At 45.0% G+C, this 72,089-nt stretch overlaps 1 protein-coding gene and 1 non-coding gene across 2 annotated transcripts; both read right to left on the bottom strand.

Annotated features, from left to right (window-relative positions):
• Positions 1–6,918: 6,918 nt before the first annotated feature.
• LOC113266006 (U6 spliceosomal RNA) lies at positions 6,919–7,025 on the bottom strand. Its single transcript, XR_003320208.1, has one exon. It is a non-coding gene; the product is annotated as a U6 spliceosomal RNA (small nuclear RNA).
• A 14,928-nt stretch (positions 7,026–21,953) lies between these two features.
• Positions 21,954–47,461, bottom strand: NDP (norrin cystine knot growth factor NDP). The gene is made up of 3 exons (XM_026513337.4): positions 47,303–47,461; positions 32,612–32,991; positions 21,954–23,211 (listed from the first exon to the last, which is right to left on the bottom strand). The coding sequence occupies exons 2-3, from the start codon at positions 32,783–32,785 to the stop codon at positions 22,984–22,986; spliced, it is 402 nt and encodes a 133-aa protein (XP_026369122.1). The 5' UTR covers positions 32,786–32,991; positions 47,303–47,461; the 3' UTR covers positions 21,954–22,983.
• Between the last annotated feature and the right edge of the window lie 24,628 nt (positions 47,462–72,089).

Genomic DNA, 72,089 nt, shown 5'->3' on the forward strand with positions numbered 1-72,089 from the left:
CGTGAGTTGGGGGAGTGGCAGAGGGAGAGAGAATCTTAAGCAGGCTCCGTGCCCAGCGCAGTGCCCAGCGCAGTGCCCAACGTGGGGTTCCATCTCACGACCCTGGGATCATGACCCAAGCTGAGATCAAGTCGGACGCTTGACTGACTGTCACCCAGATGTCCCTACAAGAGCACGCTCTTCTGGGCTGACTTGTGTCCCTCCCCAAATTCATATGCAGATGTTTTAACTTTGGATGTGGGATCCAGGAGTCATGAGTACCAATCTTAGAATTAATGACGACTCATTGGATGGTTGTATGTAACTTTTGGCTTTGTTCCTTCATGGAATGGAGGGAATTCCAATTCCTTATATTCTCACAAAAGTCTTGATAAATGTTGGTTTAGAAATCAATCAACCGAGGAAAAACATTTGGTTATTTTAGGTCTTCTAGGCACATGTGGTCTCTATGTTTATTTGAATTTTTTCAAAGCAGACACAAAGAGTGATTAAGAATAAGCAATTTGCGTACAGACATGATGAAGTGATCTTCTCTCCCAAAGGCATTCTGCTTGTGAGAATTTGGGGGGCCTGGAACATGGCACCGGGGAAGTACAGTCCTACTTGCTGAAATAGAAATAATGCGTCTGCTTTTTGGGAGTTAAAAAGATCATCTTCATTTTTCTTACCACACAGACAGATCTTTCCTTGGCAGACTGAAAACCCACCCAACAGCTTTTATTTAGTTTTGGGGTAAGTGTATTCTAATGACAATATCTCAGTATTCATAGTTATCAAGAAAAAGCAGAGTCTCACTGGTTTTAACAAAAGTTTTGTCAAAATTTAATATCCGACGGTCTTTATTTGCAAATTCTCTGCTATCTCTTATGGCTGTGCCATCCAATTATTTAATCTGTCTGCATCTCTACCAGAGCACAGCAAAGATGGATGGAAAGATGTTAGTAGATTGCTAGGTGTGGGACTGTAGGTATAATCTTGTGACAAATTGCTCTGTTTTCAGTTCATACATGTGTGCGGGGATATTATGAAAGTAAATCAATTTCCTCCCCCAAAACATTGTCAAAGGCTAAAGGCAAAAATAAGGTGCTGCCTTCTGAGCCTTCCCTTGGCTACATGTAGTTCTCAAACTTCTCGAAGAAAGCCTTGTATGACTCTACCACGTAGTGTTTGCTACACAAGCTACTTCCAAATTAAGTCAATTAAAACAATCATTGTTTAGCTTATAATTCTATGGATTGGCAATTTGGTCCAGGACGGGCCGGGGAGGTTCTTCTGCTGGTCTTGGCTGGGCTTTCTCACATATCTAGGGCAAGGGTTGCAAACTTCTTCTGAAAAGGGCCAAATAGTAAATATTGTAGGTTTTGTGGGTCATAGAGTCTCTGTCGCAACTACTCAACCCTGTCAATATAGGACTAAAGAAGCCATAGGGCGTGCATGAATGGACGAGCGCGGCCACTTTCTAATAAAACTTAATTTGCAAAACCAGGCAGCTGTCTAGCAAACTGTGGTTGCCAACCCCTGGTCTAGAGTCAGATGCCGGTTGGCTGTGGGCTGGCTGGTCCGGAATGGGGTTAGCTGAAATCACAAGCCCTTTTCAAGCTTCTCTTTGCATCCTGTTTGCTACCCCCTATTAGCCAAAGCAAATCACAAGGAAAACCCAAATTCAAGGGGTGCAAAACTAGTCTACCCCTCTTGGTGGGAGGGGAAGAGTTTGTGATCTTTTAGCTCCCCACCAACCATAAGTCACTTATTTTTTTTTTAATATTTATTTATTTATTTATTTATTTATTTATTCGACAGAGATAGAGACAGCCAGCGAGAGAGGGAACACAAGCACGGGGAGTGGGAGAGGAAGAAGCAGGCTCCTAGCGGAGGAGCCCGATGTGGGGCTTGATCCCGGATCGCTGGGATCACGCCCTGAGCCGAAGGCAGACGCTTAACCGCTATGCCACCCAGGGGCCCCAATAAGTCACTTATTTAAATGACCTTCCGCAATATATACAGAAGAACCAAGACACAGCTAGAGCTGTAGTAGCCAGACGTCGGCTTTGGGTCCCTGGGTGCCCCCTCTGCCGGCAGAGCTGGAATTCACGAAATCTCTTAGAACGGTTCTTCCCAGGATGAAACGGTTAGATGGCCCTGGAGAGGTCGCCACCGTATGCATCTTATGTGCAGTAAGGGACCAACTGAGTAATCTGAGAATAAGAAAGTACCCAACTAGCCCAAAGCATCAATCACTACCAACAACATTAGAGCCACTTCTTTGGAGGTAACAATAGGGCGGCACCTGTCCCCAGAAACACCCACCCAATCAAAGTGCAGCCAGGCCAACAGAAAGCCTGACTTAGAGCTCAGATTTACCACCTGCCACCTTGCCAAGCACGTTATGACCCTGAGGGTAGCATGAGGTCTGCCAGCTGCTCTCCACACCTCTCGTGCTGCTTTCATGTCGTTTTAGAATGGTCTCTTCATTTCCGTTTTCTTCTCGTCATTGAGAGTCGGAGCATGTCTTATCCACCCAACATCAGTTAAAGGATCCCTCAAATGTAAATTTCGGGTGCAGATATGAACACGGTGGGGGAGAGCAAATGTAAGTATAGAGGGCCATTCTTAAGAAGGTGGGTCCTACGGTTCCTGGGTGGTTCAACGGGTTAAGTGTCTGCCTTCAGCTCAGGTCATGATTCTGGAGTCCCAGGATCGAGTCCCGCATCGGGCTCCCTGTTTAGTGGGGATTCTGCTTCTCCCTCTGACCCTCCCCCATCTCATGCTCTCTCTCTCTCTCTCAAATAAATAAATAAAATCTTAAAAAAAAAAGGTAGATCCTAGGGAGGCATTACTGAGGTCCGTTAACGGCAGCATGAAAACATCTCAGATCAAACGCAGCCCGTTTTCATAGTGCGCTTGGAGGACAGAGAGCTCATTAACTGAGCATCTGTCATGTGTAGGCCCACCTGGCATTCCTTTACTTAGTCTTCCTAAAAGCCCTTTGGCAGAGGTATTGTTATGCCCATTCTACAGATGGGAAAGCTGAGGCTCAGGGCATTTTGGTAAATTGCCTAAGGTCACTCTGCTAGTACATAACAGAATCAGAATAGAAACCCAAAACATGGTCTGACAACTCCAGCTGCTTCCTTCAAGATGGGAAAAATAACATGGGCGTTTCTTCCCTTATGTTGTCTCCTCCCTTCAGAGGAAGAAGCATTCATTTTCCAAAAGTGCGATACCCAAGCTTGCCTTCGTGCTTGGCCTGGTGAACTTTCCCCATTTCCCAGTGACTGTCAGAAACAACAGCAGTTTGGGGTTTGCATCATGACACATGGCGCACTCTCTACCCTGTGCTCCGAATCTTGTCATCTCTTGTTAGATTTAAGAGCGGCCCTGGGAAATCAACCATCTTGCCTGGCGTTCACTTCAAGGCTGGGGAATTGCCTCGACTTCTCTCAAATTGTTATTCTGTTCCTTTCTCAAGGTTCCCTAAGCAGAGAGTCCCTATCTTTTCCACTGGAGGCCTCTTCCAGTGTTTTCTCTCTTAAGAGAAGAGACTTTCCTTCTAATGAAGATCTAAAATACCTGCGGTTTTAACTTAAATCTATTACTCTACTTCTGTCTTCCAAGAAAATAAAGAGAAATTACCCAGTTCATCCCCACGAAAATCCTATTATATATTTCAAGATAGTAATTATCCCTTTGGCTCCTCTTTTTTTTTTAAGATTTTATTTATTTATTCGACAGAGATAGAGACAGCCAGCGAGAGAGGGAACACAAGCAGGGGGAGTGGGAGAGGAAGAAGCAGGCTCATAGCAGAGGAGCCTGATGTGGGGCTCGATCCCATTACGCCGGGATCACGCCCTGAGCTGAAGGCAGACGCTTAACCGCTGTGCCACCCCGGTGCCCCATCCCTTTGGCTCCTCTTGACCTCCTCCACCTTCCTTAATTAGTTTTTTGGCATTCTTTGGGAATGACAATCCTGATTGTAATCCTAGCTGTCCTCACCTTATCATGTGAAGCCATAACAAACAAGAGATTTGGAGTCAAATATTCTAGGTTTGCGCTTAGAAATTATTAGCTACAAATTACTAGCTTATTTACCTCTGAGCCCCACAATTTCCTCTTCAATCTTATATTTTATTTGCACTTTCCTTTTGAGGGGAGGTTATAGTTTGAAACTTAGGAAGTTTTATGTTTTTGTTAGAACCTAGTTACTGTGATAGACAGAATCATGCCCCCCAAAGGTGCTCCTGTCCTGATTCCTAGAACTTATGAATATGCTTTATTGTATAGCAAAGGAGAATTAAGGTTGCAGATGGAATTAGGATTGTTAATCAGCTGACCTTAAGACAAGGAGATCATGCTGGATTATCTGCATGGGCCCAACGTAATCACAAGGGTCCACAAAAGTGGAAGAGGGAGACAGAAGAATCAGAGTGAGAAGGATATTTCATAAAGGAAGCAAGGTCAGAGTGATGTGATATGAGAGGCACTCAACTCCCTTTGCTGGCTTTAAAAATGCAGGAAGGGGCCCATGAGCCAATGCGTGCTGTGTTCTCTAGAAGCTGAAAAGGCAGGAAAAATGAATTGTCCTCTGGCTTCTCCAAAAGTAATGTAGCCCTACCAACACCTAAATGTTAGCCTAGTGAGACCCATGTTATACTTTGGAACTCCAGGACTGTAAGATATTAAATGTGTATCATTTAAGCCATGACACTTGTGATAATTTGTCATAACGGCAATAGGAAACTCATGCAGTTACCTATATACTAATGCCTCTGTAAATACCCGTAGTCCCTTCTTTGTGCATACCGTCTACCGTGAGCAAGGTTGAAATCAGCTTGCAAACACTTTCTGCCCCTCTTCTCTCCCCTGGTGTATCATTTTTAAGTAATATCCTTTCGATCCCAATTTACAAAAGACAGTGAGCAAATGTATCCAACTCAATATGTACTCTACCCTTTTTCATTCAATTTTTTGAATACTACATTTACATCAGACATAACCATTACAAACTACTTTCTCCCTTCTTTTCTTTTTTTTTTTTTTTAAGATTTCTTTATTTACTTAAGAGGGAGAGAGAGCATGTGACAGCGGGGGGAGCACCAGAGGGAGAGGGAGAGAGACAATCTCAAGCAGACTCACCACTGAGTGCGGAGCCCCTCGTGGGGCTCAATCTCACGGCCCATGAGATCATGACCTGAGCTGGAATCAAGAGTCCGATTCTTTATTTATTTGACAGAGAGAGCGAGACAGCCAGCGAGAGAGGGAACACAAGCAGGGGGAGTGGGAGAGGAAGAAGCAGGCTCCCAGCGGAGGAGCCCGACGCGGGGCTCGATCCCAGAACGCCGGGATCACGCCCTGAGCTGAAGGCAGACGCTTAACGACTGTGCTACCCCGGCGCCCCCAGAGTCTGATTCTTAACCAACTGAGCCACCCAGGAGCCCCTACTTTCTCCCTTCTTACAATAACTTTAGTCTTAGATCATTTTTTACTTTGGTTTTTGGAAGCTTATTAGTCTAGTCGATTTTCAGAAAGGGCTCATGGGAATAATATTTCCTGAACCCTTGCAGACTCACGACAGTTTGCCTATAGCTTCTATATTGAAAGTTCACTAAAAAGACTCCCCCCATAACACCACCAAACCTCCCGATCCTCACGCAATCCTTGTTTTGGGGGGGATGCACTGCTCCCCGTCCCCTGGATCCTCTCTCATCTCTGCTTCCTTGGGTCCTTATTCCTTGGTCCTGCCCCAGCATCTCAGGCTGAAACCACTCACATGTCTCCTTCGGTTTCCTCTTCTCTACGTATTCCTTAAATATGGGTGTTCCCAGGATCTCCTTTTAAGTTTGCTCATTCTCACGGCTTCCACTCATCATTTCTGGGACGAAGACTGCTATACATGTGTCCATGTTTGGCCTTCATCTTGCCCAGCCCAGCCCAGCACTTCTAAGGGCCCAGCACCCCATGCCCTGCAGAACGTGCTGGGTAACTCGCAAACAGGCCTCCCCAGCCCGGCCCTCCACATCTAAACACGTCACCTCACCTGCGAGTCACATGTCCCTTCTCTCCCTACTCTTCTTCCTACAGTGGCCTCATCTAACCTGAACTGTAGCCTCAATCTTCAGATAGGATCACGTCACTCCGTCCGCAAGTGTGAAGCCTTTGCTCAAATGCTCCCTTCTCCGTGAGGCTCCCCTGTCCACCCTATTTCAAACTTCTCTCACACCCCTGCCAGCATTCCCAATGCCTTGACCTTGCCCTACTCTTTCTTTTTTCCATAATACTTACCACCTTCAGACATGCTATCCAATTAACTTATTTATCATGTGCCTGGTTTTTTTTTAACTTATTTATCATGTGCCTCCTTGTTTGAATGACAGCTCCGCAAGCCAGGCCTTTTTGTCTGGTTTGTTGGCTGGCTGGTGTGTCCCCAGCACTTAGAACAGTGTCAGGCACACGGCGAGCTTTCCACAATTAGCCATTGCGTGAAGGAGCCAATAAAGCGATAGTGGAAGAGCCACCGGTAAGCAGGTGGGAGTTAGAAAGAGAGAAGAGATGAACGACACAACGAGGCCAGAGTACAGGGTTCAAAACTGTACCCGCGTATGATGTCATGGGCCCTAATGTAGGGCAGTGCTGGTGGTTGCGCAAAAGGGATTTACAATCAGAGAACCCAAACAGGGCCCCACCTAATATGATCGCTGAATGATGCAGATCAGACATCCTACATGATATTATATTATTAGGACCTGAAATTGGTGTGCTTGGTTAACTCCCAGAGGGCAGGTGATGTGGTAGACAAGAGCGGACCACAAAATGGAGGACTTCCCAACAACTGCCAGCTTCACCTTGGGTGGGAGTTTCAAGGTCTATTAATCAATGTTTTTTCTTTTCTTTTTTTTTTTTGAATGATAAAAATGTTCATCTAAAAATATGGAACGTTTTGTGAACTTGTGTGTCATCCTTGTGCAAGGACCATACTAATCTTCTCTGTATCGTTCCAGTTTTAGTACCCGTGCTGCTGAAACAAGCACCGTGTTTTTGATTTTCTCTATTTTCTGATGCTTTGACACCTGGGGGCATTGAGGCCTCGGGGAGGGACTGCCTTTCCTAGAGTTAGCTAATTCCTAGAGATAGCAAACAACTTGCTGCAAACCAACCAATCCTGAGTCCGTACCCACCATCCCCTTCGTTTTAACAGGCTCCTGCCATCCAGGACACTATCCCTCTACCCCAAATCGCCCCAAATCACTCCAGAGTCAGGTACCAGACAACTAGGCTAGGGGTAGCCCTTATAGCCCAGAGCCCACCCAAACTATTCAAACGATTCAATCTTAAATCAGCTCTGTTTGCCTACCCTGCCCTCAACCATTCATTCCTGTGAAAACCACAATAAAAGTGCTGGCCCACATTTCCGCCTCACTTCTTCCTCCTCTTAACTGACCCTGGTGATGGTGCATGTGGCCTTGCGTGGCTTGCAGTGCCTCTTGATTCTAGACATCTGTGGGTAAGAACAGGGGTGGGCGGTGGGGAGGGCAGAGGGCTAGGGAGAAGCAGACTCCCTGCTGAGCAAGGAGCCAGATTTGGGGCTCTATCCCCGGACCCCAGGATCATGACCTGAGCTGAAGGCAGATGCTTAACCGACTGAGCCACTCAGGTGCCCCCCCCCCCCGTAACTTTTTAAACAAAATATAAATAAACACACACACAAACAAATAGAACCCTTAGGCCTGTGAAATTTCTTGTCAGACTTTCACAGCCCAGAATTTTTTTTTAAAGATTTATTTATTTATTTATTTGAGAGACAGAGAGGAAGATAGAGAGCGCGCGAGCAGGAGGGGGGGGGAGACAATCTCGAGAAGATTCTGCACTGAGTGTGGAGCCCAAGGTGGGACTTGATCCCACGACCCTGGGATCCCAACCTGAGCCAAAACCAAGAATCAGACGTTTAACTGACTGTGCCACGCAGGCGCCCCCGGCCCAGACTTCCTGGCAGAAATCTCAGCTAAACTGAACGGGTAAATGCCTTCCCCTTCCTCGACCAAGTAACACAGGGAGGGTATTAAAAACAAGAATAGTGCATAGGCTGTGTTTGGTCAAGTGTACTGACAAGTGTTGAACACTTGCCCTGGTCCAAGCAGGCTTCTCTCTCTCTCTCTCTTTGTTTTAAAAGATCCTTGAAAAGCTGAAAAGAATTTCATTACTAAGTTTAGGCAGGTTTCTCATGTAAGATTTGTGAGTCTGCGTTTGTGAATGTGAGAGAATCAAATACATTAAATTTGTAAATGTCGTTTGAAATAGCTAAGGTAATTCGATTGATTAAAGATGGACCTGGTGCTAAATATTTGGGAGAATCTGATCTGTCAGATTTATGAAATAAGTGCACATTAATCAAATAACCAATTAAATAAATAGTTCTTTTTCTCACGCAAAAATCGCCAGGGTTATAAATATAACTTAAAAGTTGAGCTTAAAAATCTTAAAAATATAGGTTTTTATTTCTATGACATGGATAAATTAAATAGTAAGACACGAGTGACTGTCCGAACGTTTTTGTGCATGAAAGCTCTTTGGGCAGAAAAGTCACTGACACCTAAAAATTTTCAGAGGCTTCGCAATGCACCTAAAATCCACTCTTAAGATTCCTGGCACGGCACAGTCCCTGGAGAGGCAAATCATTTCCTGCCCGCCTGTCCGTACCATTGCCGTGCTCCTCTACCCTCTGCCTCACTTCCCACTTCCGGTCTCCATGGCTGCCTACTGCTGGCGGCCAGCCCCTCCACCCCAGAATGCATTGCTGTCATCTTGACCCTCCTCCCCACCTGCTTTCTCCTGCCCAGCCTTCAAGTCTTAGCTTGAATGTTTGTTTGTTTTTAAGGTTTTTTGTTTATTTATCTGAGAGAAAGAGAGTGAGAGAGCACAAGCAGGGGGAGCAGCAGAGGGAGAGGGAGAAGCAGGCTCCCCGCTGAGCAGGAAGCCTGACGCGGAGCTCGATCCCAGGACCCTGGGATCATGACCTGAGCCGAAGGCAGATGTTTCACCGACTGAGCCCCCCAGGAGCTCCTGGGGGTGTATTTTTTGAAAAGGTTTTATTTTTAAGTAATCTCTCTCCAGGGCTTGAACTCAGAACCCTGAGATCAAAAGTCACATACTTTACTGACTGAGCCCGTGAGGCACCCTTGTTTGGGGTGTATTATAAACCTAAATGCAAAAATGAGAACTGTAAAGCTTTCAGAAGACATAAGAGGAGATTTTCATGCCTTTAGGGCAGGCGAATTTCACACACAGGACACCAAAAGCCTGAACCAGTTTTTGGTGATTTAGGTTATTTATTTAAATTGGCTATTTATCTTGCCGTATGCCCCGAGTTGGCAAACTGTATAGGACATCCTTGCCAAGCTGATATTTAGAATTTGATATTTGATGCAGCCCCTTTCATTTTTGAAAATCCTAAATCTTTTTTTTAAGTTTTTATTTAAATTCCAGTGAATTAACATCCAGTGTGATATTAGTTTCAGTTGTACAATAGAGGGATTCAGCACTTTCGTACGTCACCCGTGTCCGTCAGGACAAGTGCCCTCCTTAATCCCCATCATCTCTTTCATCCATCCCCCCACGTCCCCTCTGGTAACCAGCAGTTTGTTCTCTGTAGTTAAGAGTCTGTTTCTTGTTTTCTCTCTCTCTCTCTCTTTTTTCCCCTTTGCTCATTTATTTTGTTTCTTAAATTCCACATACCAGTGTGATCGTATGGCATTTGTCTTTCTCTAACTGCCTTATTTCTCCTGGCATAATACCATCCAGCTCCATCCACGTCATCGTAAATGGTAAGACTTCATTCTTTTTTATGACTGAGTGATATTCCATTGTGTATCTACGTACCCCATCTTCTTTACCATTCATCAATCCATGCTCACTTGACCTGGTTGCATCATTTGGCTGTTGTAGATGAGGCTGCTATAAACATCAGGGTGCACGAATCCCTTTGAATCAGTGTTCTTGTATCCTTTGGGTAAATACCTAGTAGCGCACTTGCTGGCTTGCAGGGTAGTGCTATTTTTAACTTTTTGAGGAACCTCCCTGTTTTCCAGGGCGGCTGCACCAGTTTGCATTCCCACCAACAGTGCACAAGGGTTCCTGTTCTCCACATCCTTGCTAACACCTGTGGTTTCTTGCCTTTTTTTTTTTTAAGATTTTATTTATTTATTTGACACACAGAGAGCTAGCAAGAGAGAGCGCACAAGCAGGAGGAGCAGCAGACAGAGGCAGAGGGAGAAGCAGCTTCCCCACTGAGCAAGGATCCCGACTCAGGGCTCGATCTGCGGATCCTGGGATCATGACCTGAGCTGAAGGCAGACGCTTAACCGACCGAGCCACCCAGGCACCCCAGAACACCTGTGGTTTCTAGTGTTGTTGATTTTAGCCATTTGGACGGGTGTGAGGTGGTACCTCATTGTAGTTTTCATGTGTATTTCCCTGATGCTGAGTGATGCTGAGCATCTTTTCATGTATCTATCTGTTGGCCATCTGGATGTCTTCTTTGGAAAAATGTCTGCTCATGTCTTCTACCCATTTTTTAACTGGATTATTCATTTTTGGGGTGTTGAGTTTTATAAGTTCTTTATAGATTTTGGATGCTAACCCTTTATCAGATATGTCCTTTGCAAATATCTTCTCCCATTCAGTGGGTTGCCTTTCAGTTTTGATAGATTGTTTCCTTTGCTGTGCAGAAGCTTTTTATTTTGATACAGTCCCAACAGTTTATTTTGCTTTTAGTTCCCTTGTCTCAGGGGATGTATCTGGAAAGAACTTGCTACAGCCAATGTCAAAGAAGTTACTGCCTGCACTTGTATTTGGAGGGATTTGTGTGGTTTCAACTCTCACATTGAGGTCTTTAATCCATTTTGAATTTATTTTTGTGTGTGCTGTAAGAAATTGGTCCTGTTTCATTCTTTTGCATGCTGCTGTCCAGTTTTCCCAACACCATTTATTGAAGAGACAGTCTTTTTCCCATTGGCTATTCTTTCCTGTTTTGCCGAAGATTAATTGACCATATAACTATAGGTTCGTTTCTGGGTTTTCTATTCTGTTCTACTGATCTGTGGCTTTATTTTTGTGCCAGCACCGTGGTGTTTTGATGACCACAGCTTTGTAATATCACTTAAAGTCTGTAATTGTGATGCCTCCAGCTTTATTTTTCTTTGAAAATCCTAAATCTTAAAAAGTTTATCCTTATTAACATCACCAGTAATGTATCTTAATGAATCCTGAATCAGAGGAAAAAAATACTGTTACAAAGGACATCATTGGGACGTTTGCTGAAATTTGAATATGGAGTGTGTAATTTTGCTCTGGTTATGCAAGACAATGTCCTTATTCTTCGGAATCCCAGGATGAAATATTTAGGAATATATGGATATTATAACGCCATTTACTCTCAAAAAGTTCAGGAAAATATCAAAACGTATATGTGCAAAAGAGAGATAAATGAATTGTGACAAAATATTAACAACGGAAGAGTCTAGGTGAAGAGCATCTGAGCATTTTTGTACCTTTCTTGCCGTGCTCTGTAAGGTAGAATCTTTTTTTTTTTTAATTTTAAAAATGAAAAAAAGTTCTTGCTGCAATCTAACTGAAATCTATCTTCCAACAATTTTCATCTCTTTGGTTCTAATTCTGCTCTTTACATGATCTCTCTGGATAAACTGATTTTTTTCCCACTGTGATAGGATTTCAGACATTAGAATAATGGTATTGTGACGCTTCCAAAGTTGTTTTCACCAGATGATCTGCATGGGAACTTCACCCCCTCCTGACTTTCACATCTCCCTGATCCTGTCTTCCTGTACTCACGATGGGCGCGTGTGTGCGCGCGCGCGCGTGCGCACACACACACACACACACACACACACTCATCGGCACCACGTATATAAATACTAAGTGTGACGTCCTATTTGGGAAACCCCTACCAGCTCCCACGGGTGTAGAGCCATCCATGTGAATGGGCAAGGAGTGCTTTTCTTCTCTGCATAGAAAACCTCAACCATGTCTAGGGCTTCTCAATGCAACCATGACACAGCCTGTCACTGCTTCATTGGCAAAGAAAAACTGCAGAGCAAAGCATTGTCCCTTTTGGTGGCACTCTGAGACAAATAGAGCCTTTGGAACGCACAGCGTGTGGAAAAGAGAAGAACCAAGACATAAAAGCCTGCCGTAGAAAGGTTGCTCTGGGGGGATGTGTTTTTCCCCACCCCTCTTTTCAGAGCCCGGAAAAAGAAAAAATGAATGATGGTAGGTTTCACCAGCCCTTTCTTAAGTGGATGAATGAGGCTTTCCTGAAGAAAACTGTCCCACGAAATGAATGGCTCCATGGCCCAATCTAGGGACACAATTGGACCTTAGGAACCGAGATCGCCACGGGCTCTCGCTGATGCACAAAGACTGAGGACGAATCTGAATTCAGAGGCTGTGCACTCACATTTAAAGTACTGACTGATGCTGCTCCCTGGGCGGCAGGAGATCTGCCTCGAATAGTCTGGCACATTCAGCCTTGCCAAGAACTTGCTATGGCAGTGAAAGCCCCAGAAATGTCTTTGTTTCAAGATACCTCCCAAAGTGTGTGGGGGGCTGTTTTCAGGGCCCCGGCGAGGGAAGGTTGAAATACAGCTAGCCCCCTGAGCTCCCTTCCACTTCTTTGATTTCTGAGCCTTGAGTTCCCGCAGACTGGGTTACAGAAGAACATTAGCACCATCTAAAGGCTACGTACCAAATGTCTTGCCAGTGCGAATGTTCCCCACGATGCTGTTTGCTATGAGGACATCATTCTTCGGGGGACTGACGCTGTGGAAAATTCTGCCTAACCTAGAATGAAGCACTAGGCCCCTGTCGCATGCTACGTGGGGGTGACTGTGACTTTCCTGGAGAGGTGCATGTTATCTGTAGTGCTGGCTTGTTGGAAAGAGGGGCCACGTTAATCAGAAGCCGTGTTGGCTTGCTTTCCTACGTAGGTATCTGTCATTCTTTAGCTCGGGGAAATTCACCCTGCCCCTGGGCCTTGGCTGAACTTGGTGTTGAAAAGCAGTGCTCGGTGGGTGGGGAGGATAGGCTTTGAGGGAGGTGGATGGAGTAGCCATCCAGTAGCCCTTAGCCTTGGTGGGAAACATGGGAGCTCCAGTCCCATGTTGCTGTTTGCTAGGTTTATGACCTAAACTTCTCTGAGCTTCTCATGTATAAAACAAGGCCCTTCGACTAGATCATCTCTAGGGGTCTCTTCCGTTCTACCATCAGTGTGGCCCTGGGTTCCGGGAAGGTGATATGAGATGGCCTGGTCCCATACCTGTAATTCACAGTTTTGCAGGGGGCCAAATAAAATGACCCAGGCAAGTTTCTGTTACGGAGTTCTTAAGCCCAGCTGAGTTTCACCCGAATCCTTCAGATTCAAGGCCAAGGAAATTCTTTTTTTTTTTAAACACTTTATTTATTTATTCGACAGAGATAGAGACAGCCAGCGAGAGAGGGAACACAAGCAGGGGGAGTGGGAGAGGAAGAAGCAGGCTCATAGCGGAGGAGCCTGATGTGGGGCTCGATCCCAGAACGCCGGGATCACGCCCTGAGCCGAAGGCAGACGCTTAACCACTGTGCCACTCAGGTGCCCCAAGGCCAAGGAAATTCTGACCTCAAGTTTCCTTGGCACGTTTACAGGGCCCCACGGGTGAGCGGGAGTCCCTAGATTCCCTAGAAGCTCCCAAGGACCTTTTAGGAATAGGAGCTGGTCTTAAAAAGACTTGAGCGGTAGGACGTTTTTAGGAGATTGATCTTTGATCCTGACCCTCTGATGAGTCATCCAGCGAAAACGTATCTGGTCTGAGAGTCAAACGTAGGTGGGCGTGGGGACCGAGGGTGGATGGAGCAAAAAGAAGAATCTCGAGCTTCATAGGCAGACATGTGTGGTCAGTTCGCCTCAGCCCCTTGCTGATGGCGAGACTCAGAGCAAATCATTCGACCTCTCCAAGCTTTGATTTTCCTGTGTGTAAAAAGCAGAGAACAACAAAGTTGTTGAGAGGATTCAATTAGATATTGTGCTCATCGATGCAGAGTCAATAGTCCATGAGTGACGTCATTGGCTTATTATCTTGAAATCACTCTCTGGTTTGAGACAACACAGCGCACAATGGCTTCAGCCTCTTGCCCTATTGGCACGGGTCCCACGCGTAGATGCGGCGGCTCCGGCCTCACAAATGCTTGCCAGGTTCCTCCGACATAACTCAGGCTCTTGGTTTTGTATTTTAAAATGTCCCTCTCGGCTCAGGGCTTTCTGAGTATCTGCCATCGGCTCCGCCTTTCCCCTGCACGATCCTGCTTCTGCTTCTGGCACAGGTGGCTTTGCCGTCCGGGTATTTGAAGTTCGCCTTTGATGGCCCTGCAACCAAGCAACTTAATTATGAATGAGCACTCTGCCTAAAAGCCCGCGTGGCTCTCTTGTTTCCTCAAATACCCTTGGCATTTATCCAGGGCCTCGACGCACAAAAGCGAAAGAGTGGCTGCCCCATCCACCCACCACCGGATGACCCCCTGATCTCTTCCAATCCATCTGCTGCTTGCTGCCTTTGTTAGAAAGGAAAAGAGGAAAAGCAAGCTAGGAGGAAAAGAAAAGGAGACGTGTAATACATTTTGCATGAAATATACCAGACTTAAAAAAAAATTCATTCTCAAAATGAGTGATGCATTAGCAGCAATTCACCATGTTCCGAGATATTACACAAAGCAAAACTTTAATGAGCTCACTCCCATTTTTAATCACTTATATAACACATCACCATGCACGACTCTTGAAGAAAAGGCAAAATGGAGAAACCTGATAAGCAAGAATATAAGGTGTCATGAAAATACAACAGAAACAGATTTTTAAAAAAGCTCCTTTAGACTGATGGTCACTACACTTGTGGCGAGCATAGCATAGCATACAGACTTATCAGATCACTGTATTGTATGCCTGAAACTAGTGTAACATTGTGTGTCGACTATTCTTCAGTTTTTTTTAAAAAACCCTCCTTTACCTTGAGAATAGGTAAGTGTTAGAGCAGGGGTGTGTGTGCGTGCGGGCGCGTGCACGTACAGCTAGAGTATTTGTGATATGGGAAGAGATTCTCACAATCTGATCTAAAAAACTTGAGTAGTGCAAAGCGTAAGGGATTCACTCTGATTCACACAGCTGGTTAGTGGTAGAGCCAGGAATGCATTCGGGTTTCTGGACTCCTCGGGTATATTGGGCAAAGCCACATTGACAATAACGTGTCTGAAATGTCCAAGCACCTTTTTCGTGCTAGCCTCTAGTCTGGTTCATTCATAATTTGCAGGCTCATCCTCTCCGTTTTTGTCCTTAGACTTGCCCACCATATCTACCATTTTTCTCAGGGATTTCAGGACATCCATGAAAGCTCAAAAATAATATATGGTTTGAATTGTTAGGTACTGCGAGTGTAAAAGAAACACCCGATTTCCAAGACTTGGTATGACAAAAAGGATGGAAAAAAAATCTCATTAATAGGTTTTCTTATTGATTACATGATGAAATGATAATATTCAGGATATACTGGAATAAGTAAAATATGTTGTCAAAATTGATTTTACATATATATATATATTTTTAGGCGGCTACTACCAAATTTAAAATGATTTATGTGGCTCACATTATATTGCTGTCAGGCAGCATGGACTTAGGTAATACAGAATTGTAATTTTCTAATTTTATTTTATTTTAAAGATTTTACTTATTTATTTAAGAGAGTGAGAGCACGTGCAGATGGGGGGAGGGGCAGAGGAAGAAGCAGACTCCCTGCTGAACAGGGAGCCCGATGCAGGGCTTTGATCCCAGGACTCGATCCCAGGACCCTGGGATCATGACCGGAGCCAAAGGCAGATGCTTAAGCGACTGAGCCACCCAGGTGCTCCTATAATTTTCCGATTTTAATTTGATATTCTACCCTTTGTTCAAATCCAAGATTTGCTACAAAGGTGTCTGGCTCGGGGTGAAAGACTGCTGTTTTGGAAAAATAGGAATTCACATAAGAGATAAATGATTTAGATGTACTAAGCTGTGCCAACCTATAGTTGTGCTGTTCTGGAAAAGTAGAAATGAGTATAAGGAATAGATTATTTATTTGTGTGAATTTGTACTATTTACTATAATCCTCCCTTCCTTGGAGTGGAACAGGTAGCCTGACTGTCTGGTGTTCCCAAATTTAAATTTAATTTAAAAAAAAGTGTCTTCAGGGGCGCCTGGGTGGCACAGTGGTTAAAGCGTCTGCCTTCGGCTCAGGGCATGATCCCAGCGTTGTGGGGTCGAGCCCCACATCGGGCTCCTCCGCTATGAGCCTGCTTCTTCCTCTCCCACTCCCCCTGCTTGTGTTCCCTCTCTCGCTGGCTGTCTTTATCTCTGTCTAATAAATAAATAAAAATCTTTAAAAAAAAAGTGTCTTCAGAAGGTTCTTTAACTCAAACCTGTAAGAGGAATTGTTGAGGGGGGTGGGGAGTGGAGGGAAGAATGGAGAGAGGACAGTGGTTCTAAGAATAATTGGATAATCGGAGGATAAGAAGGCTCTACACTTATTTCAGAATAAATGAATTTCCCAGAAAAAGTATTAAGAGACTTGCACTTTTCATTGCTTTGGTTGTTTCCAGGCACATAGGAGGGCAAATAAAATGATCTAATAGGTATCTTCTGTTGGTAGGATGAATGCGATCTTAAGGCAGGAAAGCCAAGCTAAAAATTAAGCAATTAAATAACAACTGGCTGACTTATTTCTATCAATGTAGTACCATAAGCTTAAAAAAATAAAACCTTTTTATCGTAGAGCCATATAACACGGAAGCTTAAGAATGAGTAATTTTTGCTGGGAAAAAATAGGGGTAAGAATAATATTCAGCCTAAGCAAAGCTGTAGTTGAGAAGTTACAACTTGCTGGTACTTCGAACGCATAGCGCGAATGGTAGCCGATCCTTGTGCGTGTGGCTTGGTGTCATGGATGGTTCTAGGTTTCTCCACATCACCCATTAACTCATTTACTCCTCATAATGGTATCAGGAAGTTTAGACATACTTACAGAGGCGGAATCCGAGGCACAAAAAAGCCACGCGACGTGCCTGAAAGTCACGTGGCTCATAAACACCAGCTCAGGGGTGTGAACTCAGGCAGTCTGGCCCCAGAGTTCACGCTCTTAACACACAACAGTACGTGTGCCGAGCACCAGGAACTAGTCCGTGAAAGTGGGCACCCGGTCAAACGAAATCTTGGGCTGTTCATTTCAACGACAACAGTGAAGGATGCTTTTGCATTGTTTCGTGAGAAACTGTCGTGCAAGAACAATGGGGAACATGTAGCATTGGCCAATGGCACGAGCACGGGGTGAGAAGTCAGAAGACACAGAATCCAAAACTTCTACAAAATGAGAGCTGAACAGCATGCCTCTCCGTTCCTTTTCAGACCGGTGTTGGTGTTAGCGCTGTGCTTTCTCATGGCCTCTTCCCACAACAGGTACCTAAAAAGTCATGAATAGCCAATGGAGCTGTGGAATCAAATAAGGGAAAGGGAACGAGATTGTCCCAATGCAAAAAAGGAAATAATTGGATGTTAGGATGATGGAAAAATACACTGCTGGTGTAGACCAAAATAGAAGAGAACGCATTGTGAAGAATTTAGTTATTTAAAACCATAAGCAGGGTTTTAGAATGTCAGCTCTCACAAGGAGAGAACTTACCTTTTTAAATTTATTTCCATAGCACAAATACATGTCCAGATACTTGATAGCACTCTGCGATGATGATGGCAATATTAGTTGTGGTGATGATTTGGAAGATAATGAAGAACTCTGGGATGCCCCCCCTAAAAAAGTCTGAGTGATCAAAAACCATACCACTTACTTCTACTATCTGTAAAGTAAGGGTAAGATTAACCTCAAGGTCAGTTGGGAGGATTAAACGAGATAAAGCAGAGAAAGTGCTAATCACGATCTCTGCTTCATTATACGCTGTTATTCAAGGTTGATGATGATGGTGATGATGATGATGATGGTGATGACATAAGTCAAACTGCTCCTAGGGAGCCCGGTCCAACTCTCAACAATTTTAAAATAGAACATTCGAGTTAACATGTACGTCTGACACTGGGACATTGAAGCTATCCAAAAGATTACAGCCAAATGTGATCGGATTTTAGAGTCATAAGCACAGCTTTGGCCTCTTATAATTTAATTTGGAACGTGTTTATTTTCTCCAGATGTTTATATTAGAATAGTATATTCTCTGAAATTCTACTGGGTCAGGGTCCTGGGTGCTCTGTGTACGTCCTGGAATCATAGTTTGCTAATGAGAACTGACATGTTCTGACACCAAGTGGTTTGGAGCTCCTTTCCTTCTGTCCACATGCTTTAGAAAAGAAAAAGAGGGTGTTTGGAAATGGTGAAGAAAGCACAGACTTTAAAGTCCAAAGTCAACTTCTGGTTTCTTATCTGTAAGATTTTTGTAATAATTAACCTACTCCATAAGGATATTCTGAAAACCAAATGACAGACTCTCTGTGAAAATGCTGTAAAATGCTCATGTTACATCTCAAGTCACGTTTCTCCTTACTTTCAAAATGGCCGCCTTAAAGCCAAGCACTCAAGGTCGTCTGTGTGGTGGATGATCACTTATTAGAGTTACCTCTCGGTCTCTCTGGCCTGGGTACATATTAAAAGCAAGGCTAAGGCTTTTTTTTTTTAACCTCAGTTTCTCCAGCATTTAGCATTCTAGCTGACACATAAGAGGTGCTGGCACATACCTTTAAAGGATGCTTTCAGAGGAAGCACGATGTAAAAATTACTGCTGTGGGCTTGGTTCCCAACAGTGAGACGCTAAGGTATTGATTAGGGTCAGCACCTGTGCAAGCAAAGGGTCGGGGAGCAAGGTTGGGCACAAAGACACGTAGTCAACCCAGTTGCCAGCTTTGGAGCCAGGACTGCCTGCTAGCGTTGTCTTCCATCGGGCCAGGGTAACCAGGCTCTTAGACACCCCCTCCACCTCCATCAGTTACTGGATCTCAGCCACCCCCGGAAGAACACGCCCTTGGGCAAGGTGACCCTGTAGCTGAGACAGTTCCTGAAGGGATTGATGGCCGGGGCAACAAATGCTTCCTTGGCTCATGCCCATATTCACCACTGTCACCAAATTTAAGAGGTTCTGTCTACACATGAGAAGATGGTATTGATATTTGAGGGCACAGAATAACTTAATGAGAAATTGGAAATCCCGTTCATAATTAAATTAAAAGCAGATGCTTTTACAGATTTATGGTAGAATATACCAAAACGTTTCATTAATATGGTGAAGACCGAGGAAAACACTGATTTGTTGGCATGTGATGTCATTCTCTCAAGAAATACGGTCCTTTGGCGAGTAGTTGCTGGGTGCCTCTTTGTGCACTGAAACAGGCATCACTAAGCAAACCCTCCTCCCAGTGCGTAATGATACAGCCACGTGCAGAACCTCTCTTCCCAGATCCAAGCCTCTCCAATGTTCTAGTTCCTGAAGGGAGTGACCGTGTCTACCCCCCATGATGTGACCGTGCCCTAGGTTCACAAAGGGGGTCAGCATCAGCAGGATATGGCTTGCCTTTCTGATAGAAGCCTCCCCAACCGCCTGACCCCCAGGCATTTGGTGTTCCATAGTGGGCGGCCATCTTGCTCAAGTGTGTATGCTTCAGCAGGACCTGAAGAGGTGGCCAAAAGCACGTCTGTACCTTAATTCCTCCCACATCATGAGGAAGAAATGAACGTACCCAAACAGTTCCCCATGTCATTACATGTATGCAGCCCACTCCACCTGATAGAAAATAACGTGTGATGGTTTTGTGATTAACAAGCACTTGAGTTTAGAAGAAAATCAACCGTTATTTCCTTGGGACCAAGGAAGGCTGATTGGTCCTTCATTCTAGGCTTCTGGGGAAAGTTCAGAAGCTTACATGAATAAGACTTGAGAGACTGGTCTGGGAACTCAAGAAAATCAATTCAGTGCATAATCCCCTCTATCTTCCGGTGCAGTGTTAACTGATTAGTAAACGCTCACAAACGATAAGGGTAAAATCAGTTTACACGAGGCTTGCCCTCCACCATCATGGATTATCATACAGATTTTGAAGATGTAAGCTACTGAGATCATAACATGTTTTGATCTCCCTTTACTCATGCGTAGCAAAGGGAGAAGATGGGTGAACATTCCTCAGGCATTACGGGAGCAGTGTTTTTAACTGATCAATGTTTTCATTTGGTTCTCTCTCAATCCTTAGGGGTAGACATTAAAATAAGGCTAAATATGTTTAATTTTTAAAAGACATAATACAAATTCCATAGTAACTCAATATCCAATAATGTCTAAATTCTCTCCGTTCCCAGGGCTATTTTGAGGTCTTTAGGGAAAATGTAATTCTTTTTCCTCTTTCTCAGCCTTGATATGCCCCATTAAACTTTATTCTGTCTCTCTCACTCTCTTCCAGCCCATTCACCATATTCAGCATCCAAGAGCCTGAAAAGACTGAGAATCCGTTCACGGGTGGGGGAAGGGAAGAGCCCATGGCTGGGGAGCGGGAAGCCTGGATTCTCGTTCCAAATCCAAGACCAGGTGTGTGCCTTTGGGCAAGTTTCTGGGTTTCTGCAGGTCGCCATTTGCTCATCTGTTTAGGGAGAGAAGAGGTGGATGCTTTTTAATGACTCTCCCAAATGCCACTGTTCTCTAGTCTTCCAAGCATAATTCTGCTCATTTCTGTGGGGGAAGCTTTGACAATAGGTGATGCAATGGGAATCGAACGGAATATTTTCTATGGCTTCCAGGGAATTTGGAAAATATGAGTCACATTAAGTGGCCCCTCCAGTCCCAAATGCGTAGTGAGGAAATACAGACCAGAGTTTGGGGCATATAACTCTCGAAGCAAATTGAATTTTCAAAGCCAGGAAGAGATATATTAAGGCTAGAAGTATTTTTTCACTCTTTGATTAGTGACATGGAACAATAGCTATAAATGTGACCGGCAGTCACTACTTTCATTATCAGTCAAGGATTATAACCGTTTAACTTTAGGTATTAAATTTAATTCTTTTTTATGACAAAATTTCTCTTGATGTAATGATCCAAATTACTATTTCACATTTGCCTTCAAAATGGGGAGACCTCTAACTAGTGAACCGGCTGGCTCCATCACCACGAAGGTTAAGATCAAGGTCAAGGTTTAATAGCATTAGTTTTATTCTGTCCCAAAGTCACAAATACAGATTTAACCCTGCTGGCTTTCTTTAAAAATGTGTGAAAGCTACATGCTAGAGAGCGTACAAAACCATCATCTCTACAGGGAAAGTAATTCACAGGTTGACTGTATGAACAGTGGGGTGCACTGTCATCTCTGGTGAACCAAGGCAGCGTGGTGTCAAGGTTTCCATGGAAACGGAGTCGCCCATCTGGGGTAGCGTTGTGGTGCCGAAAGTGGGCATAGCATTATGCCAGCACCATGACGATTCTCGTAATGCTCAGGGGTATCATTGGACCTGGAGCACTAGACTGGCAATGGCACAGAAACCGTGGCTGGCGAATTCTTTGTCCTCCTGGTCCTTCAATTATGGATACTTACTCTTTTCCCAGAAAAGTGAAGAGGTTAAAAAAGAGATGACCTCTGTTTCATTCCATAGTGCCTAAGGAAGCCAGAATGCATCAGATTTTATGCCCATTCACTAAGCTAAGTTCTGAAACTAAAACCCAAATTTCCTAAGCCCCCATCACCCTTGTTTATTGATTTCAATAAACGTCCTCCCCATGCATTCTAGAACCCCATCTCCCTTTTTTCTGAACCCCCCCCCCCAATGCACCATAAGGGATGCTTCATAGTGGAATATTTAGTAGGGAGAGGCGATACTCACACAGTCACAATTTTGAAGATACTGTCTTTTTATTTCACAACATGGGAATAACTCAGATTTTGAGTCTCAAGGACCAAAACAGAGTTGAGCCAAATGTTCAGAAGATGAGCCAGGCCGCCATTTTGGCAGCAAGCTTCCCATGGACAAGTGGATGGTACAGAATGATGCCCGCGACATGGCTAAAGCTACAGCACACGCACAAATAGAGTCATACTTGGCGTCTAATTTGCATGCATGAGTATAGTGCGTTCTCCATGCCACTAGTACATATAAGCCTTTTTCAAAGTCAGTGCAGGATCCGTGTTTGTGCAGGTCTTTAAAAGTCTGCTCCCTTACAAAATTTTGCCATAATTTATCTGCAGGAGCCTTCAGGTGACAAATTCTGTATGCCACCTTTACTCCCCAAAAGTCATTTCTGAATCATAATGACCGCTCTCAGGGGTTCCAGCATCACGTAAGAGAATCCATTTGTTAGTGTTTTTAATGTCAGTTAGCTGGCCATGAGTGAGCCTGGCTACACATCCCCAACCTGCTTGGGGCCTGGAATTTGCCATTGGTAACCTTTAGCAGTGATGGCAACCTTAGACCAAACGACAAGGTCAAAACCAAACCGAACTAACCCAGACGGCATCGCAGAAAAGAGTTGGACTTTCCTGCTTTCCAAAGCGAATGCTTCCCTAATCTGCACCCAACAGTGACAGCCTGACCCACTCCGGCACGGGGCGGGGGTGGGGGGGGGCACTTTCCCTGCTCATGCTGGAATTGTTGGAAACCCGAACAGCATTCGGCGCCAAGGGTGCAAATGCTTGAATCTGAAAAGGAACCAAAAGAAATTGTACCAGGGAAAGGAGACAGGGATGGAAGACCAGTTCCCAGAGCATCTCTCTCTGTCAACAAGCATGGAGAGCCTTTATTACTAGAATATGCAGAATCCCGTGGGAATGGCTGCATCTTTTTTTTTTCCCTTAACTCTTTTCTCGCCAGTCCTTCCCTGGCCGGTTGAACCGCCTCGGCGAGGGGGAGGTTGTCCCATCCAGAAGCCACCCGGCGGGAGGCCTCAGGAGCTGCACTCCTCACAGTGACAGGAGAGGATGTACCGGTAGGTGGCCGTGAGCCGCATGCCCCCCGAACAGCGCAGCCGTAGTGCCTTCAGCTTGGAGGTCTGGGGCCTGCAGCAGTGACAGGAGGAGCGGAAGGGCTGCTTGAGGACAGTGCTGAAGGACACCAAGGGCTCAGAGCGTGATGCCTGGCTGCAGTGCCCCTCACACCTGGCCAGAAGCACCATCTGCGGAGAGAAGAGACACGGTTACCCCGTGGGGGTGCCAGAACCTCAGCCGGTTCCCACAGCCCCCTGACACTCTTTGCCAATTGCCGCTGGGTTAGACCAGTGGCTGGCAACCCAGGTGGCACATTAGAATTGCCTGGCAAACTTGGTTTTAAAATGTCAGCACCCAGGGTCGTGTGGGGGGGCTCAATTGGTTGAGCCACGGACTCTTGCTTTCGGCTCAGGTCACGATCACAGGGTCGTGAGATGGAGCCCCGCATAGGGCTCTGCACTGAGCATGGAGCCTGCTCGAGATTCTTTCTCTTTCCCTTTGCCCCTCCCCTCTCCTGCTCGTGCCTTCTCTTTCTCTCTCTCTCTGAAATAAAATAAAAATAAATAAATGAGATGTCAGCACCCAGGCCCCATCTCGAACCAATCGAATTAAAATCCTTGGGGAGAGAGCCCAAGCTTTCATGGTTTTCAAAGCTCCTCCGCTGATTCCGAAGTGCACTGAGGGTGTCGAACCACTGCACGAGGCCCCCCGCCGTGATGGGCAAATAAAAACCAAAGAATCAAGTGTGGTAAGTCTGCCATTGGCCCAGTGTCAATTGGACCAGTCTCGAAATGCAGAAAGTCATTCCAAATTGAACTCAGGGAGTAAATGAAGAAGGATTACAGGAAAAAGGACTGTGTTATGTGCAAGGCATTGCTAAAAAAAAAGGGAGTATGGCTTCTGGTGAAGAAAAAGAGGGTAACCTGAGTGATACTCAGGAAGAAATATTCTGGGTGCTACAACTTGAAACAAGAGAACGAAACAGAAACAAGGGTTGTTTTGGGCCCTGGAATCACACTCCTGGGCTTATCCACCGAAGGAGCCTGAGATTTGTGCAATCGAATCTTAGAGTCATTTATGGCAAATACCAGGATGCATTCATTCTGACCATCTCCATTTCCAGAGGTAGGTTCGGATGGTGCTAAAGTTTGGGCTGGGGGCACCTGGGTGCCTTAGTTAGTTCAGCGTCTGACTCTTGATCTTGGCTCAGGTCCTGATCTCAGGGTCATGAGATCGAGCCCTGCCACGGGTGCCATGGTCAACGGAGAGTCTGCTTGAGATTCTCTCTCCCTCTCCCTCTGCCACTCCCCCTGCTCGTTCTCTCTTCTCTCTCTCTCTCTCTCTCTCTCTCTCTCTCTCTCAAATAAATAAGTTTAAAAAAAATAAAGCTTGGGCTGAGTAACAGAGGCTGTGGGTTCTTTATAGTGGCCCTTAAAGTGGCTTTAGTGAACAGCCTTCTTTAAGAATCTGATGCAAACTACCAAGGTTATCCCCAGAACAATGGACATAGGCACACACTTGGTATTTTCCATCCAGCTTAAGGAGGTGGAACCCATTTATGTCTCCCATACATACATCCCGGTATCTTGGCAATGGCAGTTATGGGTAGGGTAGGGTGGACAGCTTAATTCATTAAGAATTAAAAGAAGGAAATGGCCTGCTCATCTTTCTAAAAGGAAGACAAGACGACTTCTGGTCATTATAGATTATTAACGTCATTATCAAAGAAGATGGTGGGATGGGATTAATCAGAGGCAGAGAGAAAACGGCAGCTAGAAGCTGTTTTGAATTTATGAAGGCTTCGGTGCTATCCTGCCTGCTCTTCACGTTGCTAGGCAAAACAGACGTGATCTGAAATAGGTTTTGAGAGATTATGCCATAGAGCAGTAGTACATGGGCCAGTCCTTGGTGCTCACCCCATCCCTCTAATGAGAAGGACCCCAAGGTCTTCCCCAGCCCCTTCTCCCCACACCTGCTGGTTTGTGGGAAGAGCTCCCTGACAGCTCACTTTGGAGTAGGGTTAAATGTGCTCGTCTCTAGTGTGGGTCATCTCTTCCACAGATTAAGCAATATTCAGAGGTCACCTCCCCAAATGGAGTCTTTAGAGATCCAATTTCAGTCCAGATGAATATAGTGAACCTGTGTCAACAGGCTTAATTCCAAGAGGCACAGACATGGCGTTCGTCTCACCAGAATGACGCACATGCAGGTGAACCGGAGGTAGACCTGGAATGACCTGGTAGTTTGCATTATCTGTAAAGCGACCAAGTCAGCAATGTTGGGCCATCTGTAGAAGCACTGACCCGATTGTGATTTCACTAAACTTTCTCAGGGTCTCAAGCTCCACCTTCAGCTCTTTCTGAAGGACAAGAACTCCAGCACTGAAGACCCTGGGGCCCCCTCCAATGGGTCTCTCTATCTCCAGAGCTGGACTTTTTGGGCAAGGAGAATGCACAGACATGTACATACAATAAACACCTTCAGTGGCTGCCTGCTGCCTTCGGAATCAAGTCCAAAATCCCGGACGGGTATTAAGATCCTCTATGACCTGGATTTCGTATCCTTCCAATCTTACAACTGCTCTCATTTTCGTCACCCACTCCCTTACAACTGTTCTAGTTCTCATCACTCACTCCCTAATCTGATCAAGCTCAATCATTTAGGAGTTCATGGAACTGCTCTGAACCTCCCTGCCTCTTGCCTTTGCTCATGTCTTTGCCCCCTCTCAGGAATGCCCTTTCCTCCTAGCGCTGCTTAATGAAATCCCAACTATCCTCCACTGCCAAGTTCAAATGCCCTCTCCTCTAAGAAGAGACTATGAAACAATCATAGGACCCTTGACAGTCTCAACACACACAGGAAATCTCCTCTCTGGGAGATCTCCAGTCTCTAGATCCCATCTCAAAGCTGGAAGTGACATAAAAATCTAGCTGTGATTTGTCAATGTGTGTTGGAGGGCTACGGCGGGGAGTTTGGAAGGTAAGATCTAGAACATCTTCTCACCTCTTCCAGACCAGTTGAGCTTCTCAAACTAGAACGTGCATGTAAATCAGTTGGGGATCTTGTTAAAATGAAGATTGTGCCTGAGTAGATATGGCTGAGGCCAGAGATTCTGCATTTGTCACAAGACTCTGGTGATGTCAAGACCACTAACGTCCACACATCGAGTAGCAAGGCTCTGGACCTGTTAAAGCCTGAGAAGTGCCTCTCTAGGTTGATCACTAGATAGCGAGCATTTAGCAAATGATAATTATGACAGCTAACATTTATTGAGTGCTTACAACATTTAATCTCATTTAATCCTCGTAACAATCCGATGCTAAAGGTACTCTTTTAATCGGTACTATTACGACAGATGAGGAAGCCAAGGCTTTAGACAGTTGAACTAACTTGCCCAAACTCACGTATCTGGTACAAGGCAGAGCTGGAATGAAACCCAGGTTTGCCTAAAACCAAGCCCCTGGTCTAAATCACGATTATATCCCACTTCCTGATATGAAAATGTTTTCGTGAGGCATGCGCCAACTCACAGCCTTCTCCAATCTACTTTGACCCGCCTCTGGGACCCCTAACCATATCATAACCATACAAGCTGCCCTTTTCCTTATGAACCCCTTGGGATACATCATCACCACCCCGAAGCTTCTGCAGAGCTGAATCTTGAAAGGGCGCTCCTAAATGAGGTCTCCTCCACCAGCAAGACCCTCCTCCAGTTGCATTCCCCCAGCGATCTGGGAACTCCCAGGGACTCCCAGAAACTCCTTGGATGGTACCACACTGTGTTTAACTCCTTAACCAAGTCATCAAACATCAGTTCACCTTCAAACACCAGTTCGCCTGCCAAAACCCAGTTTGTGGTCAATGCGCGCTCCTCGTGCCGGGGTGACTCGGTGGTACTTACTGACATGGGAAAACTCCTCTGTATTGTCACTGCACTTAACTGCTCGTAATAGAGAGCATCCACACTGCTCCATTATGAAATCGGGAAATGAATTTCTTTTGACGAAGAACCCACATGGGGCTCTCTACCGTCAAAGGAGCAGTTTCCACATTTGGTTGTTGCTCATTGACCTTCTATGGACTTCTCCCAGCTCAGCTGGGTGACAGATACATGTTATCTGCTCTGGGTCCAGTTTAATTTTTGCTCTCTTAGGTTCCCCCCAGCAAGTGGCCTGATGCTGGGAAAGCTAGGCAACTTCTCCAGCAGTCCCTTTGTCTCCCCCCAACCTCAGAGTCACTCGCCTCCAGCTGGATTTGAAAGCCAGTTCCTTCTAATACGAACAGAGCTGCGGGGTTCAGAGAGTTTGCTCAGGGATGGGCTCCTTCATGTTCTGATCTGATTTCCATGTGCTGAAGCTAAGAGTAATGAAAGGTCCTTGGGTGATCATAAAAGAATGGTAATGATGAGGATATATAACATGAATTGGACATTTACTAGGCTCTAGGCTCTGTGCCAAGTCCTTCACACGCAACCTGATTCTTAACAGCCATTTCAAAAGGTAAACTTTCCCCATTTTACAAATGAAGACATGAAAAGGTAGAGGATGAGTCACTGGCCTGAGGTCCCATCACTGTCGGGTGGAGGCCCCGCATTCTGACCTGAGACAGCATGATTCCTGAGCCCTCTGTCCTAACCATGACAGTCAGCCTGGAACTTCCTACATGGCCCAAGCTGGTCATGGGCAAGTTCAGGCTGTATTGTGAGGGTTATAGCCAGCTGTGATTCCTGGGTCCTGACCAAAGATTGCACCCAGTGACCCCAGGCCCCTGCTCTCTCTGGTGACCTACTGTACCTCTCAGGCAGCTATGTCTTCTGCCACAATATACAACTATCTTCTGAGCGAGAGAAAAGCCAAACACAGATGGTTTTCATCACTCCTTGTTGAAAGATTCTTAATCATTGCCAAAGCCACTTTCTTCCTCCGTCACGGGGGACTCCTGCAAACTCTTGGCTCAGGCCATGGCTGACTAGATGTCTTCATCAGTACCAGAATAAAGACCCAGAATAAAGACTTTGCACACAGAACATCTTATCCTAGAACGGGAGTTTGGCCACTGTCCCTCATTTAAATGAGGAACAGTTTTTTGCCTTTTTCTCGGCAGTGAATGCTACGTACCCCGTCTCCCGTGGCCCCTCTGCAGCACCCACTCCTTTCCTCCCCAGCACCCTCAATAAATCATGGTGCAGCTCATCTCCAGACACCCAGGTCAGTGCCCAAAGGGTCTGTGTCAGGCTGAGGGCATCAGCAAAACTGCCACCAGAGGAACGAAGCAACAAGGGGAAGGCTCTGGTCACAACTCACACCGATGTGAAGCCGTTGTACACACAACATTTCCCTTCCCCCTCTCCCCCATTTACTGATCAGCATTATGAGGGTAAAAACTTGGCCTTTCCCGGGGCGCCTGGGTGGCTCAGACGTTAAGCAGCTGCCTTCCGCCCAGGGCTTGATCCCAGAGTCCTGGGATCGAGCCCCGCATCGGGCTTCCCGCTCTGCTGGGAGCCTGCTTCTTCCTCTCCCACTCCCCCTGCTTGTGTTCCATCTCTCGCTGGCTGTCGCTCTCTCTGTCAAATAAATAAATAAAAAATCTTAAAAAAAAAACCCAAAACAAAAAAAACTTGGTCTTCACCCTGCCCCTATTTTTGTGCCTCCATTGCCGGCCACGGGGCCTGCACCTAGGAAGATATAAATTCGTTCCTTAAAAGAAAAACGTCCTATCTCCCCAGTACTTAATGGTGTTAGAGGTTCCATGTTCCCGACTCTCCCTATTTCTCCTACCACACTAGGAGCATGGTCGGCAGCCCTAGGAGAGGCTCGGGGATCTTAACAGCTTCCTCTCCAATTCCTCTGGGAAGTTCTCCAGCCTTTATCCCCTGGACTGTCCTTCTCCTTGGCCCTTTGGAGTTCAGAAGACCCTATGTCCTGGTTCTGAGTCCCTTCAGGGCCACCACCACCCCCATTCCTCACCCAACTCAGACTTCACAGGCCCACCTATTAGCTTGTTTTCCCAACCTCAGTCCCTGAAAACTCCTCCCTGGCTCGCATCCAGAACTTGTCCCCCGCCCCCCACTCCCTGCTCCCGCCACTCACCTGGGAAGGGAGGTCAGACAGCAGGATCTGTTTCTCTTCTGCTTCTCTCCCCACTCTTAATACCCAGCATGATGGCTTATGGTTACTTTGGTCTTCTGCACGCTCCCTCCACCCCTGCCAGATCTCTGTGTTTAACAAGAACCCTGATGAGGTTCATTTTCCTAATCCTTTCAGGCTGTATGAGATCCCAACTGTTACTGAGGTCTCAATGGTGACTGAAATAGAAAACGAGTCTGAACACCTGTCCAGTTTATAGCTTCATCATCAAGATCATAATATCACTTATTAATGTCTCTTATATGCCAGACAGCACGCTGAATGCTTTACAGATATCACCAATACCCATACCCCCCACCTTTAGATAGACAGCAGTTGCCCCATTTTACGCGGGAATAAATGGAGGCACCAAAGACTAATTTCACTTCTCCCGAAGTGACCCCCTGGGCACACCGTGGAGCTGGGATGTGAAACCAGGTCTCTCTCACTTCAAAGTCTGAGATGCCTCAGTTGCCCTAAAGGTTCTCAACACGGCTGGGTTTCACTGACCACTGGCCTTCTGTCTGTTTGCTCTATATTCTTTATTCACTCAGAATTTCCAGGAAGATTGTCAATGAACCTGCCACTCCCGGGATCTTTTGTATCCAGTCCTAGGAGGTGTCACCACTGAAAACTAGGCACATCCTAATCTGTGGTCACATGACCTCCTTGGTGGACTGCTGTGGCCAATCTTTTCTGCCTGACTCCATCTCATCCCTTTCCTGAATTGCTAAGCGATGGGTGACAGGATCCTGGAGCTCGGGGCTAGGGGGAGTAGACAGACCGGCTCCCACAGAACTTTCACAACGATTCCTATTTTCTAGAAAGATCACTGATTATAAATAATTATTTCCAGTGGATCCGAAGTTGAGCCTGGACTTCTTAATAGTGGCTTTTGCATTCTACCTGTATTTCACCAATATGAAGATACAAGTAGTTGCAAGAGAAATGATCCACCACTTGTGGGCTAAACAAGCAATCTACTGACTACTTTTTCAGCATTTCAGTTTGCTCCACCAGTGAAATGGGATTGGTAATGCCTTCCAACACAGCTTTGTTGGCAATGATCAGATCATATATTATGAGACGCTTGACACATATTAGGTGTTCAAGCAGATGCCTTCCCTCCCCTGAGCCTGAGTCACACTCTCCCGGACACCTGTCTTCCCAAGGCCAGACACTGGATAGATCTAAGTCAGGAAACACTAACAACAGACAGGCAAATGGTAGGCATGTGTCTAGTAAACAACGGCCTTTGAGCATCACGTGGAAGGAAAATTTATGCAGAGAGGAAAGATCGACTGTAGTCTCCTCGTTGTAACAACCCCTGTTGGCTGTTTTCTAGACCCGGGCTCAATGTTTGATCTCAAGTCTGTAAAGAACAATTTTGTTCATGAGACCCATTAGAAAGAGGACCAGCCCAAGTCTGTGAGAGTCAAGAATTATAGATTATTTAAAAACGAAAAACAGTGTTTGTTCTTGGGTACATGGAGAAAATCTAATCCAGGAAAGGTCTGGGTAGTTGAGACTCTGCCAGGCATATTTTAAGACCAAGTAAGAAAGGTTTATAATTACAAGCACCATTTACATAAAACCATTGCTATATTTGCGATCATTTGGGATGTTTGAAAACAGATTGTTCCCATGAAATTACACACATTTCTGCTACTCCCAATTTTGCGCTATTTAGCATGGCATTCTGGAAGGAACGGACGTGAGGGAAGGTAGACTAAAGTCTGTTTCTAGGAGTCACACTCAAGCACCATGAGTTTGTTAACGACGTCTCTTCTCTGACCTGCCCTTAACTAGTGTGATCGTGCCTAAAGTGCTTTTCCATCATTTCACCACATCTTTCCAGATTGTTTTTTTAGGTTTCAGAGATGCTCCTATTTATCTGTTCCTTCCTACCATCCCACTGACATTTTCCTTGAAATAATTTTAATAACCCCCACTTTTGTGATACAATCATGATTACAGAGAACAGCTCAACAGAGGGAAAAATCATCCATGGACTAAGAAACACCAAATACTAGGGTTATCTGTAGGGGGAGGGGAGGAGAAGCTAATAATGCTCAGGCCTACAATTTCTGAGCAATCACAGTTATAAAAACATGTCCCGTCTTTTTTTTTTTCTTCCTTTGCTGTAGTTTTTTTTTTTTTTTGCCTAAGAAGGGATTGCAGTCTTACAAAAATTTAAGTTTATCTATTTACTCCTTTTTTTAGTTCTACAAGTACAAATAAAAGCCAGAAAGTTTTTAAGTGGAAAGTCTCTATTCTTTCCCACAGTCCTCGATCTTATTAATATAATGGTTAAAATGATTTAACTCAAATTCTGATGTGCCCCAGACTAAAACAAGCCATTATCATTGAGTTGTAATCAGAGAAGTGATGGAAATTTTAAAGGGAGACAGGAGTCATCATGCTTGTAAATGGAGGGTAGCGACATTAACTTATATGGTATTAATTCTAGTGGTTGATATTACAAAAACTTCTTAATTATACTGGTAATTTAAAAAATACTTGCCATCTGAGAATGCTTAAGCAGTTTTGGTCTCAGGCCTACAGTGAAAATCTCTGAGGCTGGGCTAAACACGTTCTTATTGACCAAATGTGGGCAAATTTCATTCATGTGACTGTTCGGGGGCCGTGACGCTCGGGAGATACTCATTCTGAGTCTGTTCCTCGCTACTATGTGCCTTTCTTCTGGGTGGTCCAGGTGGCCAGCCACTCTCAGTGGCCTTCGAAGCGTGGTATTCCTTCGCACGCCTTGTGCCAACACTGAGACACCCCTCGCATAGGCTGCTTGCACAAGAAACATACAACCTACGTCAAACGAGAATGATTTGGATAATCCACGTAAAAATGAGAAATGATCCAACTGCCATGTTTCTTTTGAAATTAGCATAAGCATGGCGGGTGGATAAAGGCTTACACCACAAGGCCAGCGAGCAACTATTCCATCAGGACTCTCTTTGAAGAGCCCTCCCCCCACACCCCCAAGAAGTACGTTTTCCTGCTCAATCGTATTTCTTGCATCCACTTCCTCTTTATTGTTGGTGGAGGCAGAAGGAGTCACGAGAACCTACAGGCTCCACTTTCCTTTCTTGATAAAGAACACTACTGCTCCTGAATTTCACAGCCAGGGACAAAACAGTCCTCTCTCACCTTGTGTGGAACGACAATGGTATAGTGAGAACCTGCCAGCCTTTCCTATTGACTTCGAGCAGCCTGAAAAGAGAGAAGCTGTCTGGGTATGTACGTGGTCGACCAGGTGGCTTTACTGACAAAGGTTCAAAGCGTGCTGGGAGACCCTGAAAGCACGATTCTCCCGCAAGCCCGGTGGGCCCGCCCTAGAGCTCAGGTCTGGGCTACGGTCCCCGTTCTCCAACCCCTGACAAAGGAATACGGCCTTCTCTCCTGTCTCTGGGAAGTAGCGCTACCTTCGCAGAGACCTGGGTCTTACCTTTGAGTTACACTTGTACAACGGGTGACTGATAGAATCGACATAGTGGTGTCGCATGCAGCGCAGAGGGTCCGAGTCCATCATGAAGGAGCTGTCCGTTTTGCTGTCCGTATCTCCCATTAGCGCCAGCAGGGAGAGCATGGAAAAGGATGCAGCTAGTACATGATTTTTCATTGTTGTAAGGAAAACTTCTGAGAAGGAACAGCAGAGGGAGGCAGAGGACTAGAAATCGGAAAAGCCTTCGCCTCCTAGGCTCCAGTTCCTTTCAAGCAAAGGGCAGGATCTGGCCGAAGCTTTCTGGTTGTCATTGTCCTTTGAAGGCCCGAGTTCTGTCTTACTCTTTCCACTTGCAATCCATCACCACCGTAGCTGCTGTGCAGCTGGAATGAAAACAGAAATTATTTTCCCCAGAAACATTTACCCAGAAAAACGAATGGAACCCAGGAGGTATCGAGTAGAATTTGTCCATGTCCTTTTGAGGGAATACTATTGGTTTCTGGAGTGCCATTAGCAGAGGCATCCATTCTAACCCACTCCCTCCCCATTGCTTATTTGTAACCATTCGGAGGTGGACACAATGGTTTAATGGAAGCACATGCTGGCTTTAATTGCCGGAGTCCATGTTTCGAGGAGCAAGAATAGGTTGAACTCATGTTAAAGAGGAGACATGTGGTTCTGGCCACAGCACAGCTGAATTGGGTGGTCTCACCCTCATCCCTGGCCGGTGGGGGCGGGAGGGTCTATTGAGTTTCTCAGCGATTTCTGGCATCACAGGGCTAGAGAGGAGGCAGGTCAGCGCTAATGAACACAGGCCACGTCCCACGGGAAAGAAGTACATTTTCCATTTCCTAGTGCATGCCCACCCACCCACCTAGTTTTCCACTAGGGCTCATCCTGCTCGAGGCTCATCCTGTTTTTGGTTTAAGCCCAGTGCCACCCAGCGTCAGTGGCAAACGGCATCTGAAATACACATTATGCTAACTGGTCTCCAGTGTGGTTAAAGCAACACACGCGTATTCGCCGAAGAGTCACACATTCTGCAGAGCCTCGGTAGTCTGAGCACGTGATATAATTTGAAAAAGGAAGCGGTCGTCAAAGCAAAGACTTCCCATTAAAATGGGATCGGGGTATATGGGTTTTCTTGAAATTTGCTTTGTTCTTTTAACCATATACTTCTTGGACAAAGCAGAGAGCTCCCCGTATCACCTCACCAACCCTCCTAGGCATGGCCAACATGGGTGCTTTTTATCACACCGGAAGACAGTGTCAAAAATATTTTCAAACATTTAGGACAACTGGGGAGACCTGTCATGACATTCCAAACCAAAGGAACATGATCATTAAAACTTCAGAAAAACTTTCAAAGGTATTTCAGATAAGAGTTTGATTATTTTGTTCATTGTACAACTTTTTTTTTTTAACTTCTTACTCCTGGGCAGTCCAAATAAACAGGACAAATATTGATAAGATCAAGATTAGAAGTTCAAGTCCAGGGGCGCCCGGGTGACTCGGTTGATTAAGTGTCTGCCTTCGGCTCAGGTCATGATCCCGGGGTCCTGGGATCAAGCCCTGAGTCGGATTCCCTGATCAGTGGGGAATCTGCTTGTCCCTTTTCCTCTGAGCACCTGCCCCTCGCCCCCCGTGCTCTCTAGAATAAGTAAAATCTTAAAAAAAAAAGTTCAAGTCCCTATAAGTCAATTAGTTTGGCTCCAATAGAATGGCCCCAGATCCACTTAACCTCAGTTGGCTGTCTTTTGAGTGTGGCGCGGGGGATCCCAGGCTGTAAAGGGTCTGTGGCAAAGGGCCGTTCCAGACAAGAGCATCCCTGGCAATGGCAAAGTCTCAGCGTGTATGCGTCAGGGAAATCCTATAAATTGCAGAAAGGGCAAGGACCAGTAATGAGGAGACCCACCTGGGCTCGAGCCCTGCCATTGAGTAACTAGGAGACTTTGCACAGGGCATTTAAACTGGTCTGGCCCCAGTTTCCTCATCTGTAGAATAGGAGAATTGGAAAAGGTGGCGTCTGTAGTCCCCTCTTGCTCTACAATGACACCACCTGATACTTACACAGTCACCGCCATCTCCATATGCAGAAGAGAATCCTGAAGTTAAGACCATATTTTCATACAGCTTTGCACCACTTTCCCTTCCGAGCATGCTAATTGCAACATCTCATTGAAATTGATCAAACCTGAGCTAAGGCTCCAAATTGGCAAGGGGTGCCAAAGAGCATTTTTTTGTTTTCTTTTCAGCTGCACATCACACTGAAACTCACCAACATTTCAGTTCAAAGAGCCAGAGCTTTCTTGGATTCAATGTTCAGAGGCTGCAATACCACTGACCATTTCCTGAGTTTCAATATGACTATATTATCCCAAGTGGTTATCCGACTCTTTGAAGCCTTAATTAGTCTCAGAAAAGGAATTTATTAGATTTCTTCTTTCACCACTCCAGTCTATCGATATTTCCCCCAGGAGTCAATGGCAAAGGGATGAAGGGAAAAGTAGACATTCCAATCCTGCCCCCCCCCTTCCCGCTGCCAGCAACTTCTCTTCAGAGCCATGGCCGGGAGGTACGGTTAAATGAAAGAAGCAAATGAAAGAAAAACATATAGCTTGATGGCAAAAACAAGCAACAACAGTCAATAACAAGACCGTATATATGTGAATGTTTAGACCCAGCTAGTCCATTTCTGAGAATTATCCTACATGTGGGATCACACAAGCCTATGTTTATTCACTTCAGCATTGGTCGTCACAGCATAAAATTGGAACCTGCACAAAATACCCATCGCTACGGGACTGGTTGGATCTATTATAGAACATTCAGACACTGGAATACTATGCAACTATATAAAGAAGGATGCAGAAACTCTACTGATCTGTGTTGAACCAGGGAAGGATAAGAATACATAATTGTGTTCATTTGTATTTACACGGAGAAGCTCTGGAAGGATATTCGAGAGGCTATACAACTAGTTATGGACAGATATGGGAGAAGGACTTTTCACTGTATGTATACATTTTTATTCGTAAATTTCTGGACTTGTGACTGTATTCTCTATCCAAAACTTCATTTTAAAAAAATTATACTTTCTCTTTTCAAAACTTGGCTTCAGAATAGTAATTAAGTTAATGGATGTTGAATGTTTGTGCTGGCTTGAGTCTTTTAGTAGTACTATAGTTTTATTTCTTATAAATATTGGAAGACATGCTAGTCTCTTTTCTCAAATAGTCTTTCTGGTGGGTCAATTAATTCTTTTTTTTTTTTTAAGATTTTATTTATTTATGTGACAGAGAGACAGCCAGCGAGAGAGGGAACACAGCAGGGGGAGTGGGAGAGGAAGAAGCAGGCTCACAGCGGAAGAGCCCGATGTGGGACTCGATCCCGGATCGCCAGGATCACGCCCTGAGCCGAAGGCAGACGCTTTAACGACTGCGCCACCCAGGCGCCCCGGGTCAATTAATTCTTAAGCACTACTGCCACCTAGTAGCGACATCCTGAATTGCAAGCACAGTTGAATTCCGCCCCCCGCCCCCCCCCCCCCCCGGAAAAGGTGAATAAAACTTGGGCAAATATTGTGAAGCGTATAATGATAAAGAGACAGTTAATGCGCACAAAATCTAACTTTATTATCTGATTTTTCTCTTTCAAGATGATAAGCTGAACCCAGAAGTAGTAATAAACAAAGTATAAAAGAATGACAGAGAAAATGTTCTCGACTGCTAATAAGAAATACACTGTTCAGGTCGACACAGTCAAAAGCGTGGTCCTTTTTGCTCAGTTTTTATATTAAACCCTGAAATAAGAACTCAAGCAACAATCCAAATAGGCCACAGAACTCACAGAACTCTCAAAACCTAAAGGTAAGACTCTTGCCACTTAACATTGGGATTTTCACCCGAAGTGTGCAACCCGAATGAAGAAATAAGCATAACGCTCAGGAAACGAGTGGCGTGAAGTCAGGCTGTCTGAACATGGTGTTGGTGGGGTGTGCACGGATGAGAAGTGCGCGGGGCCGAGGGAAACCGTCACAAAGAGGAGCATCGAAATGAAGGAAATTCACATCACTTGAGATCCCTGATTTCTGGCAGCGCAGGGGTACCGACACCTGTCTTGCCGGAGCTTCACTTATGTTCCTCAAAATTCAATTCATTCCCATTTGCTTTCATTTTTTTTTAAAGCCGCGGAGCCTAAAATCAAGCGCTGCCCATCAAGACTTGGAATCTCGGCCCAGCCGGCCCGAGAGGGATTGACTGAGAAAGCCGCTCGCTTGCTGCGCTTGGTGGCTCGGGGGCGGCTCCGTGCCCTGGGTACAGGCTCTGAGACACGGACTTGGCGGCTGTACAGAGCCCACATGCTCCCAGCTCCAACGTGGAGCCTCTGCCGGCAGGAGAGGCACGTAGGCCGGCGTGCCCGACTTTGGAGCGACCCTCCAAACGATACCAGTGGAAAAGAACAACTGGTGCCCAGATTTCCCCACCTGTCATCCTCAGGGAAATGATATAGCAGAGCTTACCGCGGGCCCAGCCTCCTGGGTGAGAGATGGTGTTGTGTCCACAGAGCAGCTCACTCTTGGGCTGACCTTCTGCCTGGCAGAGGCTCGAGTGCTGGTTTCACGCAAGTTATTCTAGCAACAGGCTAAGACAGTGGCATGTGCCCAGAATGGCCTTATTCTTACACTACTTGCCAGGCAAGGGAGGGCGGTACTTCGGTACCCGTATTCCCACCCTGGGCTGTTTTCAGTACTAATATAAGCAAGCAATGCCTCCTGTGGCTTCTTTCTACAAATATTTATTTAACATATATTCATTAAGCACTTACTAAGTGTCTCCTTTTGCTCTAGCAGATAACAGTTAAGGGGCAGGGAAAAAAAAATAGGTCCTGTTCTAGCGCCTTCTTCCAGCTCACTGCATCTACAAGCGAAGAGTCTGGGACTGTTGTTTCCTGGGTGATTTTTTGGACCCAAGGTTAAACTCCCTTAACATCTAATTCATATCCCACATGCACGGCATCATTTCTAGGAAGATCGAGTTAAGCAGATAAAATATCATGACTCTGGAATGGCGTCAGCGTCACAGACAGAGTGATTTGATATTTACTCTCGTTTAAGACAATCACATCAGGCATGAGTCAGGTAAAGATGGCAGAACAGAGAGACCCTCTCCAAGGAATTGGCAAAAAGAAAAAAAAATCAAAGATTGAAGCGTGGGAGAAAGCTTGCCCCTCGATAACGCTTCAGACGAGGCTTAGGAAAGAAAGAATTCTAGGTCTAATCAGGGAGTGTGAAGTGCTAAGTAGCCCCTTCTCAGGAACTCCAAGAATTCCGGTTGGATCTAGTCAACTAGATGCCTTGGAGAATAAGTCAGATGCCTCTTTCCAAGGCCCTTAATTTATAAACTGTAAACAGCATGTTGGATTTTATAAAGCATCCCATGCGCTCAACGAATGGGTTTTGATATTATTTCTCTCTGGCGGCACATCAGTAGCGGCTCAGTAGCCGAGCCTGGGCTGACCCGGAGGCAGCCGTACCAAGGCTGGGCAACCACAAGGTCACTGGGGAGGCTACGGCTCCTGCCCCCTGTCAGCTCGCAGTGTCCATTCTCCAATCAGAGGTGGCGGCGCGTGTGAGGCCATGTCTGCCCCCACAGGGCCACCTTGGCAGAGAGAGGCGGACATCTTTGCAATTCACCAGCAGTCCTCCAGTCTGGGCCAGGACTCTGTGCTCCCCCCAACCTGCATTACTAGCCAAGCATGGCCAAACTCAGCAGTGGTGGTGATGGAGGAAGAGGAGCAATGGGGGAAGGAAGAGGGCAGGAGAAATATAGCCTGGAAGAGAAGCAATAAGTCACAGCCCCAGAGTAAATAACGGTGCAAAAAAGAACTGGAAACAGAAGTAATTTCTGAGAATGAGCCCGCCATCAAGGGGCCCCTCCTCTGTGTGTGTCCTTGGATTAAATAGTTTTACTGTCTCGGGAGGAACTGGTGTGGGAGGACTTGACCTTGAGACTCGACTGAAACTTTAAATCCTGATTTTCGGGACATCCAGAGGAACCTCTCATTGTTATCCAAACTCCCACTTACCTACAGCTTGGACCTCTTCTTCCCCAAACGCATGTCCAGCCCATGCTAAGTGTCGCGTGTCCCGGTGTTTCGCACTCATTGGTCAGAAATATTAGATGATTATTCCACTGCATTCTGAAACCCGAAGAGCATCTTATTGTTGTCTGCTCTAACTGGAAGGATCGCTGAGCTGAGGAGCCTCAAGCTCGGAGCCCTACCCTTCCCATCATTGGCTGTGCCATCTTGAACAAGTCCCTTGCCTTCTCTGGGACTCTGTTTTCCCCGTTTACAAAATGAATGGATTGGTCCAGATGCTTGTGTGGTTGTCTCCATTTCTAACAGTCTCTAACTCTATCCTACCTTCTCAGAGGACAGCACCTGCTTTGGGGGTTCATTTTCCCCAAAGCAGTACTGCAGAAAGGGTTCCTTTCTTACTCAGGAAGTTAATGACGGCAGAAAAGTCCAAACAAGGCATAATGTGATGCCTGAAGCAAAACTGAAGGTCAAGTCATAACAATTTGTCCTTTTGATGAGGCCATATTGGTGGCCTGAAATAAAAAGGGCCCTTAATCACCAATTGACTCTGTGCCTGAATGTACCAAATATAGTTATAAATTAAGAATATGCTGTTGATAATAAGAAGTGGCTGGCGAGGATATTTACCCAGCCCCCATGTCTCTTAAAGCTGTCTTAAAATTTGTAGTGTTTCTTTCCAGTCTTCACCAAATGGGAAGAGGACAAAGGCTAGTAGTGAGCAGTCATGGTAGAAGTACTTCTTTCCTTTGATGAGGGTGATATCAGCTGAATCCAACCCTCTTGCATCTTCCCTATGAGTGACCCTATTTCTTTTTTTTTTTTTTTTAAGATTTTATTTATTTATTTGACACAGAGACAGCCGGTGAGAGAGAGACAAGCTGGGGGAGTGGGAGAGGAAGAAGCAGGCTCCCAGCAGAGGAGCCCGATGTGGGGCTCGATCCGAGAATGCCGGGATCATGCCCTGAGCCAAAGGCAGACGCTCAACGACTGAGCCACCCAGGCACCCCATGAGTGACCCTATTTCTAAACCGAGCTTGAGCCACAGATCCTCATCCCCTGGTGGGACCATCTGTGACACTGTGGTTCAGGATAGAAGAGGTTCGAAGAGTTGTGTCCTGTGCAGATGCAGAGTGAATAAGGTCCTAGCGGTCAAGAGCAAGGCACTCCGCTTGGTCAAACATCTACAGAACCTTTGTGGGAGGGGAGGTACATTCCTGAAGCCCCTGGTGGGGACTTGGGTCTAAAAGATTTGCCTGTTGCTTATGGTTCTTGGCTCCAGGGCTGGGCTTCTGTGGGCTCCTATACGTTCTATGGAAAGACTCTTAGTTCTTAATTGTCGACGTAACTAACTGACTTTTAGAGTACAGAACCTTGCATACATTGGAAGTAGTGAAGTCTGATTACCCGTGTGCTGAAAAGCACGATACGGTTGAAGTCTTTTCCTCTGGGGGTTTGGATTATTTCTGTAAATCTACCACTCCACTAGGAGCTGTGACTGATATGGTGACGAGCTGTCAGAAAATGCTTAGGGGTGGTCTTTCTGCAGAGCCACGAATCAACGACAGCCCTAAACAGGGAGTCCCTTTCCATCCTTCCATCAACGGGGAAGAAAACAGGGAGAGGAGAAGCCATAAAAGAAGTCACAGAGAAGAAGGTAGAAGGACTTGTTTATGTGCAAAATCTGCCACGTCCTTCCACTGAATTCAAATAGCCCAATTTCAGAAAGGGAAGTTTCCCTTCATTTCACCCACTCCTTCCCAGGAAGGGGGTTTCACATCAGGGGTGAGACACACTTCTACCATTTACCTTTGGAAAGGAAGCAGGAGAGTTCGGTGATACCCACTCAGCCCAGGGACTCAGTGCCACCAAAGCATGAATGTGTGCTCTCCCTGTGGAAAAGAAAAGGTGGCCAGGTGTTCTGGGGACCCTGGTGCTGAAGCAATTTGATACTCGCTCCGCCACTGGACTGCTGGCTCTGGTATGGCCTTAGGAGAAGAGAGGTGACCAATGTCAGCTCAGGGTACAGGCTTCCTCTTACCCTGGAGCCAAATGAGTATGTTGGCTTTTCTTCAAAGTGTCCAGCAAAGTGTTTCCAAGGCTGCATTTGCATATACTCAGCCGCAACGGAGTTTTGGAATGGTGGCTAGTGATCTCACCTAACAGCTGTAGCGCCCTTAGTTAGAAATGGGGCATAAACAATAGGACCAACTCAGCCTCCATTCAATTTGTCTTTTCTGCCCAACGGTGGGAGTTGAATACTGAATTCAATCCCATTGCAATCTAGAATACTTGTGGCTGCAGACTTATGTCAAAGGGGCACGGTTAAAATAAAACCATGTAGAAATACGTTTTTTTATACTGCTCGTAATTCTGAACGTATTGGGCTGTTGGTCTCCTTTTTGCTTCGCTTAAACTCCACACACTATCGCTACACTGTTGGATTGTTGGTTCTCCTTTAAACAAGTCCGTTCTGCTGCCTTTGGACTTCAAACCTCAAACGAAAAATTTAAATCCCGGAAAGGAGTAATTTCCCATCATTTGGAGGAAAAATCACAGAAATGTATCAAGTCCTAAAATATCGCCTTGTGTTTAAAAAAGAAATTGGACTTCGATTCTTCACGTCCATTTTAGGCGTGTATATGCCTACATTTGACTTGGAGCTGAGGATGGGGGATGTTTTTTCCCCTGGAGGAGTTGACCTCCTTTTTGAACGGCAAGTTAAGAAGGACACTTTGGAGTTCAAACGCTTCTCCCTGGGAGGGAGCAGGTGAAATGAAGGGAAGCTTCCCTTTCTGAAAGTGGGCTATTTGAAAATCTGTGGTGACAGTTTTGGATCATCAAAAATAGCCCTTCCTCTTTCTCTTTTGTCATTTCTCCCGTGACCTGCTCTCCCTCCCTATCTGTGTTCCCTATTGATGGCAGGATGGAAGGGGACTCCGTGTTTAGGGCTATTGTTGGTTTGCGACACTGCAGAAAGGTCCCCCCTGAGCCTTTTCTGAGAGCTCATCAACTTTCTTGAATGCACTAACCTGTTGCCCTTTCATTTTTAAAGAATATTGCAATTGGTTGGACCACAGCTTCAAAGGAGAAGTTGGGATTGAGCCAGGCCTTGGAAGAGAGAAAACTGTCCGAAAAATTCTTAGCTTTTGGCAGAAAAAAAAAAAACAAAAACACAAAAACCCCCAAAAACCCAAAAGAAAAATACATCGACGGCAAATCTTAGAGAACCAAGTTTAAAGCTACGAGTCAACGTTCAAGTGCAGATTTTGACATGAGGGCGAAAAGGACCCAAATTGGATGAATTCCTGATTATAAGCACTGGGGATATATTGTCGACTGAAGTTACCCATTCTTTGAATTTTCTGAGTCAGCACTCTTTCTAACAAGAAAGTAGTTGTTCCAGACCGTAACCCCATCCAGGGTGTTGCTTTCGGACTATTGAGAATGGGTCTAAGGGGGTGTGGCTCTCCGCCATGCAGGCTCAGCCATCAGACTCTGAGACCCTCCCATAGAGGGGACCGCAAGCACACACGGCCGCAAGCACGCGCTCGCCAGACCGCACGGGAAGAAAGCTTTGCAGATGTGAGGGCAGCTGGCGGCGAGAGAACGCCGTGGGCACCAGCTCCCTCCACAACTCGAGTGTGCGGGTGTGTGAATGTGCCAGCGCCTCCTTCTATACCCGCCTCGCCCCGCCCGCTGCACGCACGAGGGGGTTGCGGAGGGAGTGCCCACCCTTTGCATTCTGCGGGAATCACACAACAAAAGTTGGTGGTCGCTGATCCGACGGGTGAGGAGTGGGTACTCCCGGCTGGACCGGTGCCACTGGCAGGGGCAGACAGGAAAATAAGAATGCTCTTAATGTCCTCCCAAAGAAAACCTTCGATGGACAAAAAAGTGGTTGTATTTTTACCCTCTCCCTTCGTGCTGCCAGGCGTCTTTAAATAGATCCTCTAGCCTAGGGACTTGTATGGAATAATTCATATTAAAACCCAAGAAGTGGCAGAGGAGGGGAGATGGTTCTTTCTTCCCTTTCTTTCCTTTCTCCAACCCCCCCCCCCCCCCCCGCCCCGCCGCCTTGTCAAGCGAACAGGAAAAGACTCATTTCAATTCAGCTGTGTTAAATTTCTCCTTCTGGGTCTTTTCATGAACTTTAGCTAATTCGGAAAAGACGACGAAAAGCCCCGGGAAAAGAAAATAGGAAGCTGCATTGTAGATTGCTCTTTGATACCTTTTGGTCCCAAGGACATGAGCGACATCGTTTAAGGACGCTGCACAGAGGGGGTGACACGAGGCTCTTAAATGGGAATGTCTAATTGAGAAGTCCAGGGCCTTCCATTTGCAACTCCTAAACCAATCGGCTGTTCTGCTGTTGAGAGAAAGAAAAAAAGGGAAGAAAAAGTCCTCCCCAGCTCCCCGGCCCCATGCATTTTTAGTTGGGCTCCGACTAAGATCCGTTTCTCCCCACTCACTGTCCCCAGATGGGTTTCCAAAAGACATCCAGGCCCCGGCTAGCCAAATTAAAAACCCTGTCTGTCCTTCTTTTTCCTTGGGAAGGGAAGGATGTGGGAAGGACGGAGAAAGGGGGCGGAGCAGGGCCCGAGGATCCAGGGAGCTTTGTTGCAAGCCACTTGTCTCTCCCCCTGAAACAGAGAATAACCACATTTCTCTTAATGTAGGCCGAAGGGCATCCAGGCGTTCCCAGAGCTCCGCTACCCCCAGCCCTGCGCCGGAGATGTGCGGGTCACTGTGATGGTATGCTCTCGTCCCTGCCAACCCGGGTCACCCCAGCCCTGCCCTGAAGGGCAGCCGAGCCATGTGGCCGCTCCTCTCTGCGGGTTCAGGCTCAGGGCTCCAGAAAGCCCCCCAATCCGCTCGGCCCGGCAGAGCGGCTGCCAAGAATGACATCCTGAGAATACTATGAAGATGGGGAGACCTCACGGGCCGCTGTCCCCGGATGGAGCGGGACCCAGGCTGTCTGGAAAACAGGCAGAGCAAAGAGCGAGCTCACAATGGAAGGAGCTCAAGCGCAGGGGAAAGGGGGCGGGGTGGGAGTCGTGGAGAGCAAAAGAAAATAAAAGCCACATGCCACCCAGGAAGATTCCAGGGCGGGCGGGAAGGAGGTGGCAGAGGAAGGACTTGCAGGGAGCAAGTACCCAGACATGGCACTGCCAGTCTCGCTGGATTCTTTTCTGAATTAGATTATGCGAAAGAAAGCGGGGAAATATATAGCCTGCCAGCTGTTCAAAGGCTTACAACCTTGCTTTTATTGTCCGGGTAAGTTGGTGAGGTGGGGCATCAGAGGAATTCCAAACATACCATCCCAGAGAAATTTTAATATGTTCCCCAGTGTCATACACGAAGAGGAAATGACAGCTGATCACAGCCAGAGCAGGCCACAGCGATCTGGGCCCTGGAGCTCACCCACCCTCACTTGGCCCAGCTACCCGCCTCTGCTCAAGCACTTCTGTCCTTCCACCTGCTTCCCCATCCCTTCTGCCCCTACTGGCCCTGCCGGGTTGGTTGGGGGGGACGGGTTGGGACTGGACAAAGTAGCAGGAGCTGACGTTCATGGGAAGAGGTGAGGTCGGCCTTCAAGGCCGCTGGCCAAGAAGCTGAGGCTGGCTAGGGTGAGTCAGGCACCCCAGGGAGTCAGAGGCATTTTAATCCAACCACGGGGGATTATCTGCTGATAAGGACCGAATCAAGGACTCTGGTGATGCTGTCTTCAGGGGTTGTTGTCCACCACCCCCCACCCCCCCCACCCCCCGCCCAGTAACCTACCCAAGCCAGAAAACACAAGACTGCATTATTTGAAAGCAGCACTGTGTGTGGCTCTGATGGGGACCTGGGTTTGGGGAATGACTTCCGGTGACTTCTTCCCAGGGGCCCCTTGAATTTAGGCCAGACCCAGAGGTCACTGGTTTGGATCCTGGGGGTGGTTCAAATAAATGGTGGGAGCCAGTGATAGTGTCTTGCTCTGTGCATGTTTCTAATTCAGTGATTCATCGAGTGGCCCTGATGTCAGCTGCTGAGTAGGTGACTCACAGCCATCCCTGATAGAGACAGCACGTGGTCCTTTCCAAAGCATACTCAAGGGAACAGAGGAAGGATAAACTGCCCTTTTTCCAGGCTTCCTCTACCCAGGCGGGAAAGATCCGGGCTGTGTTAGCTGTGAGTGACTCGTACCCAAGATCCGGTGATAAAGGCCTCAGGGGAACCCCTTCGTCATAAATGGAAAGAAAACCCATTGATAAGCGACCATCACTGCAAGTCGATCAGGCTATCAGCAGATATTTGAAATAGTCCTTTGTAACAAGGAAGTCATTGACCCGTTTAGCCATCGGCAAAGTCTATTTCAGTCCCCAAACCTGACTCGAGATAGCATACAGATTGAGAATTAGACCATGGGACAATGCCTGGGTCACCTTTGCATCCAGCAGGACTCGAACTAGCATCATTTCTTAAAAGGACGATGGAATGAATAATTAACCAATAAGAATAATAGCGCTTGAACTGTGAGTCCTGAACATACAGTAGAAACCGCTGGCCACCATCGGTGGCTAGGATTCCGAGAAACTCACATTTTTCAAGAGCCCAGGAAAATAAATGAGTTGGAAATTGTTAAATGTATTGAAAAATGATTTATTTTCCCCTTGATGGTGTCACCGGAACTCGAATTAAGATTGAAAACTCCACAGGCATATTTCCATCTGTGGGTGTTAGCTGTTTGCTATACAGTCGGTCAAGAAGGCCTGCGCCAGTCCTCCCTTTACTTGAACCAAAGGTGTCTTAAAGTAAATGGTGCAAAATTTGGCATTTGGTGTTCAGACACTCTCCTATAATGGTCTGAGTAACGGTACCAGAATATTGTTTTGACTCGACCAACTGCTTTGTTAACAGCAAGAGTTTTTAAAGAAAAAGAAAATCACTGCAAAATTGCACAGCAATAGAATCCATAGTATCTTTTCAAGCTTTCTCAAACCGTGAATATCCCCGGGGTGTAAATTAACTCGTTCAAAAGCTGGATTTTCACTCAACAATGGCCATTAGGAGAGTTATTAGAGGCGATCAGGAAAGATCCCCCATAAACCACGTTCCCACTCCACAGTGAAATCCGGTCAAGAAGACCCTCAAGTTTCCTTTCGGAAGCCAGACTGGTGAGAAGAAAATGGGCAGATATTTGCATTTGGTCGAAAGGCACTCTTGAGAAGCATTCTGCAGGGCCCCCCCTCCCCCCCCATACTTGGTTGACACCCACAGCCCACACCGCCTTTTAGGCGTCTCTATGTTTTCAGACGCACCGGGGTTTAATGTTCTGTGTTGGAGCAGTTTGCCGACGCCAGCTCCTTGTCATTAAAATACACCAGTGTTAGAAATGAAGAGACATTTTGCAGCATCCGCATCTGTTATCAATGCCAGCTACAAAGGACAGAAAGTGGGACTCCCATCCTGCCAAAGAGCTTCCTTTCCTGCACCTGAATCTCAGTGGAGGAGGGAGTCTACTCGTCCTCGCAGGTTTATCGGGGGCTCGTGAATTACAATGAGCCTCAGTTACAGGGCGTTCTGAGTCATTAACATTCTGTACACAAACTTCCCGTCCCCCAAGAAAGAGTTATGCCCAGGCCTCCTACAGCCCAATTGTTCATTTAAAGAGAGAACTTGTATTCACGAGCTTGAAAGGACCCCCCCCCCACCCCGGAATATTCCTCAGGTGTTTGTAAGGAGTCATTCCTACAGGTCCCGGTCCCTGCGCCGGTGGGAGCATCCTTTCTCGGTCACCGCTTGGACAGTGAAGCATCCGCGGAGCTGCGGGGACAAGCTGACTTCTAAAAATAACCCTTTGCAATAAGGCCAAGGCAAACAGCATGCATTTCCTCGGACTTTTTGCCCAATCAAAATCCTATAGTAAACCCATCCTCCTATCTCCCCAGTGCTCCTGACTGCGTCTATGGAAGCGGAGTCCTTGCACGTTGAGAGGAGAGTGCAAAGGAACAGGGCTCCTGCAAAGCGTGACACAGAAAGCTAGAAATAAATGTTGCCTATTGTTTGAAGTCATTCTAAGCAGTCCGGCGGAGCCCTGGCAGGAGATCAGCAGCGTACAGAAGTAGTAATAAAAGTAAACAGAGCGCATTTAAACTCGCAGGCTTGCCCGCGTTCATAGTGCCCCCATTGTAACAGGGATGAGGGCGGTGGGGAAGATACTGGGGCTTCAGGAATCCATGTCGTCCAGTGCTGCTTCCCAGTCTCCTTTCACCAGGTCAAATATAAGAACCATTACAAAGTTACATCGAACTACGCAGAGAGTTTGAAAATAAAATCCCTTTCGGTCAAACCCAAAGGGATTTTCCAGCCTCTCGGTGAGGCTCCCCTGCTCTGTCACAGACTTCAAAGACCCGTTCATTTAAAAAAAAAAAAAAAAAAACCACCAAAAAACCCCACAATGCTAGCATGCTACCGATTAATGCAAATTCAATTAATGCAAATTTAAGTGGTATTTAAAGGTTGTCTCTTTGTCTGAGAGGAGGATGAAATGCTCGGTTTGGAAAGAAGTAATTTCCTAGGCAAGCCGTCAGCCCTTGTTTTCCTGCTTACCTTGGGGGAAACGCAGGGCTCCTTTCTTCTCAGACTTTTCTGAGAGCTAGAAAGAGGTCCTGTTACTTCCAAATGCTTTTGTTCTTCTGTCCCTCTGTCACATGGCTTGCCTTTTATATTTGCAACACACAAAAGTTAGGACTGTTGTTTAAGCGACACAGGGAGAGAGAGAGAGAGAGGGAGAGGGAGAGAGAGAGAGAGAATGTCAAATGGAAAAGTGCCATTGCAGTCATATATCAATCAGGCGTGCGGCCGCAGCAGCGCTCTAGCAAATGGGAATGCCACGGAAATGTGAGGCGCTCCTTATCGGGGACTCAGCCACTGCCCACCGCTCGGCTGCCTTTCACGGAGCATCTTGCGATGGGAACAACATAGAGGAAAAGGGCAAGGGCGAGGAAGTTCCCTCTTTCTTTTCTTTCTTTCTTTCTTTCTTTCTTTCTTTCTTTCTTTCTTTCGGGAAATAATAAGAGGCTAGATGAATATTCTGGGTTTAATTCTCTGGCAAGCATGCCATCGAGATGGGCAGTCGGTGGTGAGGACACATAGTTTGGGAAATACGGAGACAGTGACATTCTGTTTCACGATTCAGCAGCTGCCCGAGATGAAGTTGAAATGCTAGGGAAGGGGGGAGAAAGATGGGAATCAGAAGGACTTCGCAGGCGATCGGGCTGAGGCAAGTGCAAAACGCTGCCCTGTTTTATCACGACCTGTGTGGGTGGCAAGAGCTTTTTTTCTGAGGTGTTCATCCATTACGTGATTTTTAGCAGCGTATACTCGGTGAAATCCACGATGGCACTTTGATAAGCGCTTTCGTCTGCATCATTTAGAATAAAACTCATAGGATTTAGAAACAATGGGAAAGGGTAGTCTTGACTCCTTGGAATACACGAGTGTGAAACTAACAGGTAAGGCCAACCCACCGCCAAACAGCTCCTTTGGCAGAAAAGTGGCAAAGGTCACTGTGGGGAGGGGGGGTGGGGAGTGGTGGGGGCTAAGTACTCAGGCTAGCTAGATAATACCCTTACGAGCTGTGAAAATACAAAGGGGAATAGTTCCTTCAAGAGCTGAAAATTGGGGCAGAAAACCATCAGGCAATTTTGGTGGACGACACAAAGAACCATATATAAATTACTTTATGTCAGACGGACCCAGCCCCAGAATAACTTTTTTTTTTTTAAATTAACACTGGTGAAGAATTCAAACGAGAATATTAAAAACAACAACAACAACAACAACCACATTTCACGGAAGAGTAAATATATCCTAAAACCGAAGAAGTTTCTCTCGGGAGCTCCATATAATTGTTGATCCCGGAACTGTCATGTTCGCCTGTACCAAATCATGTATTATTCATTAATAAATTGATCATCACATCATTACTTTGCCACCGAACTTTTACTCCAAACAGCCACTGATGTGTACGGGAGGGGTCTTCCAATTTTCGGTTTGACCTCCACCTTTTCAGAAGAAGTCTTTTCTTTTGCTCTGCCAGCAAAACACTGCCTACCTGGGACCAGCCAGTTCCAAACAGAATCCACCTACAAGGATAAAGGATACAGGACAAGTTGAAAGCCTCGCAAGAAAACCTGGCACGAGGCCGATGATGATATTGGCTGAATGTCTTAAAAGCAGAAGATCAAACAGCAAATGGAAATTGGGCCTTGAAATGGAAATAATCTGAAAGGGGAAATGACTTGTAGCTAAGAGCCATGGAAACAGTCATGAACACATTTTCTGGCTCAATTCTGCGGGTTAGATTGGGAGGCAGGATAAACTCCTCGGCCACCAAAATTTTCAAATATCAGAGCCCGATGTCCATTCCCCTCTTCAACTCCCTTAATAAATAATTTGTGGCTTTCCCAGCATAGGTTCTCCTCTCCACCCTACCATCCCTTGCCTTTGGGTTCTCAGAGCCATTCTGTCTGTTCTGCAGTAACATGAAGAGGTACGGTTCTTCCTGGTTGCAATTTTCCAGCCTTCTACCATCTGCCCTTCCGCGAGAGCGCGGCAGAAAGTGTAAAGATTGCAAACACATTGACTGCTTGGCCACGGGAGACAGGCTCTCTCCCAGATGGAGCCCCACTGCTTCCTCCCACCGTTATTCTGTCAGGGGTGGCGAAGAATGCCATCTGCTGCCCCTTTCGAGAGAAAGCCTTTGCCTCCGCCCATCGGGGAGGCAACAGACCCATTTGTGAGCCTACCAATAGGTATCTGGCAACAGAAACCCTTTTCATCCCCTCATCATGCCTTGCAGAACAGCCACTGCGTAGAGAAGGAGATGTCTATCAGCCGGATGGGGAATCTTTCAAGGGATCACTTCTGAGCCTTTCGTTTTGGGTACTGCTTTTGGGGTGTCTCTCTCTTTCTTGGTAGCTCTAGGGGCTATTTCTGGGCAGTCGCGCAGCATCCAAACACCCATGAAGGGTTGGAGAATCCCAAGACTGGTCCTGCTTCCTCCCTATGGAACCTGAAGGGAGTACTTATGTCCTCCCTCCTCTTGGTGCAGCTGGAGAGCCAGGTGCCACCAAGCCTGGCTCACCCTCTCTGCCACCCAGGAGTGGCCAAGGCGTGCAGGTGTGCAAAGCTCATCCTCTCTGGTTGCACTGGAATGGAGAGCCCAGAGGACACAACAGCCAACGTCGGGGCCATCAGAGCCCAGACACGTGATGGATGATGCTTGTCCTGGGGGACACAGGGTCCAAGGAGGCATCCTCAGCACTCTGCTCTTTGGGGTTACATCCGTATTCACCATTTTATGAGCCTGGATCTCCAGCTTTCCCGATGATCCTGTGAACTGCCCCCCATCACCATACCCACCAAGATCCTGCCAATCAATTCCTTTCTGCTTTCCTTAGCTAGAGACAGTTTTTGAGGTGGCAACCAGGAGTCCTGAGCTGGACGTTACATTTTCCAAATTTAGGTGAACCAACCTTATTAGCATACAAATGGAAATGCAGCCTTTACTTGGTCCTGGCTACTTTTCCCACATACACACATGGTTTCAGATTCGTTGTCAGTCTGCTGTAGCCTCTGTTGTAGAATTTCAAAGTAGAAAATTCCCATGTGGGCATCTACAGACCCATAGTTCTTACTCAAGTATCAATACTCACCAAGGCACCCACTGCAAACCAATAACGTTTGATATCATATCTACATGGATAAAGATAGGGATGTGTGTGTGTGTGTGTGTAAAATCCCACATACCAGCATAACCTGTCTGCTAGGTCTGCTTTATAACTATCTACGAGAATACTAATCTTTACCATCCTCATGAATATGATAACATTCATTCAAAAATACCTACCAGTAATAATAACTATTTAATGGGTGTTTATTCTCTGCTGGGTGTTTACTCTTTGCTGGGCTCTGAGCCAAATATTCTGGATGTATCACCTCTTTTCGAGAGATACATAGCAATCCTATCAGGTAAATACTATTATTCTCTTTTATAAATGAAGAACTTGAAGCTCTGGGAGGATAGGTGACTTCCCTGGGGTGGGCACAGTGAAAACAAACGGCAGATACGAGCTCTGGCCTTCCTGTCTTCAAAGGGCCACGGTTTAGCCACCATTCAACAGAAATTCACCGAGCAGAGCTTTTATAGTTACGACCTGCTATTTGTGAGGGGTACAAATCAAAACAGGAAATGGGTCCAGTTCTTCTGGTATTTAGGATACTACCAGGAAAAGAGAAATGTTCCCTCATGAAAATGCTGCCAGGCAGAACGTACCCCGGGCTGCAAGAAAAACAAAACGTACGATAAGACGGGAGGTGGTACGTCCAGGAGAAGTACGCTGGCTCTGGGCTTTGAAGGCACCCAGTGGGACCCAGAGGACAAACGTGAGTTTGGAGAAGAGCCCACGGGCAGACCCTTGGTTGGGCCCCATCCTATGCTGTGATGAGCCGGGGAGACAGGGGAGCAGCGAAGGAGCCAGGCTCGGAGCTGGGCCAGAGAAGGTCCAAAAGGAGAGACTAGAATGGAAAGGCAGCCCGGGACCAGCGAAGAGCTACGTATGTGGAAGGGTTGGCACAGAGGCAGAAAAGCAAAGGTAAGTAGCAAATGGGGACTTTCATCCACCCACATGGCCGTCCAATGAGTATTCTTTGAGTGCCTTCTACCTGCCAGATGTTCTCATCCCAGGGGTTCCACCACTGGATAAAACGGACAAAGTTTCTATGGTAATGGTGGAAGAGCATGTCAGTAAAGACACTTTCAAGGCAAAAAAAAAAAAACAAAAAAAAACAACACAACCCAACACTTGAGTCTCAGGGGCTTAAAAGGCAGTTATGGTCATTCATCAAGAAGCAGGTAGGTCTAGGGTGGGTACAGCGGCCACGGTATCATCAAAACCTCAAGCTCCCTCCACTCCCATCAGGCTCAGCACTGTTGGCTTCTGTGTTCCGGCAGGTAGATAGTCAGTGGAGCTCAAGAAATCACCTCTAAATTCAGCAATCAAGAGCAAAGGACGAAACGAGCTGGCTCTTTGCCTGCTCCTTCAGTCAGGAGGAAAATCTTTCCAGAAATCCCAGGGGCTTCCCCTTGACCAGAATGTGGCCACATTGCCTCCCTCAACAGTACTTTAGAGTGTGACATGTGCTGAGAGGAAAACAGAGCAGTAAGGAGATAAAGAGTAACTCAAGTAGCCCAGGAAGAGGGCTGAGTGAATAGGGTGACCAGAGCTGGTCTCTCGGGGGTGGGGAGAGGCGAGATTTGAATTTAAATGCTAAGAGTAAACTTGGTAAGCGGAAATGCCAAGGTGGCTGGAAAGAGGGAGAGGGGCAAGTGGTAGGAGATGTATTAGAGATGAGAGCGGGAGCCGTATAAATCACATGAAGTTTTATTGGCCAGTATAGAGAGTTTGGGTTTTGTTATTGGTTGATTTGTGTCCCCTTCAAAAACGATAATGTTGAAGTCCTAACCTCTAATACCACACAATGCAGCCTTATTTAGAAATAGGGTCTTTAGGGTGCCCGGGGAGCTCAGTCGGTTAAGTGTTTGCCTTCGGCTCAGGTCACATGATCTCGAGGTCTTGGAATCGAGCCCTGTGTTGGGCTCCCTCCTCAGCGGGGAGCCTGCTTCTCCCTCTCCCTCTGCCCCTCCTCCCCGCTTATGCTCTCTCTCTCTCAAATAAATAAATAAAATCTTAAAAAAAGGTAAAAAGTTCTCCTTGGTTTCTCAAAAAATTACAACTAGAACTACTGTATGATCCAACAATTCCACTCCTGGGTACATATCTAAAAGAAATAAACACAGGCACAACTGAAGTGTCTGTCAACAGAGGAATGGATAAAGAAGAGGGCTCACACACACACACACACACACACACACACAGAGCACAGGCACACACTGGAATATTATTTGGCCCTGAAAAAGGAGGAAATCCTGCCATTTGCAAACAACTTGGATGGACCATGAAGGCATCATGCCAAGTTGAATAAGGCAGAGAAAGACAAATACCATATGATCTCCCTTACATGTGGAATCTAAAAACGCTGAACCCTTAGAAACAGAAAGTAGAGGTGGTTACCAAGAGCTGGGGGTGGGGGGAATGGGGAGGTGTTGGTCAAAAGGTACAAAATTTCAGTTAGAAGATGAATAATTATGCGAGCTGATGCTGATGTTAGCCGAGGCTATGGTGGTGACCCTTTTGCAATACATGGGCATCAAATCAGCACATTGTACACCTTACATTTATACAATGTATACGTCAATCATTTCTAAATAAAGCTGGAGAAGAAAAAGAAAAAGAAGACAAGGAACAAAAATAAATTAATTAAAATAAAAGTTTCCCTTACCGCATCGAAGGTACAATCCATTAAATAATTAACTGATCAGCAGGACTTCATTAAAATGAACACTTCTGTTCTATGAAAGCAATGTTAAGAGTATGGAAAGAACAGCCACAGACTGGGAGAAAACATTTGCAAAAGACTCATCCAATCAAGGACTGGTATCCAGAATGTATGAAGAAGCCTTAAACTCAAAAGTAGGAAAATGAACAACCTAATTAAATAAAGGGGCAGAAGACCTGAAGAGACACCTCACCCGAGAAGATATACAGATGGTAAATCAGCATATGAAAAGATGCTCGGCAAGGTATGTCGTTGGGGAAATGCAAATTAAAATGACAGCGAGCTACCACTACATGCCTATTAGAATGGCCAAAATCTGGAACACTAACAACACCAAATACTGGCGAGGACATGGAGCAACAGGAACTCTCATTCATTGTGGGTGGAAATGCAAAATAGTACAGTCACTTTGGAAGACAATTTGGCAGTTTCTTGCAAAACTAAACGCACTCTAACCATATGATCCAGCAATTGCATTCCTTGGTATTTACCCAAAAGAGTCGAAAACTACGTCCACACAAAACCTGCACATGGATATTTATAGCAGTTTTACTCATAATTGCCAAAACTTGGAAACAACCAAGATGTTTTCTGTAGGTGAACAGATAAACAAACCGTTGCATATCCAGACAGTGGAATCCTATTCAGTGCTCAAAGGAAACGAGCTCTCAAGCTATATCGCATATTACTTTACAATTTTATATATAATTTATATGCAAATTTTATATGTATATAAATTATTCATATACAAATACATATAAAGTTTAATTTTATATGTAAATTTATAAGCTTGATATCAAGCCATCAAGCATATCAGTGCAGATTACTTTATAATTTTATATATCAATAATACCTCAATAAAGCTTACACTTTAAAAAAATGCATATTGCTATAAAAAAGAAGCCAATCTGAAAGGCTACGTACTGTACGATTCCAATTATATGGCATTCTGGAAAAGGCAAAACTATAGACACGGTAAATTGATCAGTGTCTGCCAGTGAAAATAGTCTGTATGATACTATAATGCTGGCTAGACGTCATCATGTATCTGTCCAAACTCATAGAACGCCCAGCACCGAGAGTGAGCCTTATTGTAAACTATGGACTTTGGGTGATAATGATGTCAATGTAGGTTTATCAACTGTAAGAAATGTACCACCCTGGGGTGAAATGGTGATATGGTGGGAGGCTGTGCCTCTATTGGGTGGGGGAGAGGGGAACTATGGGAACTCTCCATACTTTCCACTCAATTCTTCCATGAACTTAAATCTACTCTGAAGAGTAAAGTCTATTTAAAAAAATAACAACATGGCACACCTCCTCCCCCCGCCAAAAAAAAAAAAAAAAAAAAAGTATCCAATCAAGCAGACAGCCTCAGGGGGAAAAAAACCTCCCCAGACAATTCTAAAGCACAATTAGAATTAGGGACCAGTCCTTGACCATTATAAAAGTAGCCAGTCAATCAATTCAATAAACAATTTCACAATGTAAATTCAAGCTCACGAACCTCTGGATATGTCCTAATTTTAGTGAATAATCTCTTTTGGCATCTTTTTCACCATTTTATGAGCATCTTCAAAGCGTTGAGAGGATATCTTTTTCTTACAACAGACTGTACATCTCATCAAAGGCATAAATCAGGACAATGTTCGGTTTCTAAAAAGAGGACAAAAGAAAAAAGACTCCGAGCCCTAAATTTAAGCACCTTTTGAACTTTATAAAAAGCACTTTAGGAGCTACGTTGTTAATGCAATAAGAAAGCTAAGATTTTTATCTAGTCCTTTTTAAATACATTCTTCTATCTGTGGGTTACTCCATGAAGATAATGAAAAATTATTTTCTACACAAAATTAGCAATGCAAAGATTCAAAGCAGTCCGAAGAACATTCAAAAAAGTTTTTTTAAAAAGGGACATATTTAGAGAGGAAAGAAATCCTCTAACAAAATGTGTCATCTTGCTTCATTATGGTTCTAAAATTAGCTCTTCCTTATTTAGGTGAGAAAGAGAGCTAAAATCATCGCTTAGTACTATGCCCCACTGCTGGGAGTGAGGGGCTCCATGCTAGAGGTAAGGACCCCGATAGCCGTTCTATTTCGAAGGTCTTATTCCTCACTCTGCAGGAGCCCTCAATAATATCTGACACAAATGAGCAACTCTTTCTTAAAATTTTTCTTTCTTCAGTCTTCATCGTGTGATAGGATCCAGTCCTACCCTGGCGTCCTTTTCCTTCATGGCCGCAACGCTTTTCACTAACACCCTGCTGAATGATTTCAGTTTCCAGTTCTGATGTTCCCTCGAGGTCACTTTCTGTTCTTAGCCTAGTTTCTGAGCTTCAGAACAAGAATTTCCACCTAGTCCCAAGAAATCACCGTTTAAATATTCCATTGGCCCCCTCACTGGGGTACCAAGGGCAACCCATTATCTTCTAAGGTTGCACCATTATTGGCGCCCTCCCCAGAGGCCCCAGCCTGGAAAATCTCATTCGCTCAGCAATTTGGGGAAAGTCGTTAACTTCTTACAACCTCAGTTACTTCATCTGTTTTATGGGTAAAGAAAACCAACTTAAGAGACTCGGCGTGAAGGTTACTTGAGACATTGAACTGACACGATTTCGAAGATTATGGCTGTGTGTCGTTGCCCTGCCAGAGAGCACCTAAGGAAACAGTGAACTCAGCCCCAGCTATAAACAGGCCCAAGGTCTTTGACTCCCATATTACGATGCCTATAAAACCACTGGCGGGCTAGGAAGTAATAACTTTCTCTACAGAAAGAAACCGAAGTGCTTTGGTCATATTTGAACTTCTTTTGTTCTTGCTGTCAAAGAATAGACTCCGCTGTCAACTCTTATTTTCTCAAATTCTCAAATTGCACGGTATTAAGAAAGAGTCACTTCCTTCAGTATCAAATGCGACATGCATTCAGAAATATATTTTTATTTTTATTTTTTAATTTTTTTTAAAGATTTTATTTATTTATTTAACAGAGATAGAGACAGCCAGCGAGAGAGGGAACACAGCAGGGGGAGTGGGAGAGGAAGAAGCAGGCTCACAGTGGAGGAGCCTGATGTGGGGCTCGATCCCATAACGCTGGGATCACGCCCTGAGCCGAAGGCAGACGCTTAACTGCTGTGCCACCCAGGCGCCCCCAGAAATATATTTTTAATTAACTTTGCATGTCTCGCTTATCAAGTAGAAACTACATTCACTAGTAGCTCAACAAATTCATGTTAGGTCAGTTTTAATCTTACTTAAGGTCAATTTCACACAGAAAGAATTATTGCAAGAGTTTGTACTGACAGCTTCTAACTAATGTATACTTCTAAAAGGATGGATAATCATTGACTGGATGTTCAAAGAAAGGTTGTATTTCTTGATGCCCCCCCCCCCCACAAAATGATACCACTCATCATAGCTGACACTTCTTTATTTTTCCCAAAAGAATTTTTTCACGTATTGAATAGTTTCCCCAAATGTATGACTTTTTCAATTAAAAGTTAATTTTAAAAAACATACTTGGTGGTTTGAGTCAAGAAAAAAATAACAGGCATAGAGGCATTCCATGGTTGTTCCATGTGATGAATAAAGGCCACTTCATTTTATCCATTTATTTATTCAATCTCTCTTTATCAAACATCTCTTAAGTGCAAAAGACTCTGCCTTTCTTACTGAATCAATGAGTAACTCTATTTTTAGAAATGTCTTCTGATTTTCCCAGATCTCTGAGAAATGATTTTCAGACCTCTTTTTCAGTCCCACTCATTTGTGTATTCAATAGTTCATCATTGAGCAGAGCAAGAGTAGAAGAGAATGAGGTCAGGGCTAAACCATGTAGAGAGCCTTGTAGCTATGATAAGGCATATGAGCATACTCTAAATGTGATGGGAAGCCACTGGGGAGTTTTGAACTAGAAGGTGACATGGCCCGCTTCCGGTTTATAAAAGATGACCCTGGGTCTTTTGTGGAAATAGACAGTCTGGTTAGGAGGCCAATGCGAGGAGACGTGGTTAAATGCTGACTGTATGTTGCAAGTCGAGCTCTTGCAGAACTCGCTGAAGGATTGAATTTATGGTTCAGGTGAAGAAGAGGAATTGGCAAGGACGCTTAGGTTTTTGCTATGAACAGCTGGTGATTGGTTGGTGTCCCCATTTACCTGAAGCAGGGGAGATTGGAGAATGAGTACGGTGGGCGAGGGAGGCAGAACCAAGAATGGGGGTTTGGACATAATAGAACACCCATTGTGCAATAAGGAAAAAGGTTCTGTTGGCACGTAGACTAGACCTGTAAAAGCATCAGTCATCAGAAGAAAACTCATGGAGACAGGATCAAGACAGATACGTGAGTTCATCATTGTCCTCTCCACGCTGGGGCAGCTTCGCCCCAGATGCCAGATGTGGGAGAGGGGCATGACTTTTGGGATGTGGGGCTCTTAAGCTGAATGCTTAGGGAAGAACCAGGCTCTCCTCTGACACGATGAGGGACCAGGGTGTAATCGCAATATGATACAGTAGAACCATGCTCCATCCCTATCCTGGCAATCCATCCTCTCAGGTGATCGGGGACCGATATATAATAACAAGAAGATAGAGCAGCACTTTGCTCCATCCCTATCCTGCCAGCTCCCCTTCTGGTCTTAGGGAACTGAGTGACGGATCCAAACTGTGTTGCAGCTGTAAGACAAAGAAAGCTAGCAGCAGGATTTTGTCACACTGGTGTTCATTATTAAAGAAGCACTAGCTCCGACTTGGGCATGTTTGGAGGGCTGAAGTCCAAGTCTCCTGGTCGACCAGGATTGATGGCCTTAAGCACTAGCCTTGGCCAGTTTCTACGGAGATCTGCAAGAGGCCAATTTCCTCTCTACAGGGGATAATTCATGGACAAATTAATACTTACCTCTTAGTAAAAAAAAAAGACAAAAAAAAAAAAACCCCTTGGATTAAGTTGGTAGTGGTGGAGTGGTGAAACGTGCTTGAATTCTGGGAACGGTCTGAATGTAGATTTCCTAAACAAAACCAAAACCAAAACCAAAAAACCCTTGCTCATGGTTGATCTTATGATTTAAGGGGGAAAAGAGGTATCAAGGTGTATGTAGAGTATTCTCTCTTGAACAACCAATTTAATCATGTTGTCACTGATTGAAATAAGGAAGGTTAAAGAAGTATGTAGTGAAGATGGACGTGGACTCAAGGAGGTTCTGATCTGGAAATGACTGGTAGATGCCCAAGTAGAGAGGTGGACAGCACCTGGAGTTTAGGGGAGGGATCTGGGGGGGGGGATACACATTTTGGAGTCATCAGCATGTAAATGCCTTTTAAAGCCACAGGACTGGATCATCTCAGGAACAAATAAAGAAGAGAAAAGGGCAACAAACTGAACCCTGCCTGGACTCTGTCAATATTTAGAAGTCTGGAGCAGGCCTACTGCCCACTTCTCCTAATGCCCACTAGACTCTTGATTGCCTTCACCCAGAAAAGATGGAACATTCTAGCACAATGTAATCTCAAAATACGAGATTTACAAAAAATGTGACTTACTGCATAAGGCAGGCCTGAGATAGACCAGAAGCATCATGTTCCAAGGCAATGCGGGAATATTTACAAGCACAGATACAAAACATGACGAACATACAGATATGAAACCACAGCTTTCTCTCTGCTCCAAGAGACTGGTTCTGGCCAAGGGGCAGAATTACCTGCCAACGCAACAGAAAATTGACAGAATTCATATTCGGCTTACTCTTTCAGAGATTTAATTAGAATCATATAATTACATCAAAGTTTTTTTGAGGAAGATTTGTTTTCCTTTTGAATGCAACATTTGAACCTATTTTAATTTTAATTTAATTTATTTATTTTTAGATTTTATTCATTTGTCAGAGAGAGAGAGAGCACAAGCAGGGCGAATGGCAGGCAGAGGGAGAAGCAGGTTTCCTGCTGAGCAAGGAGCCCGGTGTGGGGTTCAATCCCAGGACCCTGGGATCACGACATGAGCTGAAGGCAGATGCTTAACTGACTGAGCCACCCAGGCATCCCTATTCTATTTTTAATAGGACTATGCTTTACTCTCCTCCAGTAAAACTACAGAACTATTAAATTATTAGACATTCCCTTCTGAGACTAGGTCTTTCAGGCCAGTGTTTTAGGTACAGGGCAATGATGTTTCTTTCTTTCTTTTTTTTTTTTTTTTTAGTTTTATTTATTTATTTGAGAGAGAGAGAAAGCGAGAGAGCATGAGAGGGAGGAGGGGCAGAGGGAGAAGCAGACTCCCCGCTGAGCAGGGAGCCTGACACGGGGGGGGGGGGGGGGGGGGGGGGGGAGCTCGATCCTAGGACTCCAGGATCATGACCTGAGCCGAAGGCAGATGCTTAACCGACTGAGCCACCCAGGCTCCCCCAATGATGTTTCATATATGGTTATTCTACTACAGATCATGCTTCTATTCTTTAATACCCTAAGGAGAAATTATCAAGGAAATTTGAAAATGTCATTGTCCTTCCTTCCACTTTTGGATTTACAGCCAGGAGTTGGTTGTGGCTTAAGCTAAATGAAGTAGACATTAAGTCATGATTCGTAATACTTAATCAGGAACTGAAAGAGTCTTGGTTAATAGGAGTGGAGCAACAAATTACCATGTCCAACAGTATAAAATAGGGAACTATTCTGTTCTCTCTTTGTTTTAGCTTATTTCTTCCCCTTCTCAAACAAAAAGATCTGGTTGATTTTTTTTTTAAAAAAAACAATTACAATGCAATGGTTTGGATTCTAAAATTTGTCAGGAACAATCTATGTGTGAGAAGAACCAAGACATTTCTGAGAAAATAAGTCATAAATAAGGAAGAGTGTGGCAAAAACATTTACTTTTCACCCCAAATCCATGTACTCTTTTTACATTTCTCGGCTTCCTAGTTGTTGATGGGACGATGAGACTGGTTCTGGCCAAGGGGCAGAAAAGGTGTCACTTCCGGGTCAAGCCACTTAAGATTCTGGGCACAAACTCTTCATTGCTTTCTTCCCATACTTTGGTGACATGAAGGCCACATAGTAAGATTGCAGCATCACACAGGAAGGAGCTTGTGTCCCTGAATCTCTGTGTGGAAGACAACTGACCCACGGTGGAATTTGGGTGAATGTGAAATAAATCTTTGTGGTATTAAACTACAGAGATTTGGGGGTTCGTGTTTTCCCATAATATATATGGATATACTGATACAAAAGGAAACTCTCCTCAGTAGATACTACCAAACAGATCAAGGAAATATAAAAGTGTTCATCAGACCCATGTCTACTTGAAAGGTCAGTATATGACAATGATGTCTTAAATCAGGGAGGAACTGTGGATTACTGGTGCGTGTCTAAGTTAACAAATTAACCCCAAACCCAGTGTTTCAAAACAACCATAATCATTTATTGGCTCTCATGGATTCAGTGGGTCAGGATTTCAGATCGAACGTCATGGAAACCACTTGTCGCCACACCCTGCACAATGTCTGTCTAGAGCCTCAGCTGGGGCAGCTCAAAGGCTGAGGGCCGGATTTTTCTGAAGACTCATCCACTCACATGTCTGAGGCTGATGCTGGCCTTTGGCTGAGGGCCTAGTTAGGACTGTCAGCTGGGATACCCACATGTGGCCTCTCCGCGTTGCCTGGACATCCTCGTAACATGGTGGCTGGGTTTTAAGGGTGAATGTAGCAAGAAAAAGAGCTCTATTTCCTATTGTGACCTAGCCTCAGAAGTCATATGGCATCACTTCTGCCATATTCTACTGATCAAGGCAGTTAAAAAGGTTCACCCAGGTTTAGGGGTAGGAAAACAGATGCCACCTTTCAAATGGAGAAGTGTCAATGTCGTATTGTAGGAAGGGCATGAAGGATGGTGCATATATATATAATCTTTGAAAAATACATCTGCCCCAGTGATAATGGGTAATGTGTGTGTTAAGGATCCAATACCACTTTTGTCTTCCTACTATATGCCCTCCTTCTATAGAGATGAGAATAACAAACGTTTTCTTATATACAGATTTGGTTTGAAGAGGTTACTGAAACTCTAGCTAATTATTGCATGAAAGAAGAAATGCAGCAGCTAAGCTTTTCTAAAATTAAAGATGCTTTGGTAGACCTTCGTCAAATCACAAACTAGTATATAGGTTAAATTTCCATATACATTATTTTTTTTAGTTATCTCATACTTTTGGAAATAATTTGGGTCATTTACTGAGATATTTTTAGTGTTCAAAGCCTTGAAAAATTCTGGGCCGAAGATATTTTTTTTTTAAAGATTTTATTTATTTATTTGACAGAGAGAGACAGCCAGCGAGAGAGGGAACACAAGCAGGGGGAGTGGGAGAGGAAGAAGCAGGCTCATAGCGGAGGAGCCTGATGTGGGGCTCGATCCCATAACGCCAGGATCACGCCCTGAGCGGAAGGCAGACGCTTAACCGCTGTGCCACCCAGGTGCCCCAGGCCGAAGATATTTTTGTTATATTATGTGAAGTGGAGCTTCAGGCTTTTATTTACTGGTAGTGAATGAGAAACAGTTTTCAAGGAGAATCTTGGCCTTGCCCATGGTTTTCCCATGTCTCACCCTAAAGCAGAGGTAATATGGCTCCCTATTCAGTCACATACCCTTATTAAGTGGTTCCTAGCTTTTTGCAAAAGGATGTCAACCCTACTCCCGGGTGATCGATTGTCTGCAAAAGTATTCCAGCATAGAAAGGCTGACTGTCAGAACTCATAAGAGTGCAATCTCAAACCCTCTGTTGCTCAACTTTTCATTTAACGTTTGTCTGAAATTTTTAAAAAATGTCTAGGGAAGACTCTCTGAGGGCTATAGAATCCCTCCCGTAGCCAGCACTGTCACTGCTCTGCAGGACAGGATCCCTCTTGCCAGTGTGTGCCCCTCCCCCAACTTCTGCAACTCTTTTGGGGAAGACCGACCTCAAGGCCCTGGAGCCACTTTGCCCACAGGCATGAGAGCAGGAAGTACCAGGGAGCTTACATCACTCCCACCCACAGCCCTTGATCCCCCTTTAGCCAATGACTGATGGGTGTAGGGGAACAAAGCCCAGTTCCTTCCTTTGCCCCAAGTCAGGACAGACTCTGGGTTGTAATTTTTCCTCCAGAGCTCCCTGTGGGATCAGGTGGAGGCTGGGACATCCCTTGAACTCACGCCCTTGCTCAGCTTCTCCCCCTCTTCCATCTTGTCCCCCCACTCCCTCGACAGCTTCTCCTGGGAACACTTTTTAAATAAATCACATTTTGCATGCACAAATTTGAGTCCTCAAGTTAGGGCCTGCTTCTGAAGAGCAAGACCTACGTGGTATCCATCTCCTTAGATATTCTGCTATCTTTCTGTGAATTAGGGGGGCTCACTGGAGAGTGGGATACATGGTATAATTCTAACGAATCAGAATTTACATGCCAACGAGATCCCTAGGAGATCCGTGTGTACAGTAATGTTCCAGAAACACTTTTCTGAGAAAGAGTTTTATGAACTGGTTCAAGAAGAAGTAAGACATTGGAATAGACCAGAAATAGAAATGGAATAGACCAGAGTAGACCAGAAATAGACCGTGGAAGAAATCACAAACCTTGTCAAAAATGAATTATTGAGTTATTTTCATTTTTCTAATATTCCAATGCTATTTAAATAATTCCAAAGTAGAGAAAGTGATGGAAAGCATCCAACTCATTTTATGAAGCTAGCAAAACCACGATATTAAAACCTGATAAAGATTCAACACTCCAAGAGAAAACTTATTAAATAGTCTAGCGAACACGTAGAAACAAAAATCCTAAACATTGTGTTCACTACCTGAATCCAGCATGAAAAGAAAAGAGTGGCACATCACAATGAAAAAGAATTTATACTAGGAGCACAAGGGTTATTTAACATTTAAAAATCTACTCACACAATTTGTCACATCAAGGGAGAAAAATCAAAATTTCAATAGATATCCCAAATTAATTAATCGATGATAAAATTCAATATCCATTAATTATAAATATGTGTAGTGAACAGGGACCAGAAGAAAACTTTGCCAACACAGTAAATAAATATTTTGCAAGCCAACAATTTACACCATTCTTTTTTTTTTCTTTTTCTTTTTTTTTTTTTTTTGATGGGGCAGAACCACACCATTCTGATAGGCTTTTCAACTGAAGAGAGGAATAGCATAAGGATACTTAACATCAGCGCTATTCTTTTCTTTCCATTCATTGTAAGTTCCAAACGACATAATAAAACAAGAAAGGAAATAGGAGGTCTAAATATTGGAAAGAGAACAAAACTAATGCCATTTTCAAGTTTTTTCTTGAAACCTCAAGAAAATAATCCATGAAAATGTTATAACTATTAGGAAGTGATGGATAGCAGCATAAATATACAAGTATCAATACCTTTTCACATATTAAAAAATAAATACTATTTCAACACAAAATGAATGAAAATATGTTGTATTTACAAATGACCTTAACAAGAAATGTGCAATACCATGTAAAGAAAACAAATAAACAAAGAACACTTAAAAGAAGAGTTTACAATGCAGAAAGACACTGTATTTCTGGATAGGAAAATCCATTATTATTAAAGTGTTAATTCTTCCCAGTTTGCTTTATAAACGTGATACATTTCTAATCGAATCCAACACCAACTTAACATTCTTGCAACTTGACAAAATGCTTTTCAAGTTTATCCAGAAGAATAAACGTGCAAGAATAACCAAGAAAATTATAAAAAGAAAAATGAGAAGGGACTTGAAACCAAATGTTGAAATATATTATAAAGCCACAATAATTTGAACAATCTGGTACGGACGCAGGACCAGCCAAACAAGTCAAGGTAACAAAAATAGAAAGTCCAGAACAGACACAGGAATGTTTAAGAATTTAGCATATTACGATAGCTGTCTCATTTAAAAACCATATTTGTTATATAACTTGACTAAGTATTTGTGGAAAAATTCATTTAAACTGCATGATATTCCAGAAAAGATTTCAGCTGGGTGAAAAATGTAAATTTTTAAGAAAAAAACATGAATGTCCCAGAAGGCAATATGGATACACATTTATGTAATTTGGGGGTGCCGTAGGCTTCTCTAGTCATAACACTGAAAGCAAGATCAGAAAAAAAATACTGGTCTACTTGGCTATATAAAAACATCAATACCTAAAAGAAACAACACTGTATACTAAAAACTCAAGCCTCTTGTGCTCTTCTGATGGGAGAGCACGAACAGAATTGGGAAAACATCATTGCTACATAAGAAGTAAAAAAATAAATATACACGAAAAAGAGCTTTCACAAATCAAAAAAAAAAAAGTTAAAATTGGCAAAGGCCACGAAAGGGTAACGCACCCCACTGCAAAGCCCACTGCTTTATTTTTAGGAAAAGTTAAGCTTCTTTAAGAACGAAGTGCAAATCAGAACAACAATGATCAAAGTGACAAGAATTAAATAAAATTATGACACACAAAGTTTCAGTAAGTGTGCCAGCTGGTACTCTCAAATACAGCTGGCCGGAGTGTAAATTGCATGACATTCTATATAGAACAGTGGTCATTTATATATATTAAAAATACTTGCACATTTTGACCATTGGGCTTCTAGGAATTTGTCCTTACGGAAATAATTATAAATTTTTGCGATGATTTATCTAGAAGTATGTCCACATCATCATTTCTTACAGTATGCAATCTTGGAAACCAGCTCACTATTCTACAATAAAGGATTGGCTCAATAAATAAATGCCTTTATCTAATGAAATACATAGAAGCTATTCAACATATTTTTAAAGAATGTTTAATGACTTGGGAAAATGTGCATGATATATGGTTTAATTAAAAACAGATTGAAAAATAATATGCAGTTTGAACCTCTTGTTAAAAATTATATTCATGCATAATAGAAGACAGGAAAAACACACACCAGAATGTTAACAGTGTTTTTTCCCTAGATGCTGGGATTTTTGATGGTTTTTAACATCTTTTTTTTTCTGCTTACCTGTCCCGCATTTTCTTCAATGAACGTGTGCTCTTCAATAATCAGAAATTATAAATACATTAGAATTAACTTTAAAAGAAGTCAAAAAAGAGAAACAATCCGTCTGTGGACCTCTCGGTGTGTCTTATGGAAAATACGTTATCAGTGTTTGTCACGATATGCAGTGCCTCCTTCAGGGGAATACCCAGGAGAAATGCTTGTCCATTCTTGACATGAACAACCAATGACAGTTGCTCTTGTCCTGAGCAGTTGACCTGTTTTTATCTGATGGACCCTTTGAACCATGTAAACCAGAAAGCTTAGAGACAACCTATGTTCACCTCTGTAAACAAGGCTATGAATCTACGTGACATGTAATTGTTCCACTTAAGAACCTTGTCACCTCTATTTTGTGTAGTCTGAGAAGTTAGCTTAAGCCTTTCCAGGAAAGACACAGAATTTGTATCGAGTAGTTAAATACACCCACCCTCTAAGGGCTCTGAAGCAGTAAGAGAATTTCCCAGCAAGCAAGAACCCAAGAGCACAGCAGAGGAGAGTCAGGACTAGACCCACAAAAGAATTCATTCCTGGGGACGCCTGGGTGGCTCAGTCGTTAAGCATCTGCCTTCAGCTCAGGTCATGATCTTGGGGTCCTTGGATCAAGCCCTGCGTTGGGCTCCTCGCTCAGCAGGGAGTCTGCTTGTCCCCTTCTCTCTCTCCCTCTGCCCCTCCCCCCTACTTGCGCACACGCGTTCTCTCTCTCACTCCTCTCTCTCGAATAAAGACACAAAATCTTTTAAAAAAAGAACTCATTCCTTAAACAACTGAGAAGAGTAGGTCACTTATTCACTCAACGACCATTAGTTGAGGGTCTATGATGTGCTCGATTCTGTTCTAGGTGCTGAGCAGCCATAAGATGAATAATGGGAAAATGGCACAATTCCTATTGTTACGGGCTGAATGGTGCCCCTTCCGCATTCATATGTTGAAGTCGTAACCCCCAGCACCTCCAAATGTGACTGTATTTGGAGATAGGGTCTTTACAGAGATAATCAATTCAAAACGAAGTCCTTAGTGTGGGCCCTGACCCAATATGACTGGTGTTCACATCAAAAGGGGAAATTTGAACGCAGACACCCATAGAGGGAAGACAATGTGAAGACACAGGGAGAAGAAGGTCAACAGCAAGGCGAGGAGAGAGACTTGAAACAAATCCTCCCTCACAGCCCTCGGAAGGACCCAACCCTGACAACACCTTGACCTTGGACGTCTGGCCTCCAAAATTGTGAGACAATAAATTTTTGTCGCTTATGTCATCCAGTCTGTGGTACTTGGTTATGGCAACCCTAGGAAATGAAGCCACCCGCCATCGAGGGGATAAGGAACACACAAGGAAACGAACAAACAAATATATGATTACGAGTTGTGAACGGTCCAGATGGAGTACTCAGGAAAGACCGCCGTGGGGAAGCCCAGTTTAAGCTGCGACCTGAAGGATGAGAAGGAAGTGGCCCCTGAATGAGGGAAATCATCCCAAGGAGAGGGGCAGCACGCATGCAGGTCCAGGGCAGAGAAGAAGTGAGCTGGTTCCAGAATCTGAGAGTCAGTCAAGCTAGGCTGAACGGGTCCTATGAGGAGGCACTGGCGACAGACATTGGAACCCACCAGAATTCTTCTGTCCCTTGTGTTGGAGCAGGTGTGGGGAAATGGAATGAGTCCTCAGTACCCCACGTGGGCTCTATCATTCATTACTAATATTACTAACTTGGTTTTTGGATCAAGTCCTTCAATAGAAAAAGCATCTTTGAGGGCGCCTGGGTGGCTCAGTCGGTGAAGTGTCTGCCTTCGGCTCAGGTCATGATCCCAGGGTCCTGGGATGAGCACGGCATTGGGCTCCCTGTTCAGGGGGAGCCTGCTTCTCCTCTGCCTGCTGCTCCCCCCTTGTGTTCTCTCTCTCAAATAAATAAATAAAATCTTAAAATATATACATATATATATATTCAATCACAGATACATGAATCCAGAAAGTTTGGTTAAGAGAACAGAAAAACTTTCAGAATTCATTTTTTTTCTACTTTTTTTTGGTCTTTTTGTTTTATTTTATTATTACTTATTTTTAAAATCCCAGTATAATTAACATACAGCGCTTTATTAGTTTTGGGTGTACAATATGGTGATTCGACAATTCTCTACGGTACTCAGCGCTCGTCACGACAAGTGTAGTGGTGATTTTGATAAAGATGTGCTTCATGATACTCACTCTCTGTACTTCTTAAACCCTTTTCCCTTTCCTAAAACTTCCTGGTGCCTTCAGAACTTCTAGGTCACTGCTCGATCCTGGCGAAATGCACAAAAGGGTGGCAGCCACCAAGTGGGGACTTAGCAGGAAGACTGTGACCCCATGGTCACCTGTGGATGGAGGTCCACAGCTGGGAGTTTCTCTAAATAAATTTCCTTCCCTTCATGCCCTCCCAGCCACCCATCCACCACCTGAGTTCACTCATTCGGTGACACACTGCCCCCCTCTCTGTCACTGATGTCTCACCCCCTCATTGTACCCTGAGGTCTAACTCCCAAATACCCCGCCGAGTTGGTATCAGACTCTTCAGCAGACAGACCCTTAACTCGGCTCCACTGGTGTCCTCGGACTCGGAGCAAGATTTTAATCTCATCACCAATCCCCCAAAATGTTTATTTGGTTAACAGCAAATGTTCACCGTGTAGTTACTTCAAAACTGATGTTATTTAAGGTTCTGACGCATAGCAAACTGATCGTTCAGTAAGTATGTTCAAATAGCTCGGGCCCTTTCATCCTGTAGATTTTTTTTTGACTCATCATCCTGAGCAGATTTCTGTATTTGCTTTATATACAATACAAGGACAACACTGAAATGGCTTCAAGACACTCACTCTAGTTAAGCCAAAGCTCATTTTTAAAAAATAATCAAATGAAAACCATCTTTTTTTTCCAAATAAATCGAACAGAAAGGAATTCTTTAAAATGAAAAAAAAAAAGAGATCCAAGAATATGATGAATACCCTCTGCAATTTAAAATTTAATACTGCAGGGGCGCCTGGGTGGCACAGCGGTTAAGCGTCTGCCTTCGGCTCAGGGCGTGATCCCGGCATTCTGGGATCGAGCCCCACATCGAGCCCCACATCGGGCTCCTCCGCTATGAGCCTGCTTCTTCCTCTCCCACTTCCCCTGCTTGTGTTCCCTCTCTCGCTGGCTGTCTCTCTCTCTGTCGAATCAATAAAATTAAAAAAAAATCTTTAAAAAAATAAAATAAAATAAAATTTAATACTGCAGCTTGATTCTCCACTGACTTTTTGTGCATTTCTGATGTAGACATATGGCTCTGAGAACCCACCTAGAATACTAGCAAATAAATCATGGTTGAGCGCAGCTGACAGCACGCCCAGTTATATGCGTAGATTAAAGAAAGGCTGATTTTGAACATGCTACCTTGCCAGTTTGTAATAGGATACTATTATTGCTCTTTTCTTTTCATTTGCATGTTTCTGAAAAGCCAAACAGCTCCCACCCCCGGTATGTCGTTACGGGTACAGAGCCCTAAGGACCAGTACCCATGGGAGGTGGAAGTGTTCTCTGGCAGTGTTCTGGGTCAGTGAACATTTTCCAACGCGATTCCAACATGTCTTACTTGTCTTTGTCCACTCCTACAATCTCCATTGTTCTATATGTTATGCTCCGTGGAGAAATCAATAACTTTGAAGTATCAGTGAATGTTACTGGATGCTTTCCCAACAGCAGCATGTGGGAACTTTCCAACTAACACAATAGCCTCTTCTCGATAGGTACTTGCTTTTACTTTCTTATAGCATTTCACACAGTTGGCCATTTCCTCCTTGAAATCCTCTCCAACCCCAGCTTCAGTAATCCTTCTACGTCTATGAACGTGCCCCCCCATGGCCACACTTTGGGTATCCCCATCTCTGTGGTTCACTGTGGAATCCACCAGATGTTTCTTTCCACCGATTTATACGTTACAAACAAATCAATGCCCCGTCCTCTTTGAAAACTCCCGAGACCATCCCATATTGATCTGACCTGCCACTGACGGTACGCTATTTATATCATGTTGGTCAATACCCAGATACAGTTCCGGGACATTGCTTGTGATGTAGCCTTATATTTTAGTTCATTTTTTACACTCTTCTTAGAGAGAAAGAAACACACCCTCCTCAGAGACAGAGAGAGGGAAGTTAGGAATCTGAGATGGGACCCGATGGTCCTCCCCATTCCTGTCCAGGCATCATCAACTCAGGGAAGAAAGAATTGTTAGAGAGGAGTAAACGGGGAGAAGGGTATTCAGTTTTGGGTTTTGAATTTAAGAACAGGCTTTTGAAACCTGCGGCAAAGCCAGTAGTTTGAGAGCAGAGAATTGAGTTCCAAGAGCATAGTCTGTATCAGTTTTAAAAGCCAAGGAGACTCAGGAGTCATTGACTGCTAAACAAAAGGCATGGAGTGTGGGATTGGCTTGGAGAAGAGAGAACAATGACCCGAGCTGGGCAAAGCAAAGGGAGTCAGAGCAGGGGAGGGGCTTTTGCAGGGAGTGGGAAATGAGCATGGAGACCTGTGCTCCCTTTCCAGTGGGAGTAAACTATTGTAAGCCAGCTCCCCATGCCTTCTTCTGTGGAATGAGGACAGACAAGTGACGCTGACTCTTGAGGGTTGGGGAAAGCCAGCCAGAAGGACGTAAGGGACGCTTGGGGAGACCCCGTGCACTCCAGCATGGTCCAAAGAGCAGTCGCAGGTTTTCCCCAAGCATAGGTGTGGCCAGGAGAACAACGATGGGAATTGAGTATCCTGAGTCCGGATGAGGGGGATACAGTGACTGGCAGAGCTCATGACCCAGAGACCAGATGGAAATGTCCGAGCAGGTGCCGGCAAGCACGAATGGCGGTGATGCGCAGGGGCCAAGGGGAGCAGACCCACCCCGGCTCCTCTGCTGAGGCTAAAACCCCCACACCCTGCCTCATACTGAGCTTCTGAGAACTTGGCTACGACCGAGTTCTTTGAAACGCCCAAGAACACCCTGGATTGACTAAATGTATGTGGGAAAAAAATACAGTTGAGTTTATTTTACCAAGCAGGATGGAAGCTAGAGGTAACCAGTCAGAGAGAAGAGTTTTAGAAAACTATAGTAGAAAATCACTACAAGTTGCATGTTTTGAGTACTTGGGCTCAAGCCTACGGAACTTTACCCACTCCTATTCATTATCTCCCCCAACTAAAGATAGGCATCTACTTTTTTTTTAACATTTTTTATTTTCCTCCAAAGTGTCTAGAAGACCTGGGGGTGTCTGACAACGAATCATTGAATGACTGAATGATCAATTAAGTAATTTGAAACTCTAACTTAGCGGCTGTCTTCAGATTGAAACAACAATGGCCTAAAGTTTTACGTTTCACCCCAAGATTGAGAGGACTACATTTAAAAACTAGACACCTCCCCTTCTTCCTACCATTATTCTGCTCAAGAAATAGACTTCTCGTTTCGGGGAGGCGAGGAGATGTAAAGTGTGCTCAGGAATGCCTCCTACGTCCATGGAAGCCATGATGCCAATCTTGGAGAGATGAGAGGACCCAAGTCCAAAGCGTTATCTGAAAATCGCTTTGCAGTCCGTCATCACAGTCATGAAGCAAAATGTGATGGTGCCGAGGAGTAGGGAAAAAAGGCTCATGTAGACATCATTTGGGGGAGAGAGGACAATAGCATTAAAAGTGGAACTATAGAACAATTCTGTAGAGATCTGCCGTGTATATCTGCTCATATAAAATATCTGAGTTACAAAAACAAGGTTTTAAGGAACCATTACAGGTGTCCAATTAAAAAGCCAACATACGATTATAACAAATGTACTGCTCTAGTGGGTGATGTTGATAGTGGGGGAGGCTATGCCTGTGTGGGGCCAGGGGGTGTTGGGAGCTCTCTGTGACTTTTTTTTTTTAAGATTTTATTTATTTGAGAGAGAGAGAAAGAGAAGAAGGGAGGGAGAGAAAGAGAGCAAGAGTAGGGGGAGGGGGAAGGGGAGAGGGAGAGGGAGAACCAGGCTCCCCTCTGAGCAGGGAGACTCAGGGGCTGGATCCCAGGACCCCGGGATCACGACCTGAGCCAAAGGCAGATGCCTAACTGCCTGAGCCACTCAGGCACCCCTAGAATTGTCTGTAACTTCTGCTCAGTTTTGCTGTTAACCTAAAACTGCTCTAAAAAATGAAGTCTTTTTTTTTTTTTTTTTTGAAGCCACCGTGGGGTGCCTGGGTGGCTCAGAGCGTGATCCCAGGGTCCTGGGATCGAGCCCCGCATCGGGCTCCCTGCTCCGCTGGGAGCCTGCTTCTTCCTCTCCCACTCCCCCTGCTTGTGTTCCCTCTCTCGCTGGCTGTCTCTCTCTCTGTCAAATAAATAAATAAAATCTTAAAAAGAAAAAAAAAGCCACCATACTAAATCTGTGGAGACGGAGGATCGGGGGTTGCCAGAGGCTTGGGGGAAGCCGGAATAGGGACGGAAGATGACTTAACGGGTAGGGAGTTTTCTTTTGGGACGAAGAAAATGTTTTGAACTAGATAGAAGTGGTGTTTGCACAACAGCATGAACGTACTAAATGCCACATAAAGAGGTTTGTTTTATGCTATGTGAATTTCACCTCAATTTCTTAAAAAGCCACCCTTAGAATAGATGAGCTTTTTCAAAAATACTTCACCTGGAATCACAATCTCTCAACATGGTTCTCAAAAAAGGACTTCTGTGATCCAATTTGTTTTGAAGCAGCGCACACGTGTCCTCTTCTCAGATCTGGCTACTCTGCCTCAGTGTTTTACAGATGCTGAGCGGTCCTGCAGTAAAGCTCTCTATGTCTGTTTGCACAAGAACTGTCGTCCCCAGCTCTCTGCATCCTACGTGATGACGTCCCACAGCACACATTTTGGGAAATAC

The sequence above is a fragment of the Ursus arctos genome, chromosome X (genome assembly GCF_023065955.2).
Source record: "Ursus arctos isolate Adak ecotype North America chromosome X, UrsArc2.0, whole genome shotgun sequence".
NCBI classification, from domain to species: Eukaryota; Metazoa; Chordata; class Mammalia; order Carnivora; family Ursidae; genus Ursus; species Ursus arctos.

What these genes read in the sequence shown, in the direction of transcription:
- NDP (XM_026513337.4), bottom strand. Translation starts at nt 32,785, where the DNA reads ATGAAAAATCATGTACTAGCTGCATCCTTTTCCATGCTCTCCCTGCTG. An exon ending in TGTACAAGTGTAACTCAAAG is followed by an intron (nt 23,212 to 32,611) that starts GTAAGACCCAGG and finishes TTCTCTCCGCAG; the next exon opens with ATGGTGCTTCTGGCCAGGTG.